The 60,948-nt window shown below is 42.8% G+C and overlaps 2 protein-coding genes across 4 annotated transcripts; both read left to right on the forward strand.

Moving 5' to 3' along the window:
• The first annotated feature begins 15,926 nt into the window (after positions 1-15,926).
• Positions 15,927-24,098, forward strand: PVALB (parvalbumin). Its single transcript, XM_084271285.1, has 4 exons — positions 15,927-16,003; positions 17,919-18,051; positions 18,463-18,572; positions 23,887-24,098. Exons 1-4 carry the CDS (start codon positions 15,943-15,945, stop codon positions 23,913-23,915), a joined length of 333 nt encoding a protein of 110 aa, XP_084127411.1. The 5' UTR covers positions 15,927-15,942; the 3' UTR covers positions 23,916-24,098.
• An 11,322-nt stretch (positions 24,099-35,420) lies between these two features.
• On the forward strand, positions 35,421-42,655 carry IFT27 (intraflagellar transport 27; the record flags this gene model as incomplete). Of its 3 annotated transcripts, none has more annotated exons than XM_084261889.1 (7): positions 35,421-35,454; positions 38,842-38,921; positions 39,952-40,023; positions 40,646-40,729; positions 41,669-41,786; positions 42,125-42,234; positions 42,441-42,655. In XM_084261889.1, 7 exons carry the CDS (start codon positions 35,421-35,423, stop codon positions 42,537-42,539), a joined length of 597 nt encoding a protein of 198 aa, XP_084118015.1. In that variant the 3' UTR covers positions 42,540-42,655. The 3 variants fall into 3 exon arrangements, with proteins under 3 accessions (XP_084118015.1, XP_084118016.1, XP_084118017.1); XM_084261890.1 differs by having other exon boundaries at positions 39,952-40,011; positions 40,670-40,729; XM_084261891.1 differs by having other exon boundaries at positions 38,845-38,921; positions 39,952-40,011; positions 40,670-40,729.
• Positions 42,656-60,948: the final 18,293 nt, after the last annotated feature.

A 60,948-nucleotide genomic window follows, 5' to 3' on the forward strand; every position in this document is an offset into this window, starting at 1 on the left:
GATCACCTAGACCAGGTCACACAGGATCATATCCAGGTGGGTTTTGAATATCACCAGAGAAGGAGACTCCACAACCTCTCTGGAAGCCTCTTCCAGTGCTCTGTCACCTTCAAAGGGAAGAAGTTTTCCCTCATGTTCAGATGGAACTTTCCATGTTCCAGTTTGTGCCCATTGTTTCTGCCTTCTCCTGTCACTAGGCACAACTGAAAAGAGTCTGGCCCCATCCTCTTGACATCCCCCCCTTAGACATTTGTAAGCATTGATGAGATCCCCTCTCAGTCTTCTCTGCTGCAGGCTAAACAGCCCCAGCTCTCTCAGCCTGTCCTCATACGAGAGATGCTCCAGTGCCCTAATCATCATTGTAGCTCTCTGCTGGACTCTCTGCAGTAGTTCCTTGTCTTTCTTGAAGTGAGGAGTCCAGAAGACAACTGGAAGGAAGATCTAATTGCTAATCCAACTACACAAAATAGGATTAAAGAAAAGACATAGCTAGACTCTTCTCCTAAGTGGACAGTGAAATGTCCGGAGACAAGAATCACAAGTTGCAACAAGAGAAAAATCTCATTGGATATAAGAATAATTCAATATGATACTGGAACAGGGGCCCAGAAAAGTTATGGCATGCACATCTGAATAGATTTGCAAACTTAGATCAATCTTAGCTAGTCAGTCTTTTATATTAACCCAACTTTGAGCAAGGCATTGCTTAGATGACATGCAATGGCCCCTTCTACCTCATTTAGTTTATGTTCACATACCAGATGCTATCTTCAGCTAACCATAGTCTCCATCAGAATTACTGGTCACCTTATCCAAGACAATCTGCTTGACCCAAATTAAAATCTCACATGCATTTGACAACTGTGAACATTTCAGAAAGTCTACTGTACCGTGCTGTAAAATTAAATTTCCTGTATGAAAAAAAAAAACTGAATGGGAGGAAGCACAAATCCTCCTAAGAACAAGACATAAAAACATTACCTTTAGTAACTTTATAGCAAAACATATTGACGGATATTCCCAGACTGGATTAAATAAGAAGCAATCAACTGACCTCTGTGCCTTGGCTTTACTACCTACCTCATCTGCAAATTATTTTCTTTGAACACAAACTTTTCCCTCCTCACCATTTTCCCCTTGTAACACTAATCCCTCTCCGGGCCCATCTTGTTCCTCCTCAACTTACTTTACTCTCTTCTGTTTTGATTCCTATCTCACCCTTTATTCTCCCAATTCTAAACCTCTGATCCTGAGTTGGAAAAGAATTGTTCAAGACACCTCCCCTCAAGAGCAGCAGCTAATCATTTGGCTTTGGGCCTGCTCCTGTTTGTCAGCTCTCTCTTGTCAACAGTTCTATCAAGTGTGTGGGGAAGCTTCAGAATGATCAAGAAACCCATAAACTGACCTGATAATCCCAGGGAAAGCCTGTTCTGCACTAATGATTCCTGTAAAATAAACAAGAGTCCGATGCTTAAAGGACCTTAGAGCAGCCTTCCTCAAATGTTGCATGACACAGCAAGTAGTAGGGAGGAGGGAAATACGGGTACCATGCAAATTAATAAAGAGAATAAATTTATGCAGCACACAAGAACTAGAGCTGCACTAATTTTATTAGCAACAAATATAGTTCATCAGGTTTTCTTTTGCCTTAGTAGCCTGACTCCCATTATGCTCAGTCTACTTATTCTTGTTAGTCCTGTGGCCTTTACAAATGAAGATTCTTACAGTAAGAAATAAAAGTGTTATAGAAACTTGGCGTGCCTGGCTGTATGTCTAGCTCAATATAAAATAAGGTGAGGAAAAATTTGCAAAACGTGAAATTGAACTTTTGAAGACCAGTAACTAGTGAGCAATCAGACAGGCTGCCGAGTTTTACAAACATACCTGGTTCAGAAAACAAGAATCACTTTCACCACAAAACTTCATAAGTCCAATTGGTATTTCAGAGATATAAGTTGAAAATTTGTAGTCATTTTGTTCTCAGTTACAGCAAAGTCACTGTTCATGCATGTTTGAATACCATTCCCATTACCAATTACCAGTCCACCTACGTCATGATGTAACTATACAAAGCGTTTATGAACATCAGAAATCTTTATAGCAGAAAAAAAATGTTAGTTTCTCTCATTCTTGAATCCATATTTTGATTCATCAGAACAGACCTGTATTCCCACTCTGAACACTTTCTTTCCAATAGTGATTTATTCTATGTGTTGCAGAAAAAATATTTGAATACAAAACATGCTTGCCTTAGCAATACAGTTCACATTCTTACTCCTACTGATGATTGTCTTATGCTTTCAAAGTCTATCAGATTTAGCTAGGCTAACAGCAGATACTCTACTTTTACATATAATCCTTCTTCAAATCTCAATAAACTCTTGGTTGAAATAATAGCCATCCAGCTGCTAAACCCACAAGATAATTAAACATTGTGTGAAAGGACATTTTAAGCAGATTTAAGTTTTATCAAATTATTACTTCATCTTCATATGAATAATAATTATTCAAATACTTTTTTTCTTTTTAACCTTTTCTCACCTAAATCCTTTATTGGGCCCTTGAGCAATAGAAAAACTAAAAATATAACTGTGCGCTAGCAGAAGGCGGCAAGGCAAAAAAACCATGAAATAGTTACTGGATTCTCATTTAGGCTCCAAATCTGGCTTCAGAGGGACTATTCATAGTTTAAATATTAAGCATGAAGCAGAAGGCCGTGCAAGATCACAGTGCCTTTGGTACAAAAATTGATTCTCGCTATGAGATGGATCAGCACAATACTTATGAAAGGCCCTAGTGACAGTTGGATCTGCACGATCTGATGCAATATAAAAACAAGTGAAGAAAAGAAACTTCTAGAAATTTCCAGTAAGTCTATTTTCCAAATAAATATCTGACTGAGTTTTCTTGTATTGAACTGTCTCCATTTTGGATTGCACATATGAAGTACTGGTCAACATCTACTTTACTATCCACAGTGTTAAGAAGATATGGTACCCTGCTTAGGAGTTCACACTTAAATTAATGCTGCCATAGAGGCAAACACTTTATCTAAACATGGCAGTCTGTAAAAAAGATGCAATGGGGAAACAGAGTTAACAATAGCTACTTTTTTGTGGACTAGCAAACTATCTAGAACTACAGAAGGTGGTTGTTTTCTATGTGCTATTGATTCCAATCAGGATATCCTTTCCTTCACTTTGTAAAGGGAACAACTCACTTCAATACTTATTCAATTGGTTTTCTTTCTCCAAGTGTCTATATCTACAAAAATCCCTTCTCAACGAAAACCAACATAGGTATTTCTGTAAATGATGACTGTATTGTATGCTACCATTCTAAGGGAGACTTTAGCAGATGTTTTTGTTTTGCTGTCTCATCTTCAGGCTCCTTTTAAGGAGCTATTAGGCTTTAAGGTTCTCTAATCCCCCAACTAAATTTATCAGCAGTTGATTTCAGCCAAGAGTTAAGCTAAATTAAACTTTGAAATCCCTGTACAGTATCAGATGCACTTCTGGTAGGGGAGGTGGAGCAGAAAAGTCCATGTGTTCCGCTTACAGAGAGATAGGAGAACCATGTTTTTTCCTAAAGGTTTCTCAAAGCTTCCAGGCATTTTTCAAGATGACCACAATTTCCCGATTTTATAAAAGCAAGGACTCAACTACTGAAACAATCTGTCATTTAACCCCATATTAGGTGTGTGCATGTTTATATTCACATAAATTTGCACACAGGCACGTGTCTACAAGCGTGAATGTTATGTATGGAGGAGATATGTGTACACACACACTTAGGTTAAGGCTGCGTGCATGCTTGAGGCATTCATTCCAACTGACACACGTGTAGTGAAAAGGCATGGTAAATGCACACACACACATATATATATCAATCACATTGATATATATATCAATCACATACACACATATATACATGTGTGCACATGCATGTGTTCCCCAGTCTTTGTCCTCACACACTCATTCCCTTGTTCACTTCTTTCACTCCCACTCATAAGTAATTATCAGAACAAACATCCTTCCTGCTCTCACTCCTGCTCTTAGTAAGTAGCAAAATGCACAGTGTGGTAAATAATCTGCATGCCAATGTCAATAGTTGGTTAATTTTGATGACAATATGATAATCCCTTATCACACACATACACACAAAAAATCCCCCACAAAACAAAACATAAAAAGGGACATTCCAGTACGTACCCTTTCTTTAAAAGAAGAAAGCACACATTAAAAATACGGATCATTAAAAGGAAAATGGCACGAGATATGGATTTTTTTACCTGTGGGCCACTAATTGCAATCTAAACTATCAGTAGTCTTCAGAAGTCACTGATACCTAACAAGAGATCAGCAGCCACATAGACTGCTAGTATCATATTCCTAACAGATTTGTCTTCTCTCTAAAAAAGTAATTATCCACTGGTACTAACTGATCCCCATTTCTTTGTAGTTTCTTTAAAAATCTCCAGAAGAGGGGCACGGTGCAATCTCCACTAAAAACACCAGGAAGAGTCCCGATAACAACTGTGGAAGATGGGTCCTAAAAAACAACTGAGTTGAGACTACAGCTCTCTGGATGTAAAAGCAGTTCTTGCAAACCAGGTTACAGTAAACTGATGAAATAAAAACAAACTTCCTCTCCAAAGACTTCATAACATTTACTCTGAGGATACATCAAAGATTTGCTTCCAAAATAAATTGTCTATCATTTTCACCAGGTTTTTTTTTTTCCCCAAGAAAGTGTGTATGAGAAGTGTGATTTCTGCTGTCTGTATCCCCATGGCTACTAGAAACAGCCAGAAAGGGAATTGGACACATCACAGCACACAAAATGTCAGGTTAACAAATTCCAACACAACAGCTCAGAGAAACAGACGTTTACTTTCTCCCACCTTCATCCTCCCATATCACACTGAAAGAAAAAAGGGAACAAAGTCAACAGCAGAAAACTAGCCAAAGCCGTGTAAGGGAATCAAGGATGTCCTTCAGAAATGTAAACGTCTAAAAATAGGATGAAAGGCTAAGCAAGTCACTTGTTTTTACTCATTGCAGTAATAAACTGTCCTTGTAAGGGATTCACACAAGTTCTGCACTCTTACAGTAGCATCTGTCTCCTCATTGCTGGAGAGAAATGGTGAAGAGGATTTAGAGCGTATGTAACCTGAGAGAGAAATCATCTGCCATTCCCTCAGAGGGCATTAGCAAACTTTCCCTCTCCTGGGAGGAGGAAGAGCCACTCTCCTTCCTCCGTGTCTTGCAATTACAGCTTTAAGCATCATTATAATATACATGCTTATGAGTAATATTAATAATTAGGAAAAAATCTAGCTCTGTTAAGAAAGGCTAGGAAAAGCCCAGCTGAAAAGATGCAACATTCTGTGCCACACATGGGGTAAACCTGGTGGCGAAGAAGTGGTCAAGTAACAAATAGATCCCCTCTGGAGGGGATGGTATCTTTGCTCTTCCCAAGTGAAACTGCTGCCATAAGCTACGCCTCTCCCAACTGAGATCTAGAGCAATACAAAAGAAAACATTGGCTCATTTTGGAAGATACTATCCCAGGACAGGATGCACTTACTTGTGCCACTACCTTGCATGGTCTCATGCCAACAGTTGATTTGCTCATGTTTCAGTTTTCTGCCATTTCACAGGAGAAAGTGTTGTTGAAAAAATAAATCCCAAGGCAGTCAGGCGATAGCAGTGGAAGACATGGAGGTACACTACCTCAGAGATCAATGAGGTTTTTAGTATGCTCTGCTACTTGCTTTTTCTGTCCCGAATTAGAGGGTAGAAATGTCAACAGAAGCACAGAAAAATAACAGAGACAACACATTTCAAAGAGGCTGCCAATCAGCACATCACTTGTATCTTGCCAGTCTCTGCTTCATCCAAAAGCAAGATATTAACAATCAATTTACTGAAATACCTCATTCTTCTTCAAGACAGCAGCTTCTGTGTCCCACTGAGATCAAAACTCAAAGGGCCTGGGAGCTACTGCCTCTTACAAATAACTGTCAAAATACCATAGCATGAGCTGAAAGGGCTGTTGCAAATCATTCAGATCTGTGCTACGCGCTACTTTGATGATCCACTTCTAGATTACAGTATTTCTTTTACCTACACAAGGAATTTTAACAAAGTTTTTAAAGAAGGAATGCAAAAAGGCCTGCCAATAAAGTGATTTATGTAAGAGATTGACACCATGACTATTTTTACGAAGGAGAAACAATACAAACATCCAAGAAAAAAAGCGTATCCACAATGAGCATCAATTCAGATGTGCAGCATATAAAAAAATGTAATATAAGTTTCTATAAAATGTGTTAGGCCAATAATTTTTTTTTCAAATAGTGCTTTAAAACATAGGAATAAATGTTTTTACATTGCCCAGGGGAAAAAAATCCCTATATATAAGATTATGAACAAGGTCATAGGGTGATTATCAAAAGGAATATCAAGAGGGAATTGTAAGAAGTTGTGGTACACTGGTAATGGCAGGGAAAATGTACTTCCCTTAGGAGTATGCCAATGAGTCTTTTTTTAACAAGATTTCCTGCAGAAGACAGAGGATAAGGATGTTACAAAAGATAAAGTCAAATTCTAAATTTGACATTTACCTGAGGGAATCCCAGATGCAGCAGAAGTGAGTGCTGCTGGACAAGCTGGCACTTGAGAATGTCCATCCATTCTCTTAAGAAGTTTAGCATAGGGAGCAGGGAATTCTTTCCTGCAGCCCTCCCTTCAGGCAACCAAAAGATAGAAAGAGAAAGTACTGAATTCAGTGTTTGGGTATGATTCAGGCTGTGAACTATACAGAGATATTACCGTAGTGCAAATAAGTTTGTTTTGTCTGCATGTGTTTATTAACAACTGGGCTGTTCAACTCATTTCATCAGGATGACTGGAAACTACTACAGCATAATGCCTTTTATTTGCTGATACTGTCCTTGGGTGTATTCAAATGATGACCTTAAAATATATCTCATTTACCAATCATGTAAGAATTGTTTTCTAATGAAATATTGACAATAAATAAACAGCTGACACAACCCTGCTCCTTTTCTGCTACTAGTTGTAGCCTTTCTTAGCCAGCAGTTTGAACTTGCAGGGTTGGCAGGAATAGCCCCAACTTGCCATTTGAGCATCACTGATATAAAGTTCTACCCATTTGCTGTTTACTCAGAAACATATGACTCGTTTACAAACCTCTGACTTTTAACTCCATCTCATAAATGCACTAGCAGCTCTGAAACAATTATAAGAGCATAAGAAAAAAACAAAATCAAACAGATTCATTAAAGAATAACTACCAAAATATGGGTTACTGCAGGATTCCAACCGCTAAAAGTGAAGTCAAATTTCCCCAAAAGCTGTTTACCCTGATCTAAATGCTCTGACTGCTCTCCTACCAGCAGCCTAGCATAAATGGGAATAACTAATGAAGCCATCTTTCTGCTGTGCTAGTTTTTCTGGAATATAACCCCTGCGGTAATAATTACATGGGCTTATCCACCCCAGTGTGAACACCACCAGAGTGTCAATGATGACAAATGTCTGATACTCAAAAGTGTTGGTTGTAAAGAAAGCCAACTGTTTCCATTCTCTGAACCTCAGGGTGAGGGTTTCCCACCGGGACTAACAGCTTTTTTTCCTGCTCTAAGCGTCCATTCGAGAGTTGGGCGGAGGTGTGATGATATACAGACTTACTCTTTCAACACTAGCTTTTTTCTTGTTTGGTAATCTGAGCCTAACTCCCCCCAGGGATTTACACAGAAACACCTATCATGGTTTTTCATTTGTATTATCTCCTTTGGGTGATACTGTTCAAAGCCTTTTCACTTTCTTTTCCACACCATTTGCAATACAAGCTGGAGAGTCCCCAAAGCCCACTGGTAGCATGGACTATTAGTGACCTATTTCTAGCCTCTGGGGCATCTTTTGTAGCCATTTGCTATTTCCAGCTTTTGAGCCAGTTAGCAGAGGAGACATATTTGTAAAAATGGAACCACTAAGCTTTGATCTGAAGAATACAGACTACGTCTCTCAAACAAACTGAGGAATAGTCCATTGCATGGACTAGTAAGAAGTATTGGAACTTAAAAATGGATTGATACAGTCCATCTGGCAAAAGGAAATTGTAATTAGTATACAAATCATCCAACCTTTTCAGTCATGGTGTAGTAGGTAGTAGTGTAAAATACATATATCTGAAGAAATATGCCCACGTGCAGCCTGCGGGGGCATATATGAGCTCAAGAGCCACATATAAGTGAAAAGTGACAATAAGATGGGTTGAAGTTTCCTCTTTTGTATCAGCAAAGAAAAAGGTTTGGGTTTTTTTTTTCTTTTATAGGTGTTGTGAGTCATACTTCTAACTTACTTATTTGTTATAAACATTCTGTCCACCTGATCTTTCCACTTTTCACATGTGTGTGGCATTATAAACTACAATGAGGAAAATAAATTAAGCAAGCCATACTGGATCAAAGGAAGTTTCCTTTAGAGGACAGTATCCTGCCCCCAACAGTGGACATAGACAAAACCCTTTGGAGGAATGTAAGCAGAAGGCAGTCACATTATGGCACTTTCTCCTAACCCTATCCCAAATCCCAACCACTATAGCTCAGGAACTCCACAAGCTGGATGTGATCTGTATGAGTTTGGTAATCTTCAATGGATCTTTCTTTCATGAGTCTGCCCATCTCTCCTTGCCAACAAATAAAAGCTCTCAACATCACAACATCCTTGGCAGACTATATTTAATCATTGCTACTTTCTTTACTACATATATTTATCTTTTGAAAAATGTACAAGTTATACACCTAGGACCTTATGAGAAAGAGCAAGTTTGACAACAGGTGTAAGAAGAAGAAACATACATTTCAGTCATGACTTACAGTGAAAATACCAAAGCCAATACTGCCATTCTAAGGATTCCTATTCTGCCTCTCAACATAGCTCAAACAGCAAAGTAACTATATTTTGCTGGGCATCACAATCCCAAGAAGATGTGAACCAAACCAGAGTAGTACCAAAAAGCAAGTAAAAAAAAAAATTATTACAGGTCTAGAGAGGCTGATTCATGAGAAAAGATGTAAAATAAATAATTCTTTATAGCTTGGGTAACCCAAAGACTGAAGTACATTATAACTGTAAAATCAAATGAAAATCATAAGCACCAAGACAGTGAAAAAGGAGGATCCAGAGACTTACATGATCTTGACATAGGGTAAATTTTAAATGGCAATCAAGAAACATTACTTATGAATGAAACCTCTACATTTCAGAAGATGTTTTCAAATAAAATAAGTCACATGGCTTTTTTAACTGTATTGTTCCAAATACCATTTTGTTGGAAGTTAACTCTGCACGTACCCTCAGCTGGGACTGGACAGACAGGTCTATATCTCCCTGGTTTGCCTGCCTGGTGGGACGTGACATTAACAAGTAAGTAGGAAAAGAAATGCAGTGGGAATGAAAGATGCCTGACTGGTACCCCTGAAGACTGAAGTTGCTTGTCACAACACATGTACTAGACATGGGAGATAGCAGCAGGACAAGATTCATTTTTAAAGAGCTCTGCCAGCACTACGATGATAACATCAAAAATTTCAGGCACGTTGGCTGATACAGACCTGGAGCAGCTTATTATTCAGATTACAGTTATTTATGTGTTGTGGGAAAAAGAAATTATAATGGATGAGCATCCCAATTAACTCTGCGGTTTATATGTACCCTGAAGGGGAATCCCAGTCCTAATCTTTCCCTGAATGAACTTTATTGAGATGACAGTAAATATGTAACCACATTACTGAAACTGATGACTGCAGTAACACAAACTTCCTCCCTAAATTATAACATTTCACACAGGTGAACTCTCCGTGATCCTGTTGCCACAACACTCTGTCTTTCAGCTTCAGGAAGATTTATATAAATTACTTAGAAGTGTCATATTTATATTGTATTCTTCTTAACAGCAAAAAAAATATTTAAATATCCCAACAATAAAGCCCCTTTTAATTAATTAACTACTCGGCATGTTACAAAGACCTCGCTAGATGCCCGATGAGGTCATAAATCTGCTTCTCTCTTTGTAAATAAGCTTTAGTAGGAACTAGCTAAAAGGATAAGAAAGGATTTCCACTAATCAGGATTGCCTTCACATGGCTGCATTACATAGAGGAATCACAATGACTAGCCCTGCACTTGCTCTCCTTTCACCACCAGCCAAACACACTTGTTCCAATGGAGCAGGCAGAAATGGAATTCTCACTCCAGTAGCCAAAAAGACAGTCCTACAATCCTTATCCTCTCCAAGGATCCTCTGCCAAAAAAAAAAAAAAGGTAAGAGAGAAGAGTTGTCCTGCCAGCTACCAAATGGAAATAGAGCATCCAGCTACCAACCACGAGATACTGGTATCTCTAAACCAGAATCTAATCTTGGTACTACATCAAGGGTATATAACACACAAAAGTGTAATGCAAATCCCACATCACCGAATTTAGTGAATAGCTTACTATGAATCATACTGCTCCAGAGGCACCACACCAGTCGGTTGAAACATTTGGACCAGGAAGAGTCAGGTATCTCACATTGTAATTAAATACAGTCCCACCTGCTCTGAGCCGGGACACTGATGCAGTGTTTGTGAGAAGCAAAGGGTATTACCTGAAAGGTAATATTACTTCCCCTACTACTGTAGCAAACCAAAATTCAAAAACCACTACAGGAAGTGTAATAAAAATAAATAAGAGAGAGAACATTAAACTGATCGAATTAGCCTTCGACATGTTTGATTCAATAAAGCTTCCTCTTTAGAAATTATCTAAAGCTGCTGGAGAATTTCCAGTTTATCACAGAACTCAGCATCTAAATGATATTGGCAGTAAGAAAGTATTTTAAAATATTCTTATCCCATACATACTTCGATGATCTTTCCTCTCTTCTAGGATCAATTAATCAACCCAGGAAAAAAAAAAATCTCATATTTGCAGCACCTGCCTTTGCAAAAGGTAATTTCAGTTGTATCACAGCAACCTTGGTTGCTTTTTAACCTAAGAACTGTTGGGTTTCAATCCTGAAACAGGAAAGTTCTTATTTTATTTTACTCACAAATATAGTCCAGATAAATATGATTCATAGTCCATTATAAAATTATTCCCCTTGCCAGAAAAACATTAAATATCAGCAAAAGTGTCCCCAGATGGTTTATAGAATAGCACATAAGTCTCAATGGTGTTTTTATTGTTGTTGTTATTGCTTGACAGAGTGAAAATTGAGGTGTCTTCAAAGGTGTCTTTCCCTGGAATGAGCAACTCAGTATGAAGAGAATTTATATGCTAAAAAGGTTACGAACAATGTATTGTGCCAATATATATATAGTGTCTCTTCATTTACAATGTCCCACCTCTCTCAAGAAAGCTCAGGATGTAAATTTTTCAGACTTCTATGGCATCTGGCCCAGTGGGTCCCAAAATTGAGATTTTGGATGCCCCTGTAAGTGAGAGCAACGGGAATTACACATCGGAGGGTGCTGCTGCCTGCAGGAACAAATATTTCTGCCTTTAAGACCAAGAGATTGAAAAGAGGTCATCAAGGTAAAGGCGAATGTTGCAACTTTAAGTGCAGGGGGCTGTTTAGAGCTGTTCTTTCTCGTTTCGAGCCAGGGCTAAAGAGAGAAAAGGAGAGTGTACCTTCACATCCCCTGCCTCTGGTGGGTAGGTGACATCTTCCTATTGCCTTCCTTCTGAGCAGAGTCCCGTCTCCCGAACTGAACCTCCTGATTCACGGCGATCTCCCCGACGCCTCCTTCCTCTGATGGAAGATGAAGGGCCTGTTTGCCCCCAGATATTCATCCCGCCTGCCTCTCCCCTGAACAATAAAGTTTCAAGCGGCCCGTCAGTTTGCCGAGGTAACAGGTTTTCACAGCCAGGGGAAGGTGAGTGCCAAGGATTATTAATAGCGTTCCTTGATTAGTTAAGGGAAAGATAAATGTGACACCGTCACCAAAATCCCCGAATATCTGATACCAGTGATGAGTGGGTATCACCTGCCAAAAATAGAAAGAGCAAGAGAGATTATATAAGTGGGGTTCCTACCCCGAGTTCCACCTCTTTTTGAAACACCTCCATATCTTACACCCCTTCCAAGCGTGCTTAGGAGAGACCCAAAAGGTAAGTAGCAAGAAAATGTTCAGACTTCCACAGCAAAATTCTCCCGTCCCGGCAGGAACCCAGGACCTTCGCCCGAAGGAAAGCAGATAAGAGCATCTTCCTTCCATCCCTGCGATCCTATCCCCCTTCCCACAAACAAAAGCCCAGAGACAAAGAGGTGCAAATCTTCCAAGCACTGAGGAATGGCTTCCCGCTGAGAAGACTCCAAGCCAGGAGAGAGGGCCGTTAAAAGGAGGAAATGGGTGAACACATTGAGGGGGAAGGAGAAGAAAAAGAGGGGAGAAAGTGAGAACATGGAAATAACGGAACAGGGAAGGGGAGGGAAGAAAGTGAAGGAGCAAGGAAGGGCTCGGCTGACAGACTTTACTGAAATGCTCAGTCGTGAACCAGAGGCGAACCCCCCTCCAAAACACGTCGCGGAAATCTCTCTTTCTCCACTGACGGTCGTAAGCGAAGGGATGAAGCTGCTTTCTTGGGTGCGGTCATTGGGAGGACAAAGGAAATGCAAAGGACCCCCACCCAGGCTTTCTGCTTCATCTTTTAGTGGGATGGGGTGGGGGGAGGGTGGATGGGGGGTGAGGGCCGGTTCTTGCTGTTCATTAAATTCTCCCTGAACTGGTTGCTTTTGACAAGGGTGGGTTGGTTAGCTACTTAATTAATCGCTTACTTGGTAGGAATATCATCGTCTTGGCGCTTGTGGAAGGGGGAGTTGATCTATACGAAAGCTTCTGTGCAGACAACCTGGAAATCCACGGTGTGGATTTTGCAAATAGCTCGGGCAGGAGAATTGGCAACATCTCAGAAATAAAGAAACGCGTCATTCATCTCTCAGGGATGATGAGGGAAAGGTGAAGGGTCGGGTGTGAAACTGCCAATTCGTGAAACGCCTTTTATATTAGAATAACGTAACAGTTTTGATGGTTAAAAGCTTCTAGAAGTTTGCTAGCTGTCCTTAAGACGGAAGCAATGCTGAGATTCGAGACGGGCCTCAGCCACTCCTCCCTGTCGGGTCCCCCTCTGTCCGCTTCGGAACCCCTGTGTGTGGCTGTTTTCACGTTCCAGGCCGTTGAGGGTACGGTTCGGCCCCTCGACTTCGGATCAGGGGACGGGGAGCTGGGGAGATGTTATTTACGCTACACAAATCGCTCCACCTGACCTGAAGCTTCGTTTTTCTGGCACCTCTCACTTTTCGCCTTCACAGCACGATTATGCCGTAGCGGCCTGAGAGATCCGGTGACGAGGGAAAGCGGGGCGATTCGCGCATCGTTAGGGATGTGGAGGGAGCTGCCGGGCTCCCATCCCCAGGACACGGTCACGGAATGCGCCTCGGACGGCGGGGAGCTGCACGCCTCTGGCCGGTTTGCATGGCAGGAGGCTAGTTAACCTGCTTGGCGTCTGCCAGCACAGCAGGCAGCGCTGCCCGTCGCCTCTGCCAGCTACCGGCTTGAGTTACTTGCGAGGGCAGCCCTCCAAATGTGCTCTGCGTTGTCAGCAGAGAGGGTTGACACCGAAACACGAGTCACCCGCAACGAGAGCATCTTCACCAGCGGATGGTGGGGAGCGTTCTTTTGTAGGGACCTACGAGGACGAGGAGACCTCAGCAACGGCTTTGGAAAAGGTTCGTAAGGAGAAAAAAACGAACAAACAAACAAACAAACAGAAAAAAAAACAAAAAAGAGAGAGAGAGAAACTGGAAACTGAGCAGACTGAGGCCCAGCTCCTTTGTAGCAAAGCAGGGAAGCCGGCAAGGATGTCGGACTGGGCCGGAGGCGTCGGCACTGGAAACACGAAGGGACTCTTCTCTCTTCCGCCAGTTCAGGAAAAAAGAAGGTACACCAATTACAGAAGATGCTGCTCATTGATTCCTCTTGTAAACAGCCGTATATTGATGGATCTACACTTTACGCGGGTGTAAAACAGACTAACGATTGGCGAGTTTCAGCTGTGCTACACGAGGCCTTTACAAGTCGGTTGTCCGAGCTGACCGCCGCTAAAGCAAGAGACCCGAGTAACCAGGGTATTGCCCGTATCGCACCTTTCACCTCTCGGCTTCGAGACAACGGAGGCAGCTGAGCAAGAAATTCCCGTGCGGGGAGGTGTGCGGAGCCCTTCTGTGGGGCTGCAGTTTATTTCGGGTCAACATGCTAGTGCTCAGCTCCGCTTTCCCTCCGGATCAGGGACAGTTGCGTTCAGCCTTGGGAGAGGGACTCAGCTCCCCCATCCGTCTCCTTGTGTGTCCTTGGAGAAAACCAAGCCTCTCTTGTATCTCAGGAAATACAAGGAAACGGGGGAAAAAAGTTCCAACGAGAGAAAACCGGCAGTCCCTCCTACAACGAAGAGTCGCTATTTAAAAACAGGGGGAAAATAAAAGGAGGGGGACCCCAATGTCGCCTCCTCCTCCGTCCTTCTGCGCTCGGTGGCATGCTAATGACTCACCCGCTGGAGCTGAACTTGGGCCGCGGAGAACGATTTAAAAAAAAAGAGAGAAAAAGGATGGGGGCTCATCCTTTTAAAAGCACTGAGGAATTACTGACAGCGACCCGAGCTTTTTGCAGCAGCCGCCTCCTCTTTAAGGCCGCTCTCGCGGTCCCGTTCAGGACGAGGGTGCAATTGCGTCAGCGGGATCGGGCTGTACCCGCGGATGGCAGCGTGGGGATCTCGCTGCCACGGCTCTGCCCTCCCCCGCCTTAGCTGGAGCAGAGATGCCAATACTCCTGCAGAGATCTGCCCTACTACTGGGCCCTAACCTTGGCTATCTCAGCCTAATGGCTCCTGCCCAGACTCCGAGAGCGAGCTGGACTACTTGCCATATGGGCACGGGTTCTTTGGGGGGAAAAAAAACCCCAACCAACTAACCAAACAACAAAAACACCACAGAAAACAAACAAACCGAAACCCTGGGAAACACATGGCAATTCCTAAATCTTTTCTGGCGATGTCCCGCCCGAGAAGCCCATCATCGCACGGGCGCTCCGCACGAGCACGTTGTCACCTCGCATCTCGTTTCGCCGTATCATATCGCGGAAGATTCTGCAGCATATTGTGCATTACAAACGGGATCTGTAGGATTCGCAGGGATGTGATAATTAATGCAGCGAGGATGATGCTTAATATGGACTGGCCCGAAAGAAACGAGGTCTGAAAGGAATATGTGTGTGAAGGGGAGGGGGGAGGGAGAAGAGGGAGATGTTTAAAGTGTTTGAACGATAAGGCAAATGTTCAAAAGCTACATTACATTTGCTTCCCGACCTCAAGAGCAGCTTGAAGCTTGGCATATGCTGCAGTTCCTTACTCATCACCGAATATAACTGGTAAAGCTCGTCCTGACTTACTGAAGGAAAAGGCTCTGCTCTGCACCACTAGCTTTTCCACCGCACCCGACAACTTGACCTTGGCACAACTCTTTCTCCTGCCGGTACCACGACAGACTCTGGCACCGCTCCAGTAAGGCTTAGGCTCCGATCTTCCAGGGAGCGACCCCCACTCGCGTCCTCCCCCACCCCGGTCCCCGCAAAGGCATCCCCGATCCCTCTCTTTAGCCGAACCCTCGCGTCTGTGGACTACTTGGTGCTCTGCAAACTGGAGAGCGACAGCCCACGGCACTTATCCACGCAGAGCTATATAGCTGGCACGGCTCCAGCCTTCCCCGGTGTGCCATCCCCACACAGCACTGCAGCTTTGGTCATATGAGCAGAAATGATGAGAAAAGCACTTTTTAATCTTTTCGCACTTGCTTCCCTGTTCAAACAGTTGCAGGATGGCTATGACTGACGTGCTCAGCGCTGAGGATATCAAGAAGGCTGTGGGAGCCTTTTCAGGTGAGTGCTTTTTTTTTTTTTTCCTTTTACCATCCTTTCCTCCCTTTCTTCTCTCCAGCTTAGGATAGCAGTGCATTTATTTAAACTCGAGGAAGATCAGAGTATCCGGCTAGACAAAATATCAAATAAGGATGTGTCTTCAGAAGTGCAGTGAAGGCGTGACAGGTTTATCAAGTGCAGAGCTGCATCCTCAGCGAACTTGCCCTGCACATTACAGAGGTGAAATATTTATTCTAAAGGAATGCAAGCTGTGAATGTGGGCAGACTTTGCTTCTACCGAGAGGGTACTTTCAAAGGGAACAAAACCCCTGGTGAACCGGGGTGGATTGTATCTTGGTGTGGGATAGGGAAGTCAGCCGTGGATGTTGGCAGCTTCCCACTCGCCCCCGAAATTCAGTTTAGGTATTACAGAACCGCCGTTCCTCCCTTCAAGGAGACAAGAGACTGCTCTGCTCTTGTTTCCTATGCGGAATCCCCGTGTGGGCTTTGCTTTTCGGGATGGAGCAGAAGGCAATAGTAAAGCGAGCGTGTGCACCGCTCGACTGCAGAAGCTTTCTGCAGGACGAATGGCTGCAGCGGTACATACTTCCCTCTCAGACTCCTCGGATATTCCTTACCCCTCTAATTCATCGCGACCCCTAAACGGACAGCAAACACTCTTCGTGCTCACACAGATTCGGGTAGTTAAGGTTGCTCTCAAAGAAACGACAGAAATCGTGCTCCGGGATGCACACCTCCTATCTCCTCTCTCCCCCAAAGTACCTGGCTGGCCTCCCCACCCAGCCGAGCTGCCTCTTTCTGCCCTGCTCGGTGCGGTCACCTTCCCGAGCAGGCAGAAGCGTAAACCCCGCTGTGAATCCGAACAAACTCGGCAGCCGGAGAGTCGAAGGGATCAGCAAACTGTTTTGCTGGATCCAGCAGCTGTTTTTCTCATTAACTTCATTGTTCCAGGGCCATCTCCATGTCCCGGAGCAGATGCAATTAGCAGCAACTAATGACAGACCTCAGTCAAGCAGATCCCGAAAGACTGAGCCTCCTTAATTTTATGTAATAGGAAAAGCTGCGGCGGGAATAAGGATGCATCGGAGGGGGCGGGGGGGGAAAGTCCACAGCACATTTTGGAGGTCACCGAATTGGATTTCTAATCTACACCACAGTCGTTAGGATACTTGGGTGGGACGAAGGCGGGTGCGGTTAAAGGACAGGAGAGGTGGAGCAGGTAAACTCATTTATCTCGGCTCCGATTTCAAGGGCTGCAGGTATCGCGATCCTGCCTCACCAGGTCTTGCAGGCAGCACACGGTACAGCGCTCCCTTACAGTCTCCGCGCTTACAAACGCGATTGCACATACCTTGAGCGGTCGAAATGCAACACTGATTTCTAGTAAGTCTTGAGGAAAAACAGAACTGAAATAGCCATGTGCTCCCAAACACTTCTCGCCAACGCTGGGCTCCGCGGTTGAGCAAGAGCGGGGGTTTCTCAGGGGTGGAAATGCCAGAAAGCGACAGCCATCTATCTCACAGAGTCTGCTTTCAGGTGACTGCTTAGTATAAAACTTAGCAAAGAAAAGAAATAAAAAAGGTTTAAGGCACTGAAATGAGACCAAGCAGGTTAGACTTCAGCTCTCAACTCTATTACAGACTTCCTGTGTGACCTTGGGCAAGTCTCCATCCTCTGTAGCTCAGCTCCTCATCCGAAAAACGGAGACAGAGCTAGTGCCCCTCTCCCCCTTTGCTTATTTCAATTAGTGTCGGTGTAAGATGGGCAATTACAGCATGCGCATCTAGCTCCTACTACGGCTGGGCTCGACTGTGCCTCCCCGGGTAGGACACGCAGCAGTAAGGAAGAAACCCACGGGTATGTGTGTGTTTCAATCGTTTTTCTAAGCAGTTCTCTGGTTCTACATCTCCTACAGCGGCTGAATCTTTTAACTACAAGAAGTTTTTCGAGATGGTAGGATTGAAAAAGAAGAGCCCAGAAGATGTGAAGAAGGTTTTCCATATTCTTGATAAAGATCGAAGTGGCTTCATCGAAGAGGAAGAATTAAAGTAAGTAAAGATACGTGTTTTCTCAAATAACCTCCCCTTAAGAGTCTAATTTCCTGTTTTCTTTTTTACAAAACTCTAGTACAACTCAATCTCTTGAGTAGTTCTCGTGTGCAATGGCCACTTGCCTCCTGATTGATTGTATGATCTAAAGTGAGTTGGGGGGAGATGGCTGTAGATTTTACTGCAGGACCCTGAAACACACAAATGATGGATACCTTACAGATAGCTCTTCAGTCAAATGCAGTTTCAGAGTAAAGCACTCTTCCTGAATGCTAAAGGTCAGTAACAGAAGATGCAACTCTGGATTCCAACTCATCTATTGAAACAGTGGTATGAGTAAATACAAAATGAAACTGTTCTGGAAAAAAAAAAAAAGCGCCAACTTTCCTTTTTCCCATGCCTCCTGTTTAGGTTTGTACTGAAGGGCTTTACCCCTGATGGAAGAGACCTATCAGACAAAGAAACGAAGGCTCTCCTGGCTGCTGGAGATAAGGACGGTGATGGTAAAATTGGAGCTGATGGTATGTGATTAGAGCAGTAAACTTTGACAGTAACAAACGAATATTACTCTTACATACAAGAACTCAGGAACTCTAGGAATCACTGGGAGCTGTGACCTTCTGAAGGACACAATTTGGCTTTAATGAAATGCCAAGTCCTGCCACACTTGCTATACCTCGCTCGCAGGCTTTAGGGCAAACAGCCGGATTCTGACACTAGAGGGGGCACGAGTTTACACAAAAGAGATGTAGTTAAGGCACAAACGCAGCACAGGGCAAAGTACCGTTCCAACTTCTATTTCAATCTACTTCCAATTTTCCGTTGATTTCAGTGGAGTAAGGCACACTGACAGTTCAAAGACCCGGGCTTGACTATAAAACTTAGAGAAAGAAAAAGGAAAAAAAACCCCAACAACCCAGAGTATCTCTGCTTGATTATTAGTAAATAGGAAAATAATGCATGACTTAGCAAAACAATGCTCTTAAAATTCAAAGTACAGTCAGCCTGCTACAGAATTTCTAAACAATAACTGTCTATCCAGCTTTTGCTAGTGCTTATGTGGGTCTTCACAGCTAAGAAAGCTTGTTACTCCCTTTTACTAAATATGAAATCTACAAGAAAAGAACAACTTTTCCTCTCACAGCATTGCTTAAAAAATTCCTGCTATTTTCTGTTCCCTCTTGGGATGAATCAAATTAGCCCACATAAAAATTTCTCCTTTTTCCTCTTTCTTCTGTATCCTAGAGACATATTGGAAGAGACATTAAAAGATGCATTTCTGAATTAAATCTCTCCTCACTGGAGGAGGTAGTAGTGGCCATTGGTGGCAGGAGCACCAAATCACCTGGAGAGCAGGCAATTTCAAAGTTTTCAGCGTATTGACAAGTCACATGATAGGGGGAAATCTAAAAAACTCTCACATGTCTCTGTGTCACCTCATCTCAAGGTTTGCAAAAAAACTGTCTCCAAATAAAAAGCTATTAAAAGAGGAATAAAAGGCAAAATAAGGTTAACTAACATAGTTTCCCAGTTTAGAAGCTTTAAAAAATCATGCACAGACATATTAGGTGATACATTAGTTAAACTGCCTGATCAAAGCATGTGAGCATATCACTGATTATACACCTGTTTCTAGACTAAAACCTCTCAATTTCTCAAATCATGGTTATATTATGGTTGCAGAGGAGCACCTGTAAAGCACCAGGGGGAAGTTCCAGCTAAATTTTAGTAACCCTAAACCTGAAGAGTGAAATCTTTTTGAGATGTCACATGCTTTAAAATTAGCAGCAATGGTACTAAAATCAATGCACAAGATTTTCAGAAGAAAACATGATTCAGGTAAGTTACAGCTGATCTGCCAACATCACATCTCAGATACATTCTCAGTTATTCTTGGAAGGTTGCAAAATAAAAGAAGTATCAAATGGAATAAAAGTAGTATATTGTAGGATCATTTTGACTAATACAGCATTAACTATTTAAAGTTGACCATGGCTTTTTTTATATATACTTGAAATGATGTCTGAAAGCCAGTTTGTTGTAACAAAGCAATATCAAACACCTCTTCTCCTTAACTTTCTTCCACAACTTTTACCCTTCCTTAACTCTGAACTGGAATTACTCTGAATTTGTATGTAATAACAAGAAGAGAATGAAGGGCTTTTTCCTTTTGCTGCTTCTGGCCATATCCTCATTCTATACAAGACTTTTGGTTTCTTTTTCATTTCTTAAATTTGACTCCAAAAGCAAATTGTTAGACCAGAAGGACCTGAAATACATGCAAAGTTATCAGCTGGGGCTGTGACCAAAGGATGAGGATTTTCACATAGGCCATAAATCCAATCCTAGATTCTCACTGCCTATGTAAATAAAATGTCAAGTCACAAATGTACATGACATTCATATTCAGTACTGCAATGTTGTATTTCTGTTGCAGACCATTTGTTTGTTTCCCCGTAACTTGAACTGTCAGGCACCAGCTTTACCCCATATTTCAAACATCAGATTCATACATCACTAAACATGCCGCCTTTCACAGGGTTAATGTTAATTCACCAGGCAAACCTTGAAGGCTGTCCCTCAGGAGCCCATAAGCAGTTCTAAGAACCAATCTTCATGGATTTTTAACACCACAGAGCCATCTTTCTCACATCATCACAAATGTTAATTGTGACCTAATCAGCCTTTTTCCAGTTAGAGGACTCATATTATGAAATTTCTCTTAGGACTCCTGCTTTAAACCTTTTATCATTCCTGCAAGACTGTTCAGCTCAGAAAGAGTTCCACCAGCTTATCTCTTGTCCCATCAACATTTTTAATTTCTGGCTGATCTGCCAGTTTCAAATGGTTGAAAACCTGCAGCCTGGTCATGCAAGACCTTCTCCATCTTCCACAGATGTGAAGAGAAGATGATCAATTAGAATAAAAATTGCAGGTCAAGGCCAGGTTACCTAAAAATAACCCCCTACAAACATTAGCTTCCAGATTGGATTGGGAAGGATGCTGAAGCAGCTCTGTCATCTTCAGGAGAATGTTTATAAGAAAGAAAAGACAAGAAGAAGAGGATTTCTGCTCATAATGTTTTTTTTTTAATCTAGTTTGTATATTAGCACTGGACATGCACATAATGCCTTTCAGTTTCTTGATATTAATAAACCTGAGAAAGTACATAGATAATTTAAAGATCATGCACAGTAGACAGAGCAAATACAAATTTTTACCCCAGTAACTCAAAATATTTTCCTTGATACAGCTCAATTTCTGCAAACATGTTAATTTAAAAAATATTATTATAAATATATTATTATTTATTTTTTTCATGAAACATTTTTAAATGTTTCATTTATTTATTTAAACATTGTAAAAATGAGACATCAAGCATTTAGAATTACAACTGATAAGTCATGAATTTGCCACAGGTCGAAGTCAAGACTAAAAAGAAAAATATTTTCTAAGTGCTTTTCTTATCCCTCTTTGTATTCTTGTATTTTCTAAAATTAATTAGTCTAAGACATTACTTATGAAGTTTCCTAAACAGATTTGATATTGTACAGCTAATGTAAAAAACACATTCTGATGAGAGAAATCATTAACTTACAACATGTTCTCTATATTTATATCTGTCATTTCAGTAAACTACTACAGGGCTGCATTAGGCTGGTGTAAATTACTGAACTATACTGAGCAGTGAATCAATCCTCTCATTTGAAATTTTGACACAAGACAGCTAGTACATTACTTTACTTGACAAAATAGTCTAAATCCTTGTAATTTAAAACTCTTAATTTGTGCAAAGACAGACATGCTTTTGTTTGGAAGAATTACAATTGGAAAAGAGGATTCTCACACTACCAGACAGAGGCAATAAAGGTTGATAAGAATGACCATTAGGCAGGGGTTAATTCACAGTGCCTTATCTCAGAAGTTTTGCATACATGAATACACTTTGTAACAATGCCTCCACAAGCTGCCTGAGGTTGGGTTAACCTTCATATGAAAATAAACAGTGAACTAGTTTACAGGATTATTCAGCTGGAACATCTTTAAAATATTTAAAGTATATTGAAAATCCTTCAAAAAAGCATAAAGCATATAGCAGTAATTCACTAGGGAGTATTTTATGGTTTGCTAGCTATCAGAAAGTACCCATGAAATACATTACCATTAAGTGATAATATCACTATCAGGATGTTTTATAGAAAATATTTGGCTGCAAGTTTGAATAACCTTTTCCAAATATATTCCATAGAAACAAATTATTATAAAAAGGATTTAATTTAGCTGTAGCAAGTATGACAACTTTCTCTAATAAAATATGCATAGTTAGTTTTCCCTTTCGGAAAGGGTTCATCCATTGCAGTTCATGTTTCTCTCCGCAGGATTTATTCACACAGTGATGTAATAATCATAGCCTTTTAGTTTTCTCCCCAGAATAGTCTGGGTTTCTATCACGAGTACTTTATGTTATCTCTTAAATTCCGTTTGCAACACTTTCAATCTATGCACCCATGTGTACAGGATTTACACACGTTTTGTGTTACATAATCTGCATTGCTAATCCTAATTTGGATTTACATCTTTCAGAATGATGGATAAATTTGGATTTAATTTAAACCCTCCGACACTTTTGTTTCTCAGGCAGGTTTGTCAGCACTTGGCAGCATGTGTTTTTGGACATGTCATCACAAGCGCTGTTCGTACACCCCAGTCATTATAGATCTCACTCATTCAGAGCTTTTAGCGTTTTTCAACCAAACACCAGAATGTTCTTAAAAACACCTAATTTCCATCTTCTTTTTTAGTTGCAAGACATTACTCTTCATTATGTCGAACTTCAATAATTTTCTCTTGAGCCTTTACAGATGACTGCCTTCCCTATCCGTCATTTTCCTCTCAGCTGATTATGTTAAACCCATAAACCACTCGCTCTGTATACCCTCTAATCCCTTTATCATCTTTGTTGCCCTTCTTGGGATTCCCTCCAGTCCGTCATTTTAATGCTCTGAGGCACACACCACTGTGCACAGTATTCTCCTGTGTAACTGTTCCAAGGTTAGATGGAGTTAGGAATTATAACCTCCTTGGGTAATACAGAATTCGGAGTGCAGTATGCCAGGCAGCTATTCACTGGGATACAAATGTGTCTTGTCCATGCTTTATCACCCAGCTGAAAGGCATTATATATACCAAGGCATAAAATAACCCTGAACTGCAGATAGATACATTTATGTAAATACCATGGATGTAACACTAATAAAAACCAGAGGGTAAAATCCTGGACCTTCTGAGATCACAGGAATGTTTCTCGTTATCACCAATGTGGTCAGGATTTTTATGCAGGTTTGTGTCAACCTTCTGGTTTTGTGATCTGTCATTTTCAGTCACTTTGCGATTACAAAACTGAGTTTAAATGTAATATATTTATAATATAGAGACACGAATACTCTGAAAGACTCATTAATGAGTCTCTTTGCCAAACTGTGATATAAAGGAAATTTATCTCACTGCAAAATTAAATTTCTGGTTCTTGCTTTCATCCCATTGAGAATTACAAAGGAATAACAGGGAACTAATCAAGTTCTTCAGATGAATAGTGGTGGACAGCCTTGACAGTCTGGCGTGTATAGCATTTCTTCCTTACCCTCAAAAAAGCCTTTCATTTCACTGTAAGATTTCCCAACTCATACCTTCCCTTTAATTAACTTGGATTTCTTTGTTCTTCTGTTATTGTGATATTTCTCCTACACCAGTGACTCTGTAATCACTGTAATATGTTTCTTCCTTCTTTACATTTTCCTTTTTTTAATATTTTCAAAAAATTTTTCCCTTCTCCAGAATTTGCAACTCTGGTGGCTGAATCATAAAGGCTTTGACCAATGCAAACCCTTCACCCATCCTTCACTGCCCAATTCCAACCACCTCCTGCTGACTGCTTTGGCTCCTGTTCTATTTATTTATGTTATTTTATACTCCGGCTCTGTTCTCTCCAATCCTGCAACTCTGTAATTGTGCTGAAAGACACTGTTAAAATAATAAAGGTCACATCAATCTGGGCTTTATTCTCTCTCACTATAACTTGTTTCTTATTTCATGGAGGCTTGGCACACACTGAGAGAAAATTTTACTCCTTTTTTTGCTGACATCCCTGCTGCTTTATCCCCAGCTAGGGTAAAGTGGGAAGAAATTTTAAAAATATATATATATGGGATAAAATATGCATATAATGAGTCATTGAGTCCAAGTTCTGAAGTGTGGCAATACTGACTGCATTATTTTTAAGCCATCCCTGTTAAATGGATGCATACTCATAGCCTGGAAAATCTAGTGATGGCAATTACCCAACTTCATTTGGCAGTTTGTTCTTTTGACTTAATCAGTGTTACAGCTAAAAAGTATTTCCTAATATTTAACCTACATCTCCCCTGCTGCATATTGGTGATCAGTAAATTGATCCTGTCTGTACCATTTGTTAAATTTGTCTGGTGCTGGGGGATTTTTGGATAAAAGGCTTGACAGGAATATCAGTTGGTGCCAATCATGCATGGGGATAACTTGGTAAGCTATTAGAAAGCGGTCACTTCTGAAACACGGGAGATGTTTACTAGCAGTGTTACACAACCATCTAGGACAGGAAGAATGGAATACTCACTAGAAACAACAGTACGAATTTCAGGAAAGATTCAGGTGTGATGCTACTGCTGATGCTCCCACTGTTAAAATACAATATAAAAAAGTCCCATTAAAAAAACCATTTATTTTAAAACTTTACCAGAGAAGTGAATATCTTTCTTTGTGTTACATATGGGTAACAGAGACTCAAGCTAAAGAAATGGCTGGCCAACTGTAAGCCTATGGCAGAGCTAAGAACCAAACACCAGTTTCCTGGATCCTGTTCAGTAACTAGTATCTTTGGCACCACGATCATGCTTTTTATCTTCCTTTATTTATGCAAAGATTAAAGCAGGAGGGAATTCACTTTTAGGCAACATCTCCCCACATCCTGACAGCACATCAATTACTACTGCAGTAAGAAGGAAGGATATTTGCTGTTTCTTTATTCCAAACTATACCCTGCAGCAATAATACCTTATTCTATTCAGATTTAGTATCACTAATTTAGTATAAACAAAAGCATAAGGCTGAAACCCTGTCACCATCGCGTTGTACAGTACACCATTCTCTGCCACAGCTGTTACTCAATGCTACTCGGGCAGCCAAGAAACGCTCCCTAAAGCCATTCTAGATTTCCACTCTGTAGTAACTTAGAAGGAAGAATTTTTGCTGAAGCTGCTGTGTGTTCAAAAGAAATCCTTTGGTTTTGCACAATGTATATACGGATCTCAAGAATGTATTGATTTTTAAGTATTCTAAATAAAGCAAATGAAAACGGATTGCAATGAAGCAAGACAGTTTATTTACTTCTTTTTCTCGGCGCTGCTGACCTCAAGTGGCAATAAAGCTAATTACAAGGATATACAGAGCTGCATAAAAAACAATAGGAACCCATCTATTGAAGAATCAGGAATGAAGATCTATGGAATCAGAGGATCAACATAGAAATCACTACATAAACAAAGGCCTTTATAGTTTCTATTGTTTGAATCTGGAAGGATTTATATTTTAATGCTTCACTGGATGGCACAAAAGCTGAAATTTTATCCAGGGCTTTAAAGCACCAAAAAGCACAATAGAACAAATAGGAAATAAACACAGCCATTAATGAGTCTAAAAATCATTTGTAGTACATTATGTGCAATAAAGTAAGTTACAGAAGTATTAATGGGAATGGTTTACTGGCATAAAAATCTGAAGACCCCAATGATTCCTATGTCAGTCTTTATTCATATTATTCCCCCAATCATTCCTGAACAAGCAACACTGAGTGCCTAATTTGGCCTGAAATTTTTCAGTTACATAGTAATGGATAAGATTAAAAGAAATATTGTTTTACCTTCAAACTGAAAGAGCTACAGTATGAATACCACTTATAATGGGTAGAGACATCTCCAAAATACCTTGATGGCAATTGCCATCACATGGTGATGGTACCTGATATTCTAGATGCACTTTTGGTCAGTTTATCCGAATATGCAAATGGTATACCAACAACCTAAGTAATCAGAATTCTCATAAAATCTGGTTTAAACCACTGTTTTTCCTAACTGTATTTTAAATTCAAAGTTCAAATGTCAATATTTAATGTCTCTATAACTGATGTAGAAAGAAAAAAAATTAAACATTTATGCAATGTAAATAAATTTCTGCCCAAATGTAGAATGACTGTTTTATCAATTATCATCAACTTATTACTGTTTTTCACTGCTGGCTCTTCAATATTGATCTTAGATGCTTACTATTCCCACTCAAATTCATTCCAAGTCGTCCCAGATACTTAACTGCTCCTTTTCCAATTAACAAAAATTCTCGGAATTTTCCTCTTAAGTGGAGGTCATATAGTTGTGGCTCAAAATACAGCAAACAAATGCAAAATTTTAAGTTACAATAAAATATAAAAGAAAACATGACACATACAATATGTTAAAGCATTAAATTTCATATTGGTCTCATTTTAATGTCTCTAAGACTGTCATAGAAACTACTGTAAAGACTAAAGAAAGCAGAATTAGCTACAAAATTTAATCAGGCTTTCAGCAGAGTGTGGATCGCAGTACACAACAAATACAAAAAAATCCACATACCCTGCAATGTAGTATTTCATTAAGAAAGCTGTTTTCATTTTCACATGCATAAAAAAGTAGCAAAATTAATTTCCTTCAAGAAACATTTATCTTAAATTTCTTTATTGACATCATACATCTTCTTTGTCCTGAAGAGTTAAGTATTCCACAATTTTCTCTCCTGCTATAACACAGTAGAAGTTATGAAAAGAAACGACTCCAGCCATCACATTGAGGACGCTATTTTAAACAATCAAACACATCCTTTCCTTAGATTCATAGCCAATGGTTTGTAACAAGACAGAACTGGATGATTTAAGATATGTAAACTGTGTTTACATATACAAAAACAGACACTACTTGTTCACCTTAGAATTATATATTGCTGAGAAAGAAATACACCTCTCAGCTGCAACTCAAAGGAAGAAGAGCCAAAACCTCAAGTCACAGACAAACCGCGATTTCCTGACAGATGACATTTAACAAAAGGGTTTGTACCAACAGGCCACCACCAACTCATTTCTCAGATCACACTTCACCATTATCAAACTCTTAAACCTACAAATTCATAACTGTTTATGCTTTAAGGGTCTTGCCAAGCTCTTAATGGAGTTTCATGGATCAGCAGTTTTCCCACATGTCTTATTTTGGGAATCAATGGACTGAAGGCCGTAACACCTGTTCACTTAGCAGAAGCTGAGCTAGGATTTATATTTACTGTCTATCCACCAGTCCTGAGCTCATTACTGCCTAATGTCCTATGATTGCATCCACTCTTTGTTCAATTCATCAAAGCAATACTTGCTTGTTTGCCTCTTTTGCCTTTTCTGAGTTTGCATCTTTGAGGGGTAAGTAAGGACACTGTTCCTCAGTTTCTGAATACTTCTGAAGATTGGAAATGCAGTTCATGTTCTCCTTTCCAGCCTCAAAGCCTCTGTGCTGTAGTATCTAAACATTAACAATATTCTGTCCAAAACAGAGTTAATATTGTTATTGAATTAAAAAATGTGGTATTGCACAATATTTGCAACAAATTCTGCCTCAACAAAATAACAACAAAGACTGTGAGTTATTACAAGCTTAACTGAAGACACAATTAGCCCACAAGAGATTCAAGTGGTCAGAGGATAAAGAACACATTATTTTATTTATTCATCGATTTCAAATGAAAGAAGAGTTATATGGCATACATCAACACACCAAAATTCAGCTGTGGTGCTGACATTCTTGTAACACCACCCAGGAACCATGGTTAACACAGACATAAGAGCACAGTCTTTAGAAGATGCCAGTGGTTAAAATACCTCTTCTAGATCCTGGATTCTCTCGTTGCTAATGCCTGCTTGAACCTGAGCTGCTGCACCTTCATTCTGAGATTGTTTTGGCAGATCCTCTTTTCCAAACAGACACACCATTTAGAAATCCCAAGACTCTCTAGAGCTCCAACGTTTAAAACAACTTTTCTCTCAACAAGAGAGAGCGAAGCCAAATGTATCATCTAAAGATTGTAGGATCTGTAGGAGACCCAGACTGTAGGATCTCCGAATGTGGGATAACTGCTTCACAAGGGAGGAAGTACCTTTCTGGTTAGTGCTTTTTCTGGTTACTAAAGTAACAAAGCTTAACAAAAGTTGATACACTTTTAAAGACAGAAACTAGAGTCCCTTTGCCAGATATCAGAAAAATAGAAGGGACTGCATGAGCTACAATAGATGAGTCAGAACATCCTAATAAAAATACTAGAAGGCACTTAATAAGCCTATGGAACACACAACTAGAGAAGATTTTTGGGGTGTTTTTTCATAAACTCATTCAATCTTCCACCTAGGAAAATCTAAGTGAAAAGATCTTGTCAGTGTCTGAATTAGAATGTCCAATTCTTATTGACTACCCAGTTTTTAATTCTAGGAGATGCTACTCTGAGCAATTAATGGTTTATGTACAAAAATACAGATGGTTTCACTGGTGTTAGAGTGGTACAACACTGGCATTAACTGATACTCAGGCCTTCAGGTGGTAACAACACTGTAACTCTCTATTAATTCCAACTGTTCCACCAGCACTTCCAGACAGGTCAGAAGAGGTGCAGGACAAGAGGTCAAATGCCTAACCATTGATTACTGGAGGGAAGGGGCATGGGTTGGTGAACAGCCAAATAATTAAGAGACATTTTCAGGTTTTGGAAACATTGCCTGGAAAGATTTTTTTTTTTAAATGCCAACGTTTTAATTGTTAACAAACTCCACTTCCTTCATTTTAAAAACGCAATGCTGTTTAAAAAGATACTAAAATATATAGGTAACAGCAAATTATCAAGCACTTATTCCTGCTTTAATATAAAGTGGAATAAGAATTATGTGACTGTGCTAATTTTATGCTTCCTTCTGCAGATGAATGAATATTTTCTGTCCTAAACCATTTGCATTCCCCCCCTTAAAGTAATTTTCAATTTTGCTGGATACAGCACAATTGCATCTACTCTTTCAGCTGCAATGGGTTGTTGAAATTGAGCTATTGCCCAGCACCTGCTCTTAGTCAGACAGCTGAAATCAGAGGTTAGGGGAAAAAATAAAGATTTCATGTCATTGTAATGCAAGTCTCCTTTTAGCTTTGCTGCAGTCAGTGTTCAATTATGTTCTGTAACAATCTCCATTACTAGAGCCAGTGTTTTTCTATTCCTCTCTGCATGCATTAACTTTCTTGTTCACACGTGATAGCCTTCTTAGCAAAGCAGAGGAGTCTTAAGAGGCATTTGTCCATAGATTTAATGAGCCTACATCTTTGTTGAGGATTCTAGCGTTCAAATGTATCTTCATTTTGAATGCTCCAAAGGAAGATAACAGATATAATATAGTTTAAATTATTTCTCACTGAAGGCTTGATAGGTCAAAATTAACCTGGAATTTCATCTAGTCTATTGAATACAAAACACACAGCACATAACAATGAACATTTTTTTCCTGCCTGTATCCTATTTACAGGCTCAGGATCCTTCGCGTTCAGAATTGTTAAGTTCACTGTGTAGCCCCGATGTTTAAGACTTCATCAGAAGAAGGAACCAAGGCCCTACATCTGTAGGAAAAAAGCCACAAAGACTCTGACCAGCAAGGCACGAGGCTCAGCAGCAAATGGGAAGGAAACAGCTGGTATGAACAGCTACTGCAAAAAGCAAGAGGAGGAACCTTGCTTTTGAAGTAGAAGAGAACAACAATACATGGACAGAGAGCTCTGAGATAGGGGCCAGAGAGTGAACAACACAGAAATTCAGGGTTGGGAATTTGGGGAAAGAGAAATCTAGAGCAGGAAGGAGATTATTAGAGGGAAGATTTGAAAGGCTTAGAGCAGAAGAGTTTTATTATAAATACATTCTAATAAATTGACCTTGAAAAGAAAGGACATTAATAAGGTGGAAACGTTTAAGCCTAAAAATTGCTCTGTTAGAAAAATGGAGAAGACAGAAAACAGAGTGCTGTAAACTCTTAAAAATTTAATTAGGAGTCTCAAATATTTCTCTTCTCTTTGCTCCATTAAAGCTCCAGGTCCTGGAGTCACATGGTTGACTCTTGGTTTTCAGCAAGGGGAAAAAATTCTGTCTGTCACACCTCCAGAAAAAACCCTTGAACATTCAAACTCTAAACATATAAATAGAATATAAACCAAAACATAACCTTCTTTTTTTTTCTTCATAAATCTCATGATTTGAATGTAGTCTGTCTTACAGCTTTTAACGTAAGATATAGCATTAGTGTAAACCTAGCAGCTGCTTTCTAAGTGGAGAGCAGCTAGAGATCCAAAAAAAGATTCCTGGCTGATATTATCATCATCATCACCACCACCACATAATGACTGGCATGCTGGAATTACGGGTAGCTCATTTAAAGATATCATATATTCATATATTCTGCATTCGACAGATTAACCCCTTCCCCATGATGCGGAAGCATACTTCAACGCTCACTGATCAGCAACAATCACCCTATGCACAACTCTGTGCAAAAACAGCACAATCATTGCTCCAACAGCAGCAAACTCACACCTGAGAAAGGTTCAGGCCACAACACAAGGACATAGCAAGTGTTCAGTCTGTCATAATACGCCCCCATGCAGAGATCTGTACAGCATTAAGACATTCTGTATGAAGTTCCAGACCCTAGACCACCTGCCCATGTCTAATTCTTTTGGCTATATTGCTAAAAACTAAATAAAGATTTTAAATTTTGTTCTCAGCACTTCTCCTAGCTTCCATGTGCAACAGCAAACACATCAAGATTCAAGCTGGAAGTTTCCCAGACATATGCAGAATAATTATTCCGCCAAAATTTTCCTTATCTTTATCCTTGTGGATTTGAATGCATCCCTGAAAAAATTGTCCCTCATTCCATATTAATCAGAAGAAAGGACAGAGCAGTTAGAATTAGCATACTCAAAGCAATTTTATAGCCTTGTTGAGGTACCTACCCTACATCTAATAATTTACCACTTTTCAGTGATGCCACAACCACCATTCATTTCTAACCTCCACTTTCCGAACACAGTAGAACAGAAACAAATGGCAGATACGCCAGATCAGTCAGAAGTGCTGTTGTAACTGCCAACAAATCCTTTGGCTGATTCAACCATTTCATAATCATCTTACATTTCAGTGCAGCGAGTCTCAGCCAAAGAGCCTTCATATCCGTGCCTCAGTCCCTACCACAAAAGAGCAAAATCTGAAGACCTGGAATTATAATGCCGTTATCAACAGTGATGTAGAAAGCATCCAAATTCATACTTCTGTGCTAACAGCCCTACTCTGAAGAGAAACAAAAGGCAATTTTGGGGGATGCCAAATGAAGTAGCCCTCAAAATAGATGAAGTTTATATTTATTCTACTACTTGGGAAAAGTGTAGCGAACGGAAATCCACAATGACATTTACACATCCATAAATACTTTTAGTCTATTCTGTAAGAATCTGCATGAAGCCTGAATATTCATCCATATGCAAGATATATCTGATGTTGTTTTGTCACACTGTTTCCTTTTAGGAACATAAAATTTTAAAAAGCGCTGATGAAACACTTCGTATTTGAGAGATTTCCTACAGAAAGATCTACTAACTCCTTTCCTTAATGCCCTCCTGAGAAGCATTGCTTACTCCAAGGAAAGCTACACGAGTTCCTCAGTAGCTTGTATTAGGCAGCACGTTCCAAGTTACAGGTTGTGACCCACTCAAGTGAGAACATACCCAGAAAATGTTTGCATCTATACATGAAGAACTGTAAAAACAAGTCCTAGGAATATTAGTGAATTCTGCCTCACAGAAAAATAACTTTTTAACAGGTGCATGTTGCGAAGAAGACAATGAAGTGACTACAATAAGGTCCAACTGAAGCTGATGCTCAAGCCATACACCAGTCTAAAAGACTCCATGACCTTGGTTTAGTCCTCATTGTAAAGCCCTACCTTGCTTCTGAAATTCCTCCCCACTGCTACCAGAGCTGCAGTTCCATCCATGATGCTTTCTGTAGCCTGATGAAATACGAGATGCACGTGGACACGTGCAGTTTATCTGCCATTGCGTGACCACTGTCTAAAGGAATGTGACTTCAAATTGCAGGGTGCTGTGGCTGTCAGGGCAACTTATCCTGCTCACATCAGAGAAGGGATGCTTCCCACTCATAGCAATCTTGCTTTATTTGAGGAAGATGATTTTAAATTTTTTAATTTAATTTTTTTTATATGTGTGAATTAAAAGGGTGCTTTATTTCTTTATAGATGTAACCTAATAAACACTTCTCTAGGGTAAGGGCATCATCCTCTGTTGTTGTTTTGTTGCTTGTAGGTTTTCTAAACCCACAGAGGTTTCCCAACCTCTCTTATTTTCATGTATTCAAGATGAGAAGCTCCAGTGAGCACAGCTACCAGTATTCCAATTTATTCAGCAGCAACCCCTGTGGACTGCTAAAAGCAGGCTGCGATTCTGCTTGGATTACAAGGTGTAGATAAGTAATTGCATCCTTAATCTATCACTGTCAATGCCAGTAAGGGAACAACTTTTACCTGTGAGAAGTCAGGCAGAGGAAAAGATTGGGACTGGGGGAAAAAAAGCATGGGGCAAAAGGACAGCAAAAATAGAGAAGACACAAGTCCATTAAGAGCTCCATGGGCAAGTGCATCTGGAGGTAAGTATGAAATGAAGGAATGGGATGAAGAAGCAGGGTGCTAATAGAAAAGCAGCAAACAGAATGGGAGATAGCCAGATCCCAAGCAGAATTTTTAATAGCAATGAAAATCTCACTTCCAACATAATCTATGACTTCTATTACACTGATCCCAGTGTAAAATGGTAGGGATGTTTGAGCCCTCAGTAAATGCTGATGAATACCGCTACATTACAGCCACAATCAATAAATCTCAAGTACATCATAATGGAGCCTCAAAGCCTTCGCATACAGACCTGTCAGTAAACTGGGACAATATTACAAATAGACAACAAAGGATAATGCAAAGATTGCAAAAATGGAACAACACAGAGACGAGTGAATTTCTTGGAGGATGGAGTGGAAGGCAGAAAAGATGAAAAAGGAGGCAAGCTATTTAGACATAAGTGATGGAGAACATCAATAACCACACACTTGTTTTATGTGACGGAGGATTCAGGGATGGAAAACAGTGAAAGCAATGATAAGACCTGGGATTAAATTTTCTTTTCCGTTTTAAAGGAGCCCCTAGTAGTCACTCTACCACTATACTTCACTACAGTCATCATCTGTAATTAAAGCCTCTGCCCAGTTAGGCTAGGTAAGTTCCCTTTGTATTATCACAGAAACAATGGAGTTTATGTGTATATAGAAGACTCCTTTGATTTTGCTATAGGTACTTATTTACATTATTTGCTTGTCTGGCATATATGTCATGTAGTACCAAACATCTAAAAGGGGTCACTGACACTAAAAAGACCAAACAAAGCTGCCTTCTAGGCAGGCACTACCTTGAAGTAGTGGGGAAAAAAAACAACTTGGAAAAATTTCTCTGCAACCCATTCTGCTCTTGGAACATTCAATCTTATAGCCCAAATACAGATGCAATATTATTCTTTTCTTCCCAGCTTACTTGGAGCTTTTCATAGGAAGCAGGTTCTGTGCTCCACAGTAAACCACCTCATGCATAAAATTTATACCCTGAAAAAAAGAGTATTGTTTGCTATTGATGATGTGCTTTCTAGCAGCAGATCTTTCAAAGAGATTGGAAGGAGAGGAAAAACCAGAAAGCTGTACATTTAGCTTTTTTGGGTCTAACCCAAACACAGTACATTTGACTTGTGCTGCTTGAAGAAGACAGAAAATCATTTTACAGGTGAAGAAGGCAGCATCGGAGCAGTTTAAGAGTAAGCAGGGAAGATCTTAGTAGAAGAATGTGATAGCAAAGAAAAACAAATAAATGAAGCAACCTACTGCAGTGTGAAGGATCACAAACTAACAAAGCAGGGAAAGGAACAATATTCTGAGATACTAAGAAGGGAACTAAACACTGAGCAGGGGGAGAATTCTCTCTGGGAGAACAGTAGCATAGCCAAATACAAGAAAAAGCGTGAGCTGGGGGAAAGGGTAACAGTACAAATGCTGAGCCAGGTTGTGAAGAAATGTTCCTCAAGTGCCACACTGGACACACAGGGCTCATAAAAGGTCTATTTTAGATACTCTGACCTAACCCCAACCAACAGTGTGGAATTCAGGAGGTTTGTGGCCGCCTTCAAAGCAGCGGCAGCAAAGAACAAAGCGGGGTGCGGACAGGGGCTGGGCGCTGGCAAATCCCGCTCCGAACTGACTCCACCTCTGAGCCCTGAGGGAAAACTGCTCCGAATCACGGGACTCCCGCAGCCGGTGACAGAACACAGTCCCCTGCCCCCACACCTCCCGCCCCACGGCCAACCCGGCTCCCCAGCCCGTGTGGCGGGCACCAGCCGCTGCTAACAGGCCAGAGCGCGCCCCGCCGCTAACCGCCCGCGCCTGCGCAAAGCGGCGGGTGAGCGGAACAGCGCGTCCCCGCGCCGCAGGACGGCAGAGGCAGGGAAGCGGCGGGAGGAGAACGATGAGCGCCCGGTTGCGCGCATGCGCAGAAAGGCACTCAGCCACGCGTGCGGGTGAGGGCGCCTCTGTACAGAAGATGCCATTCCGTGGGGTCATAAGGCAGGAAGTGGAGGCTTCTGTCCCTTGATCTCACTTGTCTTTTCCCTCCTTGGTGCTGCCGAGCCCTTATTGTTTAGATATTTGCCTGTAACTTTACCATTTTCTGCCCTGTCTCCAGTGGGCTAATTTCAACTACGTAGTACGGTCCCCTGTGTTCCACCAATAAAAAAATAGATCCTGATGACGTACTTAGCTGCTAGGCAGAAACTACACCTTCGTCCCTGTAACATCACGGCACCGCCCGCTGAGCGCGCTGCCCCGCCTTAGATACTAGAAGGAGCGGGTAGTCGGGTTTGAATGACAGGACTTAGTGGGCGGGAAAAACCAAGCAAGCCAATGATAAGCCGGGTAGCGTTAATGAGCAGGGCTCACAGCCAATTGAGCTGGGCGGGCGGGCGCTTCCCCGAAGGAGGCGGAGCCCTCGGTTGCTAGGGCCGCGCTGTTGCTAGGGCCGCGGCAGAGGGCGGTAGCGGGAGCCTCTGCCTTCTCGGCCCGCCGCCGCCTCCCCCCGGGCCGGGGCGATGGTGAAGCTCGCCGCCAAGTGCCTGCTGGCAGGTGAGTCCGGCCCGGCCCGGCCCGGCCGCCCCACTGGCGGTAGGGGCTAAGAGCGGGTTCCGTGGGGTGGGGCGAGGCCCGCAGCGGGGCGGCACAGGGGACACCCAGCCCCCCTCAGCGAGGAGGGAGCCCCGGACGGCTGCGCCGGGAGGCGGCCGGGCTGCTCTCAGCCCCTCGTCAGGCGGCCGCCCCGCTCTCAGCCCCTCGTCAGGCGGCCGCCCCGGCCAAGAGGTGGGGAGAGAGGCAGCAGGAGAGGGAGGAGCAGGAGAGGGACGCTCCCTCGGGACGGAAAGGGTGGCAGTCACGTTTGTGGTTACCTACCCCTTGTCCTCTCCCTCCTGCCGCATGTGGAGCTGTGTTCAGGGAGACTGTGAGGCGGGGTGGGACCAGCTCGGCTGCAAGGGCAGGATCTGAAGAAAAAGAGTGTTTCTACAGTGTGAAAGGTGGGCTGAGAAAAGGACCGTGTGAAGGGAGCACGGCAGGCACCCGGGGCCTGCCTCTTGTGGGAGGCACCCTTTGTGCTGGAGGGAAAAGGCATGTCAAAAAATTGGGATGATCCCGACATCCTGATGGAAGGGTAGAGCCTTAGAAATGAGTAGAAGGTCAAAGCATGTGCACTTGGCACAGTCATCTTTTTCCCCAAACAAACTGGAGGTTAAACTGAAAAAAAAAGGTGAGCTGGGTACACCGGTTTATTTAGTCAGGATGGATTGTGGAGGTGGCGTTGCAAGTAAGTACAGCTGACTCTTAACACTGCACAAAGGTGGGTTTTTTGGGTTTTTTTCTTTCCCGACTCCTTCTACATTGAAGCTCTGTACAGCCTCAGCAAGAAACATAAACCTGTAAAACCTTTGTGTGCAGACAGCTCCCGGGTTTAATTCTTTGCTCCAAACCTGTTTGCTTACATCCAGAATAAAATCTTTGCCTTTTTTTAACCTCAGAAGCAGCTAACCATTAACTTGCACAAAGCCAAGTGTGATCTTCAGCAAATGCAAAAGAATTAATCAGCCTCGTGCCTCTGTTGATAGTATGATACTCACACTGTTGAACAGCATGAGTATCTTGCCTGTCTTCTAGATTTGAAACTCTCACGTTGTTTCCAGTTTGGAAGTTCCTGAGTCCCAGTGTGTAGGCTTTGCTTAAATCTTTAAAGTTTTTTGTTTAGTTTACCAAAGACCAATTCAGTGACCTTTTAAAATTCACATGGGTGGATGACCCAGTTATGTGCTTAATCCTAATTGGGTCTGGAGCTGCCTTTTCAATTCTGTGCATGACAGAAACAACAGGAAGGTTGCAATAAGTCCTAAAATAATATCCATGTATTATTAAAAATAATAAATTAATGAAGCAGACCGGGCAAAATAACTTGCAGAAGAAGCCAGTGTAGTGAAAGAGACATAAGAGATGAGTAACCACAACAACCGAAAGGGAACAACAAAATGCAGTTTCATAGGTAGGAGTGAAAACATTGGAGATGGATCAGGGAACTCTTGTGTACCTAAGGAAATGGTTATGAAAAATAGAGTGGCTCACAGTATTGGGAGCTGTACCAAGGTCAAAGAGAACAACAGGGGAAAAGGGCTTTTATTAGCAAAAGAGAGACTATTAACTTGACAGTTGAAAGCGATTCCTGTGTTATCTCAAGGGTAATTTACAGACACACAGTGAAAGCTATTGTGGTTTGAGCTTACTATGGAGACACTATGAAAAGGTTTTCATGTTGTAGAGACAGTTGGCAGTAGCAGGCGTTTTAGAGACACGCTTCAGATTCTGGCAGAGTAACAGAAATATGGATGGAATAAATACTGTGGATGCAGTACTGGCAGATGAGACCAAACTAAATGGAAAGGGCAAGGAAACTTATTTTGAGAAAGAGTAGTGATGTAATGGGCTAAGAGGATGGCAAAGAATGAGACGAGGGAGAGAACAACTGGCGCTGTCAGACTGAAGAAAGGCAACACATTAGTTAAGAATTTGCACCGGATGCTGCCTGTGCAGTTTGGAGCAATGTATGCTTTTCTGTCTCATTTTACAAAGACAGATCTAATTGTCTATTGAAATACAGAATAGCTTGCACTCAGAACAGAGTGTTGTCTTCAGCACAAGCTTGAACTGATCAGGGAACAAACAAGCTGACTTACCAGATTTTCCTGTCTAAATATTATGAACCCAACTCATCTCAAAGTAAGCAAGCATGCTAAAAAATGTTTAAACAAGAACTACATTTGTTTAATGTATCTATGAGCAATTGTCACCATCCAAAACACCCTTCCTCCTCTATGATACTATGTGAGCAGTTAGCTTTCCCAGTTTCCTTCAAAGCACCATATAGGAAGCAGTAATAGGGTCAAAATATACCCCTTCTGGGTTTATTTATTTACAGCATGACTGGTATTCCAGACTTGGATGTCATGAATCACCTTACCTTTCTTTATGGTTGGGTAAAGGTAGAACCACTGAGGTATTTAATTCCTGGTTCCTGTTCTTTGAACTATTCAGGCTAATAAGACAGTGTGTGAAGAGAGGATAAGCCATTAAGGTAAATCTTTATTTTTCAAGGATTAAGATACTTTTCATGGAGTGATATGGGCATATGTGAATTCTGCAGTTATTTGCGATTGCTCTGGATCTTATGGAGTTTTGTAACAGCAGGCCAAAGCAGGCAGCTGCCAGGTTTGCCTGAAGTGTTTTGCAAGCCATACCAGAAAGCCTTGGCTCTAGAAAAGCAAAAAATAAAGCCCCTTGGTTTCCCTTCCATATAGGGATGAATCAGCAGGCTCTTTCTCTCCAGCCAAGTGGCATTTGCTTCTGTTATGCCCAGGATGCAACTAATGAGCCACCAGCAGCATTGAGTCACAAAGAGTTGCTCTCTTAGCAGGGTCAGAAAGAGGAGTTCATCGAGGAATGTTACCAGATTAAGCAACTTGGTAGTATATAAATGACTTGTCTCTTCACTAAAGTCAGTATGCAACAAGGATTTGAATCTGGGGATGCAGGTAATCAAAGGAGAACAATAGTCTCCTATTGTCCTCCTGGACTCTCAGCCCAGTCTCCCTGGTCACACTGTGGTTTTCTGTACCTGATAACCTATCTGGGAAATTTTAATTCTTAGGTAAAGGCTACTGGGTAGACATGAATTTCAAATTCATTCCACCCTGCTCTGGATAGAAGAAGAGCAGAAATCTGATCTCATCCCCTGTATGCATAATGGCAGTATTTGTTTCCTCACACGGGTATTAACTTTTAAATTGTGTTGTGCTTCTTGGGACAGTTGTATTTGGGGTTATAGTATCCAGGCTCCTATGGCATGTGATAGCAATAGAACTGAGTGAAAATAAGATTCTCTTAAGATGAAACAAAAATCTTTTTATGGTTTTGGTTTGGCAGGAGATCCAGCTGTGGGGAAGAGTGCTTTAGCTCGGATGTTCCGCAATGATGGGGCTCATTTTCAGAAAAACTACACACTGGTAAGCATACAACAGGCTTAAACTGCTATTTGACATTTTTCTTAGTTGCATGAGAAGACAATTATTTGAGACATTCAAGATGAGGTCTTAGAGGGTTTTCTTTCTCTTAGACCCTAGATTCTGAATAGAAACCATTTAATATTCTGTAAGGCTTTACATTATGTGGGTGCTGATTTTGAAACTTAATGCAGAGTAATTTACTTAATGTTATAATTTTCCTGCTGAACCAATGTTTTTACAAGCTTTTGTGGTGTTAGAGAGCTTCCCCCTTTAGGGAGTGCTCTATGGAAAAGCATTGCTGAAGGAGAAAGCTTTTAATTCCAGCTATTAAATGTGCGTGCGGACAGTGCGCTTATCACTATGCAAACACGAAGATGTGCTGCATAGCCCCAAGATAATTATAATCTAGAGAAACTGTTCCCAGATGAAGAGGATACAGTTTGCAGTCTTTCAGTGTGAGAATCAATGGTGATGACTAATCAGAAGCAGGATAAAAATAAAAGTAAATATAAGTAAAGTAAAAAAAGGAAAATATGAGTGTGGAGAAAAAAAAACCCTAAAATATGTTTATTCATTGAAATAAAGATGGAAACCAGAAGTTAAGGATAGAAATAGAACAAACAAGCTACAAAGCAGAATGAGATAAAAGGTGGAAGAGGCACAAATAACCTCAGTCCCATATGTTAGCAGATCACATGGTTGGTGCAAAACGTTCTAAGGCGTGCTTTGGAGCGGCAATGTGATAGTGAATGTAGCCCTGCAGATTTAAGCTAATGCCCTTAGATGTGTATAAGCAAATCTCTGGACATAGGTTCTTCTCCATCTTTTTTCCCTATCAGAACAAATCTACCTGGCTTTGACATGTAGGTGGGAGTCTGTTAGGAGAGCTATGAGGAGTTCCCGGCTGTCAATGTTTGATAGGATTGTAATGATTCACAAGAATTGCCTCAATCCAAGGCATAGTTGGTACGCAGTCGGACAGGCTCTTAAAAACTCTTCTGATCCTTGTTTTCCTGATTCTTCTTGACAGACAGCGGGCATAGAACTGTTGGTGAAGGCTGTATCAGTTCCAGAGACAAGTGATAGTGTGGTGAGTTTTTCTGTGACATAAATTGGGTCAGAAAGAGACATCCAGAGCTCAAACCTCACTTCAGTCTCATTCCGGTGGAAGATCGCTCTGCATGTTCGTAAGGCCATTAAGTTGCATTAAGGAAATGAGGCTGATCATGTACAATTGCTGATACTCCAGGGGTAAAAATGTAGGTTTTACATACTTGTATCCAACATGACATCTTAAACGAAAGCTGATGCCAGCTTTGTTAGGATTCTGTTCTGTCCTTTAGGGCACTCAGGTGTAGTCCACATTTCGTAGAACTACAGAATTTGGAACTTATCTCTTATTTTTCCTTAATGCCCTGTACTCCCACCAGTGGAATGTGGAATATGTGTATGATTTTGTATAAATACTGCAGGTTACTGTCCCACTCCAAATACTCTGTTTCTAGTAGGGATAGAAACCAGACCTGGGGCCTTGGAGGTAATGCTTTTATTGGTTATACATGAAAAGTAGCTGTTTCTTTTCTCATACTACCTGAAGTATTCTCAGTGCAGGAAACTTGTCCCTTAGGGACACAACAGTGCTGTAGGGAACAAAATGCAGGAGCCACTGATTCCAGTATTCACTTCAAAAACTTTCCCCTACACTGCATTTTTCCTGGTAAGAGCATTCTTTCTCTTTCTGCTTTCAGGAATTCTTCATTTTTGACTCTGCAGGAAAAGATCTATTTTCTGAAATGCTGGAGAAACTGGTAAGTCTTATGTAACAGTCCTCTTCTTCCAAAGAAGTGCATTTGCTTTGAAGATCTAAACTCCCTGGTCTGGCAGATGTAGCAAACTTTGTCTTTAGTGTAAATGGGAGCAATTACCTCAGTTGCCAATGTATCCTGTTCTACCTCTCTAAAACCTGTACTAGAAGAAATACTGTCCAGAGGAAGGAAGTCAGATAGTCATTCAGTTTTCTTACAAAATAAATAGAGATGTATAACTGAGAATCACTGTGTACTGTTGATTATTTTTATTTCTTAGAAAAACATCTATTTTGCTGATACTCCAACGAGATTGGGGATTTTTTATGTTATGGTGATATGTTTGATACAACGGGGCTCATTCTTGTCCTTGAGCTTAATACTGCCCTTGATTTTTTTCCTTCATGCATTTGTGTCCTTCCCTGTACAGTTCTCCATTGTGTTATCTCATTTTAAGACATAGGATGAATTAATTGATGTGAGGTTTCATAAGATGGCTGAGTCAATGGTTCATTGCTCCACGTGAGGCAATTCCACTTTTGCCCTGGCACCAGGTCTGGTTTGCACAGGACCCCTTTAGAAGCTGTCTCAGCTCCTGAAACTGGAAGAAAACCTTTCTACTTTTTCTCTAGGATTAATTTTGTGCTAATTCAGCATGAAGAATCGGTTTCCCCAGGGATCAGATGAAAGCCAAAGCTGATACAAGAAAAGGAGCAGGAGTATGCAGACAGGAATGGGGGAAGAGAGCAAGACCATCTTTCCCAGCGCCAGCTATCCATTTAGTCAGCTCAAACGAAATGTGAAACCTCAGCCAGGGCATAGGATTCCTGTATGTTAGGCCTTTTATTTTTGTCTTAGCATCTGTGTTTGCTGTGTTTACAGACTGGCTGTTGACCACGTCAGTTTCATTAGAGCTGACAATGTTCCTTTCTTGCTGTGCAGTGGAAGCAACCCAATGTCTTGTGCCTTGTATATGATGTCACTAATGAGCAATCCTTCAACAACTGTGCCAAGTGGTTGGAGAAGCTGAAGGCTCAAGCAGTTGGAGTGCACATCCCAGGTAAGAGATGGGTGAAATTCTTGTAATCTGCTCCTCTCTTATATGACAGGAGTTGTTCCTATTGAGATTTAGCATAGAGCATTTATTTTAAGCCAGGGACAGGCGTGGCTTCCACCAACACATTTGCTTTTATCACTAAGCAGGTAAGGCATGAATATGTTTCCTTTGTGGAACCTTTTCTAGGTAGTTGTAGACTGTTGTCCACACCTCCAAATTTTTCAGCTACTTATACAAATGTTCCAGCCTTTATTGCTAACAAGTCAGCATTTCTGGATGGTTGTTTTTCCTTTTTGTGGGTTTTTTTGTTTGTTTGGTTGGTTGGTTTTGTTTTTCTATAGGTGTCTTAGTGGGGAATAAAACTGACCTGTTTGGTCGTCGAGTTGTGGAGCAGAAGGAAGCACAGGAGTGGGCTGAGAAACATGGCCTGGAGTACTGTGAGACGTCAGTGGTGAGCATCTGCTTTTTTCAGCATCTGTGGAAGTGGGTGTTTGTCATGTTATCATTTCTTTCAGGTAAAGATAATGGGGGGCTCTCTTCCCCTTGTTTGTCATCTAACTCACCCTCACTTTTACTGTGTCTTTTGTGAAGCAGTTAGAACAGAAATAGTCAAATGTTATTCCATCTGCCATTCACAACTTTCTTATTTCTTTACAGAAGGAGATGAAAAATTTTGAGGCCCCTTTCCACATCCTGGCTAAGTCATTCCACCAACTGTACAAAGAGAAAGTGGAAACTTTTCACTCACTAGCTTGAGGGCCGTGACTGGGATGACTTATTTATCCTCTAAGCTTCTTCCAGTGCCCAGAGTCCTGCAGGATGGAATACAGAGAGAAGGAAAAAAGATGAGCTGTTTGCTTCTTCATGGTCATCTTCTGGTAATTCAAAATAAACTAGAAATAAGCAAGTGGAAAGACACTCTTCTGAAGCTGCTACCTCAGCATTCCTCTCATGTCCTCTAACTTGGTTCTCTGCTCACTGAAAGTCTGCTAGGTTGGAGGAGGCGGGGAGTAAAAGGGGAGGGCAGGATGGAAATTGCCAGCTCTTTGCTTTGATATTGTCTTGTCTCTTGACTGAACAGACTTCCTGCTGCTACAAGCAAGGACTTAGAGGTTTGGAAAAGGAGACGGGAAGCTGACAGGGTATTTTTCACCTTAAGCAGCCGAGACTTGATACATATGTTGCAGGGCAGGACTGATTTGGCCCTGCCACTTGAAAGGTATTTTCAGTAGGAGGCCTATGTCCTAAAATCAACACACAGAGACTGAGAGGTGTGGGGACCGAGCTGGATTTAGTTGTGTTTCTAGGAGTGCCCAGAGCTGACGTGTGTTTTAACACCATTACCCTTATCAGTTGTAGGACTGATATACTGATGACTAATATGTGTTTCTGACTTCTAGAATCTGGTTCTTTTCTTCAACGTGGCTCACTTTCGCTGCCTGATAGGAGCTGCCTTGTCTTGCGTCTGTGCGGCTGTCACTTTGTAACGCAGTGCCCTCTGCTGGTCCCAGGTCACAAGACTTCTCAAGAACCTGCCTCTTGAAGCGAGCTGGACTTCCTACAGGCACATCCAAATTGGCTTTTCTGCAAAACGGGGTCAGATAGCAAGAATACCTCTTTATTCTAAAGACGAGTCCACAATTTAAAACAAATCATCTTTTCTTCTTCATGTCGTTGTCATCTTATGTGTTTTTATGTCATTTTTCTTTTTGGCAGCTGAACTTGGCAATACCGTGTTCTCATTAGGTTCGATTCTCAATCCCTTGCTAGAATCAAAGTCCTCTTTGTTGTTAAACTTTCTTTGCTTGTCCCTGAATTTTGGATTAAAGACCACAGTTCTGATGTCGCTAGTGGAAACAGGAGTCAGGAAATGAAAGACAGCCTGGCTGAGCTACTCTGACTCAGCCGTGTCTGGCTGGAAGTTTTGTACTGGAAAAGGTAAAAGCCTAGAGAGATCTGCTCTTTTGTGTGGAGTACTGATGTTGCATGTGTGAGAACATATTTGCTACAGCAGTATGTGAAAGCACCCATGGTAAAGTACTATGTTGTAACTGAGCATAACACCAAGGAGCTCAAAACTGTAACCTTTCTCTTCTCCCAGATTATGCTAGCCTCCCTTGGGCAAGGGAAGCTGAATTTTGTAGACAATAAGCACTTGGTGATTTTTCAGGCAGGCTTTTCAGGAATCTGTGTTTCAAGACTTTTATACGTGGGTTTTATAACCATTTTTATGTCCAGAGCTAGGAAAAGTACATTGGATTGAACATAAGAAATATAGCTGCAGATGTTGTAGCTGAGTTTATGAAGCACTTCAAGAATCTAGAGAAGCAGCTGGTTGCATTTCACTGGCAACAGTGTGTTGATGCTGGGAATTAGCTAGGGAGCATGAATACCAGACAAAGAGGTTAAGTAGGAGCTCAGCCCACAAGAAAAGAGAATCAATAGGTTCTTTTGCTAGAAGTCACCTCACAAAATGACAGAACCAGCTGGGAAAGCTCTTGCTTCCTCCAAAGAAAGAAGCGCTCCTCCATGGGCTTAGCGTATCTAGAAGACTCACTCTTTTTTGAATTGGATTAGCATTAAGGCATTTTTATCTTACATGGGTTGTCTTGTTAATCCTGGGGAGGTGTCTGTTGATTTACATGGGCTGAGGAGAGTCTTGCTTGCAGGTGCTGGTACCTCTGACTATTAAGAATGAAAGTTATTTTGGATGCTGTGCTGATCTAGTTAAAGAATTGAAGAGGGTTTGTTTTGATTTGGTAGCTCATTTCCCCCTGGTTCCATTGATGATGTGATTACAACACCAGACAGATATATTTTCATATTGAAAATAGCATACCAGGTGTGTGTGCCACCTGTGACGTGGTATATAGCAGGGATGAATGCCTTGGGAATAGGTGATAGAATGAATCCTATGTGATCTTTAACCAAGAAGTTCAATCTCTTTGCACCAGAAGGACCTCCTGTAACTTCAAATAAACAGTCTAAATGCACCAGTAAGATGAAGATTGGTGAATGCTGTTTTATTAAATGAATGCAAAAGCTGGAGGATCTCATTAAGGGAATGCTTGCAGTGGTGATTTGTGATTTATAGGGAAGCTGCTTTTGAGAGGTTAGTGAAGAAAAATGCATCCCATGCAGGGAAAGATATATTGCCTGAGAGAGGAAATGTATGATCTAATTAGCTAGCAGTAGGGATTCACCCACTGCCCCTTTCCCTCTTTCCACAGGCCATGACTAGAATTAGAAAAGAGGTTGTGTCTAAAGCATGTTGCCCAACTTGCTTTTTACAGAACTATTTCAAGCACTAATTTAATGCCCTTCAAAATGGGATGTTTGACAATAACCATCTCAGCTCTTCTGGATGCATTTTAAAAGCATAATATATGGTCTTTCCTGGCTAATGTGGTATAAAATACCAGCATGAAGCGGGGGGCTTGTTGCTATTTTCCTAGCTTATTTGTGACCTTGGTTGTAGAAGCTAGTAGTGAAGAGTGAGGAACAACACAGGAGCCAGATATAGGAAGGCTGTGGAAAACAGTTGTGTGTCTGTGTGGAGGAGTTTAGGGTAGTGTGTAGGTGTGCTGGACAAGCAGGATGAGTAAGAGACTGAAGCCATTATTAAGTTTCTCTTAGTGCATTCAGTAACTGCTGCTGTCACATCAGTAGGGTGAGGATGCGTATTTGCTGCTTACAGCCTTAGCATCGCTCTGAATTACAGACACAGTGGGAGGAAGGCAGAAAGCCCGTCTGCTGACCAGGAAGTTGGTTGCCTTCCTTCAGCTCTCCTACTTTGTCCAGCTGTGCAGTGCTGTAGCTGCTCAGCATGGCTGTTCACAAACCAGAGGAGACCCAGCTCAAGCAGAACTAAAATTTCAAAAGGAGGAGGAGGACACAAGCCCACCTTTAACCATTTTTAAGAGATACGAGGTCCTTTTTCCTGCTTGCTTGTTTGATTAGGCAAAAATACTCTTTCCTCCTCAGAGTCCCTCCTTCTCACCTATCATTTGGTCTTCTTGGTTCTGCAGCACAGAATCCCTGTTACATTTGTGCCCTGTTTTACTTAGCTTGACACATCACCAGCTGATTTTTTTTTTATCCTTCTAATTTCTGCATTATCTATTCCCAAGACTGCAAGACATCTCTTCTTAGAGAGATTAATAGACTAAAGAAAACAAAAGTGGAATTTTTAGTCAAATTGTGTTGGGAGAAAGAACTTTAAGAAGCTGACTAACATTCTGAAATTTACTGGAAATTCATCTGTGTAAAGTTGTTATATTAAAGATGCTTTAATGGTTTTATTTTGTCTTGACAGCCATATTCTACTGTGGAGTGAAATTCAGGATGTAAAATTCCAGAAAGATCGGGTTTTATTGTGGAAGTTAATAAGAGTTTCAAAGCTGATCATACTGTGATAAGATCTGTTCAGTCTTAACAATGGAGTGGTCACTGCTGCTCATAATAAAGCATTAAATATACTGAAATGGGGCTGTCAGAACAGTTTCTTCTAGAGATTTGTTCACTTTAGAGACTTAAAACTTAAGAAAGGACATCTTTCAGAAAACTGATCTGATAAATGACACCATTTGGTCCAGGGTTATTTCTGATATAACTTCAGTGACTTAAAGGGCTGGATTTAGTCTTTTATGCCAATTGACTCCCCTGGGTAAGCTTCATTTCTTTGCCCGCTATACATCTTGGACCGATCTGACCTGATAGCAAAAGACACATGATGTTGTTGAAAATGAAATACTGCCTTGGGGCAGAAGGATAAACTGTGTGGCCTCCTGAGGTCCTCCCAGCAATACTTTCTATAATTCTGTTAGATTAAGTGGGGAAAGAAGTAGCATGGAAAGCACAAAACAGGCTAAGTCATAAACTAGCAATTAAACTGGGAGCTAGGCTGGGCTACAGCAGAAAACGTACAATCTATCCCAATTAAGAGCTGTATCTCAAGAGAAACCAGGAGCCTGACGCAGGTGCTGACAGCAGGGAAAACACTGCATTTCTGTTCTGCAGGCAGCAACTGCTTTCTACTGGTGCTTGCACAGATCCACGGGGGTCCATACCCCACTCTAGACTGTTCTGCTTCTAATAGTTACTGTATCTCTGATGTTCAGGTGGCAACTGCTTGCAGTTGTTCTCATCAGCCTGTATAAAGCCAGCGGTGTGATGGCAGATTGTCTGCCAGTAGCAGGCAGACATTCCTATTCTTGACATCATCCATGATGTAATCCCCATCTCCCCATGTATTCTCAGTTCATCTTTTTCTATCTTGTATCCAATTCTTGACAGATAATATCCACCTCTGCTTGTTCTTAGCAAGTAATTTTTCCATCTTAGAGTGAGTGCTCTGTGGAAGCTGGGGCTAAGGGACTTCTAGGACCTTCTGCAGCAGAGGTGGAGTCCAAGCAGGAGCTCTTCAAGGGCCATGTTGGCCCTCACAACGTCTCAGCCTAAGGGCACATCATCTCTCTGCTTCTCGCATCCTATTTCCTCCTCCTGCTGTCATTTTGCCTTGAGAACAATGTCTTCTGTGCCAGTCGCCCTTGGCTCTGCTGACCCGGAACAGCAATGCTTGGGGGAGGGAGAACGAAGAGAACTACTCAGTCTCTAGTCTTTTCAGGGCTCTTTTTAGGTGTTGTGAACCCTGTTGAAGTCACCTGAAAGATGGGGATGTTGCTCAGCCTCGAGGATGATTTCCTGGCAGGAGACACACACCCCCACCCCCTCCTCCCAGCTGAGTCCTGGCAACCTCATCTTGGCTCTTCAGAGCTTGCCACAGTGTAACTTTCAGACACTGGCTGCTCTCATTCTGACTTGGAGTTTTGGTTTAGAGTTGGGTTTTTGTGTGTGTGTGGGTTTGTTTTTTTCACTCCTTGGGGGTCTTTCTCTTGTTCTTCTGTCACAGTTTCACATATTTCCTCCCCTAGAGCTGTTTGTCAAGAGAAGCCTGGAATTGCTCTCTTCTCTGATCTATGAGATCAAATCCAAATCTGGCAATGTTTAAAAGGGAGATGTGACAGACCCTACATGTCAAGCTGGGGTCAGGGATGGGGTCAGTTTGATGAGTTTCCCTCCAGCCAGATGTGCATCAGTTGGACAAATGTGGAGCCTGCAATCTTTCTGCTCAAGTACTGGAAAAATACACGATATGAGGACTTTGAGTTAGGGACTGTGAGCAGAGTTGGTATATAGGCAGAACTGACCAGCTGCTGTGTCCCAAACAGGGGAAATGCAGGAGCAGAAGGGGAGTAGGAATATGTTGGGAAGAGTGGGGTTTATATCCCTGCATGAAAAGCCCAAAGTACGTGCTGAGGCAGAGTGAGAGAGCAGGGATTATGGGTGGGAAGACCTAAGGCTTTTCCTGGCTTGTAGAGTGATGTATGGAAATAAAGTGGGAAGAGAAGTAATTTTTGCATGAGCTATAGAGGGGAAATGAGGATACAGAGTAGAGCTGGATGACACTGCAGGTGGGAAGGCAGGTGGCAAGAACAAATAAGTGAACGGATTTTTCAGGGCCAAGATCTCAGGGCCATAGTCAGTTCAGGGAATTCAGAGCCATGGTGAATAAGTTCAGTGGTAGCCACCAATTTCAGTCCATGATGTTGGACATGTGTTAGAACAACATAGAATTAGTTAAAGTCTGCACAACAGGGTTGACACTGGGATTCGATAGAACAATAGTGAAAATCCACAGTGATAAGCCTAGGAGTAGTGTGTGGAGATAAGAGCAACGTGCTGTGAGGAGCAGTGGCTGGAGACAGCATATCCAGGTGAGACTGAAAAAAAAATCGGAGTAGGTAAACTAAGGACACTCTCAGAGTAAAAGCATTGAAGAGTGTGAAGAAATGTTGGAAATTCAGACTGAGTACAGTTCTTCTGAGGGAATTTCTAAGTGGAGGGAAATAGACGCCTACAACTGGTACCCACACATCTTTGTATCATTTAAAATGCAAATTAATTCCAACACTATCTCTGTTTTCTTTTGCTAGAAAGTGATCTATTTGCTTAACTTCTTTTTTATTTTTTCTTTTTTTTTTTTTCCTGAAGGGGGAGGGAACAATAAAAAGTTATCCCTAATTGTGCTGCAGCATCCTTAATGTGTTATGTTCATCTAGTCAGGGTACGGAAAGAGAACCTCCACCTCACCTGACCAAGCAGAAGTACCTCCTACAACTTGAGCATTGACATCTCACAACAGAAACTTTGTGACCATGTCATGCAGCAGAAGACCTCCCCAGAATATCAATATTTAACATCAACAAATAGAAAAATGCAATGTGTGTAAGGTCAATGTAAAGCAGATAGAAATCACTCTGGTCATGAGTAAAATTACCCACAATAAAAAATGCCTTCAGCTCTTCATGGGAAGAGGCTCTTTTTTTACTTTTTTCTTCTCTGCTTTTAACAAATCTATTTCGATTCCTGTGGAGTGTTGCTTTCCCTTAGTCTAACAGTTGTGTATGGCCATTGTGTGCTATTTCCAGGGCTTCATTTTTGTGATGTTGAGTGGCTTCAGTTTGGGGACTGTGAAACTGGAAGTTTTGAAATTCAGGTGGCAGCTGAAGCATCAGGCATAAAATCAACTTGTGAGGACAGCAGAACAGAGTATCCAGGGGAGATGTCTTACAGGGTTAAGATAATGCTTTTCAGTGCTATCGTCAGCAGAGAGAGATCAGGCTGCAATGAACGTGGAAATGTTAGACGGGGAAGGAGTGCTGGTGGGTTTGGGAATGGGTAGCAAACGTGGGTTTCTCATAGCTGAGGTAAATGCAGAGGAAAGGCTGCGGCAAGTCTCTGGGTGCAGATGTCTGGGAGGTAATGGAGGATGTAAAGGAGACAATGTCATGAAACTGGGTAAGGGCAGGAGGATGGTTCTGGAGTGAGCAAAAGCAGAGTAATGCACGCTCTGTCCTCCTGTTTCTGTGCCTATTGAGACCTGGAGATATTTCCTGTAAGTGGATGAAGTCATTGTTCTTGATGGCCTTCACATCTGGGGCTGCTAGCAAGGGGGCTTTCCACTAAGACAGAAGTGATCATTGGATGCAGCCTTGGTCCACAACCATTTTGAGATCTGATTCCTCTATACTGCCCACGCCTCTTGCCTTTTTCCTCCCAACTGTCCCTGCACATGGATGTCTTGTAGCTATATATCCCCAGATTCTGATAAACCTTCCATGCCAACAGCCCTCTCCATTATCCTACAACCACTTAAGTCCTCCCATGTACTCTTTTTTTTTCTGGGGATATGAGCTGCTTTCAGGAAAAAAACCCTTCACTTTCTATCCACTATCACCATCTATCCCTCTCCTTTCCATCTGATCCTAAGGTCAAGCTTGTGCCTTGTTCAGCTGGCTAGTTCTGTCATGAAACTGGACTGGTATAGCAGCAAGAGAGCTGTGCCCACGTTGGATGTGTGTCTCCGTGCGGGTGAGGGGCATCCGAGGCAGGCACCCTTTCCTCCTTTTATGAGACTGCGCTCATTTATTATACCATCTGTTTTCCCAGTGCTGGAGATGATGCTGGGGATATGTGACTTGGGGCACTCAGGCAGAAACTGGCCTGCACAAGGCCGGCCATGTGTTTGCCTCCTAGCAATGCAGCGGTCAGCAGCAAATTCTTTGCCGCCGCCTCCTCTCAGTATGGGAGAGAGCGAGCGTGGGCATGGGTGTGTAGGAGACACAAAGAGATGAAATGTGCAGGGAGGGTAGGAGGGGACGAAGGGGAAAGACATGGACTGGGGTTCATGTGTATTGGCGGGAGAGAACTGTGGAAGAAGGGACAGACAGATGGGCAGAGTAGGGGAGAAGGAAAGAAGAACAGATTTCAGAGAGGGAAAGACAGAAGAACCGGGTGGGGGGAGACAAAAACTGGACTGGCTGAGGGACAGTGAGAGAAAGGTTACAGAGGAAGGAAAGACAGGCAGATTTGGCAGGTATGTGGTGTGGAGATGGATGGATTGCCTGTGGGAGAGAGATGTGTGTCAGCTAGGCACTCCAGTAATAGGTAAGTGGATAACTACAGAGATAGAGACAACGAGTGTGTTGTGATGGGGGGGGGAGCGGGTGTTGTGTGTGTGTTATATAGGCCTGTGCAAGGTGAATGAAAGACAAGGAGGAAGAAGAGCCATAAGGGAAGAGCAGAGAGTGAAAGCAGAGGAACAAATGAACAAGGCTAGAGATGAACTGTGGGGGAAAGAGAGGCCTGGGAAGGAAGGCGAGGCAGCCCTTAGAGCTGGCATGAACTGGGATCAGGCGGCAGGGAGGAATGAGAAAGGAGACTGGGAGCACCGGCGTGTGGGGCTGCGGTTTTCTCATTGGAACCTGAGAGAGGATGCAGGGCAGAGATCAGAGCACAATTCCCCCGCACTAACAGAAGCGTTTTATGTATGCAGGGCTCACTGCCAGTACACAGAGAGACCCAGTGGACCGCGGAGTGTAAATGCCACTGTGCTAGTGCAGACTCTTTCCTGTCTGCTGAATTGTGGTGTGTACCTGACTGTTACCAACCTGTAGACTGGCTGCTTCCAGTGTACCTGCTTGGCTGCTAGAGGCTCTTTAAGATGGCAGATCAGGCATTTATTTATCCTTTTCTTCCCCTTTCTCTTGCCCTTTTCCTCACAGGGTACCCTCAGGGGAAAAGGAGACAGGGAAAAACAGTGCCCAAATTCACAGGCACCTTCTTAATTCTTCCACCTCATGTCATAGACACCATCTTGCTTTGCTGCCTGATTGACTTCACCCCCCCTTCCCTTTGACCATTTATTTTCTTTTCTGACCTTTCTTCTCTCTGTTCTAATCTCCTCCTTTCTCTCTTCCTTCAACTTTCTGATTTTAAATTTTTACCTTTCCCTGCAGCTCCATCCCCCTATCCCTGTTGTGTTGTAGGCTCCTAGTTTACATGCCTTCCCTTGTTGTGGCAGCTCATCCCTTCTGGTTGCCCTGTTTCTTTTCTTCTGCTCCTTTTTATCCCTCCCCGATTCCTCTGTCTCCTTCTGTCTGTGCCCGTCTGCCTGCTTTCTCTCACTCACTGTCTGTCTCTCTTGAACTGGGTTGTGAATTCTGTTGGCATCGGAGCGGGACAAACTGTAAAACTGAGGTTCCCGGAGGGCCAGGTTGTGATCATTTTATTTTTACAATGTCCTTGGATGTGTAAAGGTGTTTGTTTGAGGGGGAGGAGCAGTGCATGTGCTCCATGTGGAAGAAGAGAGAGGAGCGCAGGCCAGAACGAATGAAGTTTCTAACTAATATAGGTCAGTTGCAGAGAAGAGTCCCAATGGTGTGTGAAACGGAGAAGTGGTTTGTCACTTCAGGCTGGCTACTGGAAAAATGGCAACTGTATAGTTTTATCTAGAAGATGCAAGGAACCTGGAAAAGTGCCCTGTCAAAGAATGCAATAGTGGTGAGCATGGGAGGAGGACCAGCTCTGACACAGGGGACTGCTCGACTCCCAGCCACCCCCTTAGCCGCGGGAATAACCAGCCTGAGACTCCCTTTTCCTGCTCTGAGCTGTCTTCTCCCCTGCATAGTCCTGTGCCCCTGACATGAAGGGAGGACCATGGCTGAGCTACACTTCCTTGTGCCCCATTCCCAACTTGCTCACTCTGTTGGAGTGCAAAGAAATTGGAGAAGCACAAAGGAGACCCCTATCTCCACACCCTTGGAAGATGGGTTGGAGTGTTTGGCCAGACTTTGCTGCGGTCTGTGCTGCCAAGGAGACCCACGTAGCCAGCAGAGAGTCATTGTCAAGGCCCTGAACCTGTGCTGGTGGAGCTGGATGAGCCAATTGCTCTGCTGGGAATTGCTTTGCTCTGCAGTAGATTCCACGCTTCCCATGATTTGCCACAGTTGAAGTAAACTCTGCTTTCAGTCTGTTCCTGGAAATTTTTACTGGTCAATAGCTGCAGTGAATGACTGAAAGTGGCAAGTCCCAATGAGCCCAGCATTTGGCCTTGGAACTTCTGATTTAATTTCTGTTAAGAATTTTCTTGTTTTACACAGTCAAATTTAATCTGCTAAAATTGCATTTAGACATCAAAACAGATACCCAGATTTTCAGAGGTATTTGGACCCTCTACAACTCTGCAAAATCAATGTGAGATGCTGACAGCCTACTACAACTGAAAATCAGGACACTTCTTCGGTGTCTAAACATGGAGTTAGAAGCCTAAATAGATGTATGTGTTTTGCTTTCTTTTTAAAATAGGCCTCTATTCCCCAGGCAGAAAATATCACCTCTCTACAATTTCTATCCATGGTACACTCTTCTGTGCATCACCATAATGCTCCAGTCTAGCATCTGACTGGCTTAATCTGATGTATTTAACCTACTTCCTCTATAGGAATTCACAATGGGGATCCTAAACTACTACAATGGTAATATAAAACTAAATCCAAGAAATTCATATAATAACTCTGTGGACATAATATGCTGGCTGACTTTCCCTGAAACAGTGTGTAAAGTACATGTGCATCTTGTGTCCCTGACTATGTGGGACTACAGCAAGAAACCCTTCTCATGTTAAAATCAGTAGCCTGTTATCAGTCCTGCTACTGATGGCTACTGCTATCAGTAGCCATCAGTGGCCATCTGGTGATTTTTCTCTCACTGAGCTCCTGAATGTGTGTTAGGATGTGTGCCTCCCTCACTTTGTCCCTCTGAAAAGTTAGAGGGATGAAATAACCTATCCCAGTCACTAACTGTTTCTTCTGCTTTGCTTAGTATGTTCCTTCAGGAGTCAAAAATACTCCTGATTTATTATGGAGCATGAGAAAAAATAAAAGTTCAATATTTCTCCCCGATTCCCTAAACCACCTGACAAAAGAAGAGCTAGAGATGTCCTAAGAAGACACAAGTTCATACAGCTGGCTTGCAGAAGGGTACCTGCATCAGTACCACCAGACCCAGGAGTCTGCCTGATACAGGAAGGGCCAGTAATAACTCTGTGGCTGCTGAGGACCATACGGTAAAAGCCCATGTTTGGGATGGATTGTGGCTTTAAATGATGATACTGAATAGATGAGGCTGCACAGGATCCTCTTCTCTGTCCCCACCTCTGCCCTTTACACTAGAAGAAAGCCTGATATCAGAATATTGATCAGTGTCAACATGAACCATCCTCACTGTAGGCCTCACCTTTCCCTCAGCATTTGTCATTGTGCTGATGCTTCCAGGAAGATTCTGAAAACCTTTAGTTCAGGAAAAAAACCCCAACAAACCAACCAACAAATAAGGCCTTTCTATTCCTTGCCTTATGCTTTGCAATTCTCTGATTTCTGATGTGCTTACATGAAAAGTCTTTTATCTTCTTTAAGAACCAAACCACAGCTGCTGCACATTTCCTAACTGGAGTTTCATAAATTTGTTTGTCAAGAAATGATGACTTCTTTAACTCACAAGTTCTGAAGATGACCAGGAGACAGTTTCTTACCACAAGAAACAAATCAGGAGTCTGTTCTAGTTACAGTCAATGGGTGGATGGACAAGGCTTTACTGGGAGAAAGACTTGTGCCCATATTTCATGCACAATGGGCAGTGAGACCTATCTCTTCTTTGAGCTATCCTTTCCCTGTGCCCTGACTCTAGAGCAGATTCTGATTGCAAAACCCATGCCATAACCTTTTCACCAATCTTTTGTTTCCTTGAATATGCTTCCAGGGTTAGGTGTATATGGGTGCTGATGGGAACTATGGACCACTCAGTGGATAAGGAATTGGCTGGATGGTTGCCCTCAAAGACTTGTTCTCAACAGCTCAGTGTCCAAGTGGAGATCAGCAGACTGTTGTTCCTCAGGGGTCAGTTTGGAACTGGCACTATTTAATGTCTTTGTCAGCAACATGGACACTGGGATCGAGTGCACCCTCAGCAGGTTTGCTGATGACACCAAGCTGTGTGGTGCAGTCGACATGTTGGAGGGAAGGGATGTCATCCAGGAAGACCTTGAGAGGCTGGAGAGGTGGGCCTGTGTGAACCTCATGAAGCTCAATAAGGCCAAGTGGAAGGTCCTGTACACAGGTTGGGGCAATCCCAAGCACGACTACAGGCTGGGCGGAGAATGGATTGAAAGTAGCCCTGAGGAGAACTACTTGGAGTTGTTGGTGGATGAGGAGCTCAGAGTGAGCCACAATGTGTGCTTGCAGCCCAGAAAGCTGACTGCATCCTGGGCTGCATCATAAACAACATGACCAGTAGGTTGAGGGAGGTGCTTTCTTTCCAGTACCTTAAGAGACTGCAGGAAAGCTGGAGAGGGACTGTTTATCAAGAGTGTAGTGATAAGTAAAGGGGTAGTGGGTTTAAACTGAAAGAGGGCAGATATCAGTTACATATCAGGGAGGATTTCCTGACCGTGAGGGTGGTGAGGCCCTGGTACAGGCTGCCCAGAGAAGCTGTGGCTGTCCCCTCCCTGGCAGTGTTCAAGCCCAGGTTGGATGGGGCTTTGGGCAGCCTGGGCTAGTGGAGGGTGTCCCTGCCCATGGCAGAGGGGTTGGAAGTAGAGGAGCTTAGAAGTCCATTCCAGCCAAACCCACTCTGTGATTCTGTAACTGTGCACATACATGGGGATAGACATGCTGGTGGGATGGAGATTTTCTCTGCTAATCTTATTAGTAAGCTTGTGTCTATATGTATGCATATATCCTCACTGAGGATACTTTACCAAATACTGGAATTCCAGCTGGAGTGACTTGTTAGCAGTCTGCCCTCTGATAGAGCTAATGGGTTGCAGGCATTGATTTTTTTTTCTATTCCTATTGATCAGGAGGCTGCTGTACATACAAATCTCAGCACAGCATGGAAGGAGAAAGAGAGGCAAAACAGTTCACATCCCAGCAATTCATCATGGTGGAAAACTAATCCTGGGAATCCCAGTCTTTTCCCACCATCTCTTTCAAGTAAAGAAAGAAGCCTTTATCTCTTTGAAGAAATCAACCTATGGGGCTCATGACCTGCTTTTTTTTTATTTCCCAACCATCTTCAAGTAGGGAATGTTTCAAAGGTTATCATTCAGTGGAAGAAAGGGTTGGGTGAGAAAAGGGAGCCTTTCATGGAAAGAACAGGACCTATAGCTTCAAGACTCAAGCTGGAATAGATTTCTTGGGTATCCATAGGTACCCAACTCATTTATAACAGTGCCCAGGTCCCACTAAAATCAGTGCAAATATTTTCGCTTCGGTGGGCTTTGTGATTGTGTTCTGAATTTCTCAGTGCCTTGGTGCCTCCACAGAGTGGTGAACATTGTTTTGTAAGGTGGTTATGAGGCTAAATGAACTGTTTGTGCAACATTTAGCTTGGAAAAGGATATAGGTCAGAAACTAAGGGAGTTACGTATTGCAGCCTTATAACCTCACATGTAGTCTCTGCCAGAGTTCCACTCTGGTCTAACACAGGAGGTTTTAATGCACTCTCAGGGCAGCACCAGCACCGTTTTTGCATGGCAACCTACTCATTTTGATTGTTCGACCTCTGTACCCTATATGTCCCTTCTATTATTTATTCCTTTCCTGTCACAGTGTTACACTAGAAATTAATCTGTAGTATTTGAATATTTGATGTTTAAACTGCCTTTTACATTGATCCTCAAGTTATATGAACCTGAAGATAAGAAAGGACCAGAGCTTTTTCCATCTGTATTTATCTCCCTATCTCTATCTTTATCTCATCTCCATCTCTATCTCTGTGTCTATCTCTATCTTCTCCACCTGTGATTCTCTGGCAAAGCCACAAATCTTTCCTCAGTTTGCTAGTTTGTTAAATTGGTCTGAGAAAACCACCAGCATGCAGATGTAATACGAATAATGTTTCCTAAGAGCTTTGGGACCCACAGCTTTGGATGCCAGTGATGTCTGCTCTGATCGCCCCTAAGCTTGCCTAACCATACAGATAAGTGACTTTTCTGAACTTTCTCCAGTGAAATCTCTTACATATTACTTCTCTTTCTGCATCATATCTCACTTCCATCTTCTCTGCCCCATTGGCTTCCAGTTCTATAATCATCACCCTAACCCAAATTTATTTTTCCTAACATCTCCTCTGCTGGTGCATCTGCCTATTAACACTTCTGCTCTGCCTGTGAATACGGCTGCATCAGCTCCATCTCTTTTACATCTCATTACAGAAGCCCCTTCCGAGTTGGCCTCCCCAGGATGAAGATTCCTAGACATCAGTTTTCACATACTATTGTGTCTGATTTTGTCCTACGTGCTGAAAATCTCCACTGCAGCACTCAATGCACAAACACTCTGTTCAGTTCCATTACCATCCCATGGAGTTGCTTCCGACTTCGTGCCCTTCATCTCCCTTCCTGCATCTTTCCTGTGCCCCTTTTTTTCCTACAGCACTGCCCCTTCTCTCCACAAATAGCAGCACTCTTGGTTTGCCATTGGAAGCAGACTTCCTGCGGCTCCCTGTCTCATCAGCTTCTCATTTCAAGTAATTTAAAATGTAATTTAAAATCTCTCTATTTCCTCCAGACTATTAATTTCTCTCTCCTTACTCTTCCATAGATGTCATTCTGTGTTGCGCTATTCAGTAAGATGCGACTGTTGTAAAAATCTGCCACAGTGTTTTTATTCTGTATTCTTGTTTTGTATTATCATTTTTAATGATTCTTTGTAGGAAAGATGAAATCTCAGCACAGCATCTAGCCACAGCACAAGCAGTCACACAGGACATTCTGGCATTTGCATTGCCTTTGTTCCATTCTTCTCCTGTGGCATTTAGAATCGTAGAGGGATTATTGTGAATGGTCTAAGAGTATATAAGTAGGGTAGCAGGAAGAGATTTATTTCTGGAAATTGGGAAGTGTGAGGCAGGAAGCCGTGTTTAGTCCTGATCCAGAGATGTACTGAGCCCTCATAGGTCTCACTCCTCTTAACCAGAGATTAAAGAACTCCCCACGCTTCAAACCTGGCCTTCTTACACTGGCAGTTTCTCTGGGGAGAACATGCCCCTCTCTTGTTGCTGTAGTCACTTGAAACTATACTTATCAAAGCTGTAGAAATATCTGATAAAGACAGCAGTTCTGGACTGGTTTGAGGGTCTTTGTTTTGGTCCAGCTGCTACTTTATCCTCTGTATCTGATTGGATTTGTTAAATGTAAAGTTAAGTAATCCTGACATTTCAGCATTATTTTTCTTGTTATATAGAGGAAATCTGTCATTCCTCACAGTGTTGGGGTCCTCTGCAAGCCCCAAACCACAAACCTCTGCAGTGACTGCTTGCTCACCCTACTAGCCTCACTAGATTCAAATTCCAACAGAAGCAAGCTCCTTGACCCCTAGACAAGCCCTGCCTCTGCAGCCCACCGTACCCGTGACCCAAAATGTCACTGCCATTTGTAGCAGTAAAAGAAACCACATGGGCTGCACGGGTGAGCCCCAAGTGAACACACACAGCATCACCCCTTCTCTCCCTCTCCTCTTTAACAGACCCTGCTGTGTAAGCATGGGTGAGCTTTCGAAGCGCCTGGGGCCTTTTTGCTTCCACTCCAGCCAGGTTGCTTGCTGTGCTATGCTGTTTTGAGAGTACAGAGCAACTGAGGAGCCCACCTTCCTTGGAGCTATGAGCTCCACAGTTTTCCAGAGTGCTTTTTGCATCCATGCCCATGATGTTGGTGCCTGGTGGATCTGAGCGCCAGAATAGCCAGTTTAACCTTTTTTCCTCTTCAGGGTCTTTCAGGGTCCTCACCCAACTTTTCTACCCTCCTTATAGAACAGGAAGACTTGAGTACTGAGGTGGGGTTAGAGGGGCACAACCACCAACACAAAAAGAAAATGACTCAGAGTCTCAAAACCTACTTATTCTTCCCTTATGCCTTCCCTCTTCAAGGCACCTTCCATCTTTCAAGGAAAATGTCTGAAAAGGGAAGGAGAGGTCCCCAAGTGATCTTCTTTAGCTTTTCCAGTTAGGAAGTTCACAGACCCTCCTCCTTTACCACAGGCCATCCCTGTAGAGCCATACCTCCTACTAGCTTAGGGGTGTTTTCTGCATTTTTCTGCCTCTCAAATTCCTTTGAACCAAGAACAACAGTTCAGAGACCCTGTCTACAGTGAGCATCCTCCACACTCTTGCAGCAGGCTGTACTCAGAGTTGTAAGGGTGGATTTAGACCATCTCCCCCCATTCCCATCCTCAGCTCTTTGGCAGCTCAGTGAGTGCAGAAAATGACCCTCAGGTCCTGTGGCAGAGGACAAGTCCAGGAGTTTCTCAGGTGAGACGAGGGGCTGTGATTGGACTGCAGCCTCCAAATTTGGAGGCCTCTGTGCCCTCCAAATTGGGAAAATGATCAGTGGTTTGTAGGGCAGCCAGCAGCCCCTCTGCAGGTTGCTGTAGAGCCCTTCATGTCCAATAGTCCAGGGGGAGGTTGCCCTGAAAGGGCAGGCCCAGCCTGCACCCAGAGTGGGAGAAAGGAGGAGAAATAAGTGGAGTTACAAAATTGCAATGGTGCTGAAGTCCTTCAACTGGTTCAACTTCCCAGCACCCCCTTCCCTCAGCCCCACTCCCCCGCACAGAGCAGCAGTGAACCCAAAGCAGCTCTTCTGGTCTCTCTTGCGCTGAACAATGAATGCGATCAGAGAGAAACAAAATCGGTAGCATCAAGAATTAGATTATTTCTTTTCTTTATGATTGTTGCATTAATGAGCAGCTACATGTATAGAACCAGGAGGTGACTAATGTAATTAACCTGGTGTAATGATACCGCCGAGGAAGAGAGAGAGGATTATGACATACTTAGATGTCAGTACTGCACAATTTTGTATATGTTCCTGGTCCTATTGGGTTGTGTCTGACACAAGAAACTTAAGCAGTGATAGATTTCAGTCTTCATCCATTCAGCTCATGCATCTTTCTGTGTAAAATGAGGATATGAAAGGTGGATTGGTTTCTGGGGTTGGTGCCCGGGAAGGTGATGGGGGGGTGTTAGGGATTCAGTTTGGTGCTTCCTTTCCTAACAAAATAATATTAATAACAATAAATCATCCTTTCTCGTGAAGAATCTTCCCAAAATGTCTGCTTCTTGGAGCAGGCATTGGGATTTTGCAGAAAGCTATCCAGACAAAGTCAGAGCGCAGGGATTCACGCAAGGCTGGTCAGGGGGAGACAGAGGGACAGAAAAGGAGCAACACCAAAACATATGCAACTTGCAGCGAACCCGGGAAGAGTGGAAGAGCAAGCACTTAGAAATGGTACCAGCAGCAATGATTGCAGTAATAAATGCTTATTTTGAAAATTACCCTTCTGCCTAAACATTTCACCCTTCTCCTAGGGAGGGAAGCGGCCGCCTGAAGTTTGGTGCGTGTCTAACTGCGGTGTGAGGGTTGCACTGGCAGCTCTGGGCACGTACGGCGGGGATGCGAGGGAGGCTGAGCGGGGGCAGGGGGCTGGGTGAGGGGGTGGGGAGGGGGTAGGGGTGCCGGGGGGAAGGTGGGGGAAGAAAGGCAGAAAGCGAGAAAGAGGGAGAGCCCCAGCTACGCCTTCCCCCGGGCTCCGCGGCAGCCTGGGGGAGCAACCCTTCCCGGCGCTGGCAGCGGCGGGCTAGGCGCAGGGAGGGGGGAGGCTGCCCCCTCCGCCCCTCCCTGCCTGCCTGCCTGCCTGCCTGCCCGCGCAGAGCGGAGGAGGGCGGCTGCCGCCCGCGGATGCTGGGGCGCGGGCGGCGCGGGCAGGGCGGGCGGCGCGGGCAGGGGAGCTGTCCTTCAGCACCGCGGGCCGCGGAGCGCTCCTCCCGCACCGCCGCCCGGGGAGCTGTCCTGCAGCACCGGGGGCCCGGGAGCGCTCCTCCCGCATCGCCGCCCGGGGAGCTATCCTGCAGCACCGGGGGCCCGGGAGCGCTCCTGCCGCGCCTCCGGCCGGGGAGCTGTCCTGCAGCACCGCCGGCCGCCGCCGCGGGGGAGCCGTCCAGCGCTGCCGCCGCCGCCGCCGCCGCCTTGATGCAGTAGCGGGGCCCGGGAGTCGCCGGGGGCCGCCGCGGGGCAGGGGGTGCCGTAGCCGGGCTCCGCTCCGCGCCCCCCGCCCGGGAGGGGCGCCGCGCCTGTCCCCCTCCTCCCTCCCCCGCCCCCCGTCACCAGGAGCCCCCCTCTCTCCTCGCCCACCTCCGCCGGGAGCGAGCGCCGCGGCTGTGCGGAAAAGCCATGGGAGGCAAGACCTCGGCACCTGTTCAGCTGAAATCA

Source organism: Gallinula chloropus (genome assembly GCF_964237585.1).
Source record: "Gallinula chloropus genome assembly, chromosome: 1".
In the NCBI taxonomy this organism is placed as follows: Eukaryota; Metazoa; Chordata; class Aves; order Gruiformes; family Rallidae; genus Gallinula; species Gallinula chloropus.

Coding starts and splice junctions, on each gene's coding strand:
- PVALB (XM_084271285.1), top strand. CDS start 15,943: ATGGCTATGACTGACGTGCTCAGCGCTGAGGATATCAAGAAGGCTGTG. Junction 18,052..18,462: donor ATCGAAGAGGAAGAATTAAA/GTAAGTAAAGAT, acceptor CCTCCTGTTTAG/GTTTGTACTGAAGGGCTTTA. Junction 18,573..23,886: donor TGGTAAAATTGGAGCTGATG/GTATGTGATTAG, acceptor TCCCTTCTCCAG/AATTTGCAACTCTGGTGGCT.